The sequence below is a fragment of the Vidua macroura genome, chromosome 6, assembly GCF_024509145.1.
Source record: "Vidua macroura isolate BioBank_ID:100142 chromosome 6, ASM2450914v1, whole genome shotgun sequence".
Classification (NCBI taxonomy): Eukaryota; Metazoa; Chordata; class Aves; order Passeriformes; family Viduidae; genus Vidua; species Vidua macroura.
Window position 1 is genome coordinate 28,558,882 of NC_071576.1, and position 72,089 is coordinate 28,630,970.

Below are 72,089 nucleotides of genomic sequence, written 5' to 3' on the forward strand. Positions count from 1 at the left end.
CAGAATGTAAAGCATACAGGAATGCGGCGCGGGTTTTTGCTCTCCCCGGCTGCACGCGGCTCTTGGGAGCCCGGCTGTGGCGTAGCTTCCACGTGCTGCCGGGGTTTGCTGCCGCGGGTTCCCGGACACGGCTCCGTGTCTCGGGCGCGTGTGCTGGCCAGCCTCTGTTACCGTGCGCTAGGGGTCCGGCAAAGAGGTAAGGAATTTGTCCATTTACTCCGTACTTGGCAGGAACGGTTTATTGGTCACACATGGCGCGGTTCGATGGAAAGACGCGACCGCTCCCGGCACTCGCATGGGAGAAAATGGCGTCTGACTGCCGGCGGGATAGGGTTTTATGGAGGGGCAGGGCGAGAGGATCCACGGCCTGACGCCAGCAACAGCGACCAACCAGAGAACCTCGCAGGGGCGGGCACCGAGCCGCGGGCTGAGCGGGATCGTGTGGCTCGGGGTGGCCAGCACGGGGTTTCCCGGGGCCGGATGGCAGGGTGGTTACAGGAGCGGCAGAGGGGTAAGAATCCGGCAGCAGGCAGCATGGGGCCAGAAACCGCGGGGGGGAACAACACGGGGGAAACGCGGATTACAGAACTTGACTTATTTTAACATAAATTAAAAACACTAATCTAAACCCAAACTCCGGGATGCAACACAGGAATACCTACAGAATACTCTTCTGTCAAGAATTATTGAGATCATAAGGGCTTGACAGCTAAGGCATTTAAATCGCCTCACCAGAGACAGTTGTAAACTTAGGAGACCTATCACCACATTTATAGACTAAGCAATCAAGCAGGAATAAATTTAGGTATTCATGTCCATTTTGTAAATTAAGAGCTTGATGGAAAACACACAGATTGCCAGTTTCTCAAAGAAGATTCCTTTGATGGAATAAATATACAAGTTCCACAGCACTTTGAAAATATATAGTGTTCTTCCAAACAGAATGAGCTACATTATGGGAACCAATTACATGCATGAGTGTCTCACATTTTGGTGTCTGCCACATAGATATATTAAGACTTAGGGAGTTGTAGTTGCTCATTCTGGAGATGACAAGACCTTCTGGTACCTAAAAGTGGCTTATAAAAAAGAGGTAGAGAGGTTACACAGACGGATAGACATCAAGGGGTAATGGTTTTTAACTATAAGAGGAGAGATGTAGGTTAGGTGTTAGGAAGAAATTCTTTACTATGAGAATGGAGAGGCAATTGAGGAGGTTACCCAGAGAAGTGGTATACCCCATCCCTGGAAGTGTTCAAGGTCAGGTTGGCTGGGATCCTGAGCAAACTGATCTAGTGGGTAGAATCAAGTGGTCCCTTCCAAACCAAGCCATTTTAAGATTCTATGATTCTTGGTATTCTATCCTAATGTAAGAACATTACATACACCATAAACAGGATGGGGAAAAATAATTGATGTTGCTATGCTGGTATAACTTTGGTGCATAAACAAAGATCGTATAATTGTTTTTAAAGTCATGAGTGGTGGGTTCCTAAGTTAGAAGAGATGCTTTTAAATTTTTTCTAATGTATAATTTTGGTTCATATTTAGCATCAGTTTTCTCAAATTAATGCAAATCTACTTCGTCTGAGTTTCATACTCTTTCATTCCAAATATCATTCCTCCTCAAAAAGCTGCCTGGGACTCAGTGCCCTACAGTTCCGGTGCCTTGGTAAATATGGTAAGTGCTCTAGTGTCTGGCACCTGGCATGTTTCTGAGTGATTCAGTCCAGCCTACTTCAAAAGAACATTCACTTTCATGATTGCTTCAGATCCTACAGCTGTGGCCCAATTGCCTGCAGATAGATACATTGACATTCTTTCTCAGTAAACCAATTGTTGGCCTTTTTATTAGATCTATATATTTATTCAGCTTGCTATTCCAAGATATTTTTGGGAAACAGTGTACCAAACTCCTAATATTATCTACCAATATACACTGTGGAATTCTGTATATTAGAAATATATATAATATGCTGTATATTGCTAACCTTCAAGACAAGAATCAGGTTGCTTTCTGTAGTTTAATTACTCTGCATAAGAAGAACAGATACTTTCCATGTTTTCTTAAGTTTTGTATCCTTTCTTCATGTCCAGATAGAAACTCAGCTGTTAGATTAAAAATTTTCCTAATTTTTATCTTAGACGTCAGTCACAAAAATGTTAGGTGATTTTTTTGAAGCTCAGTTCATGTATTCTCTTTTATGAAAATTTAAATTAATATTTCTTTAGAAAATAATAACAGCAACATCCTTATGCTTAGTTCAAACTGCTTGTTATTTTATGTACCAAATGTAATAACAGGATTAATACAAAATTATGATTTTTAGGACTCACTCAATAACTAATCATAAATGGAAATCAGTTCTAAGCCTATCAAACCTAGTACTCAAAACCTTCATATTGTATTTTTTTATTTAGAGCTATCCTGGTATTTACATTATTGTTCTAATTAACCCTACTTTTAAATAGCCAGTTTAACCTAGCTCAAGATCAAAGTATTCATTTGCTTTTCCAAAGACCAATTATTATTGAGTAGTTTAAAACAGTAATGTAACTTTACAAGATTGAACTCCATATGACCTTACCATAGGCATATGGTCATAATAATAAAAAATTAAATATTAAAAAGAAGGTATTTTTAACATGCAGCTGTTTCATTTCAATATTTTCCATTCAGTAATTCCTTCCCTCCCTGAATTTGCAGTATGTTAAACCTCATTAATAAATCATAAGTATAATGTTAACTTGTCTTCCTTATATCCTATAGAAAGTTTGAAAATTAGGAATAAAATGTTGCAGATGAAAATAAAACATTTTCAGCTGGCTCAATGTTAAAATATGCCAACTTCTGTGGTAAGATCCTAATAGATAGATCTTCTGGGAATACTTCTGTAATGTTAGCTTACTTTAAAAATGTTAGAATTAAAAATTTTTTGAATTCATCTTGAATTATTTTCTTCAATAGGATATTTCAAACAAGGGTATGGCTTTTTCACATATTTTCTTTCAGTTGATATTTCCTTTCTTATGGTTGCAGTAGACTATTGGGACTGTGTTTTTCAGGTAGTAATATGCTAAAAGGCAAGTATTATTGAGTGTGAATAAGTTGCCTACCTGGAAAGGGGTAAGATGCTAATAATATCTTATCTGTTCAGTAAAGTATACATATGTAAGTTACAAGAACTCTGTCAAGGTTCTTTGTAGTTGTTTCTATATCTCTAAAGTTGCAATAAAAGTCTATTGTGTGAGAGAATTTGTAGAGCTGTAGCTTCACTTGTAAGGATAAAGACATTGATTGGCTTTCAAAACATTGCCCCCAATAAATATTGTCCTTATACAGACTCTTCTTTTCATGATTTAGCAAGTTATTTATGGTACATAACTCCTTATCTGTATATCTATGTTATAGTCCCACCATTCCTCAAGAAATTAAATAAAGCACACTGACATTGTCAACATTTCAAAATGTACAAAGATGAGATAGAAAAAATGCGTGATTTTCTTATTACAAGAGTTATATATTAAGATAGCACCTAGGTATAAACTCAAAAATACCTAGGGTAGAATTTAAAATCAGGGAGTAGATTTCCTTTAAAATATATGAAGAGGAATATAAATTTATGGAATGTAATTCACCCTGCCCTAAGGTATGCAATTAAATTACTTCCAAAAGTATTTATCTCTCTCTGTTGACTATAAATTGTAACTTTATCGACTAATTTGCATGCAGAAGACTAATCGAAATCTAAAGTTAGGTAAAATTAATTCCAGACATCCCATCTAGTTCCATTATAAGACATGAAAACTAGAATTATTGAAGTCTGTGTGTTTAGCAATTTAGCATATAGAAGGTGCACACTCAAAAACTGAGTGATTCTTTGCTAGGTGTCTATAAGAAGTAGAGTGTTTAGCCAATAATTAATTTCTCCATAATGAAATCTTTAAGGTAATCTTTAATGTCCCTTTGAACTAAACCATTTATGACATTATGATTTGATGCAATATAAATATATATATGTGGAGAAAAATCATGTGAATATCAGAAGTATCCATATATCGAGTATCCAGAGGACCTCAATGAGACTGAGATAGGGTTAGTATCCTGAGTAGGAAATGTCATAACTGGGGTTGATATTTCAGCAGTACAAAGATGATCGGACTTCAGACCTCTGCCTATTTGGAGATGCAGATATTTTTCTTTCTTATATTGACTGTGAAGATACTCCAAAATCATCAAATCCATGGCAGAATCCATTGCTCCACAGGTTCTTTCAAGAAGCCAAGAAAACAAACTCAATGAAATAATAGCAGCCTTTTTGAATAACCCTGTCTTAGAAAGTGTGGTGTTAACCAACATCTCTACCTGTACCTAAATAAATTCTCATTGTTAATCTTTTGACAAATCCAATTGAAGCCTAAGTGTTAATGTCAGGATATACAAGAAGTTTCTTAGTGGAAGAGATTTTCTTTCAAGTATTTTTATATCCCTTTTTCATAGAAACATGATTTTAATTGTATCACAAATCCATCCTAGAAATAAATTTCTGATTTTAATTAGTGTGATGTACTAGAGAAAAATATGTGCTAGGATATAACAGTCAAAACCTAAAATGAGAAAAAATTTTTTTCTATGCATGTGCTGTTGCTCAAACAGAAAATGTGAGGCTGATGTAAATTTTACTGGGTGATGTAGGTTCCATGACCTACATTTTATGTGAGATAAGATGAAACAAGTGGCTCACTCTGCTCCAAAGTCACTTGCATCAAACTCTTATCAGTAAACCTTTTAAGGATAGTCAAAAAGCATTATGCTATATTTTGAATTTTTACTACTTCAGATAAAGTGCATTAGTATTTACACCATCTTTTTATTTTCAGATGCAATCTATTTCCTTTGTGGATATGATTACATATAGAAAGCACTATAAAATACTATTTTAAAATTAATCGTACAAAGAGATGACTCACTATGGTTTATACATTAAATTTACACACACTAGTGTTGTGGTTCTATTATCAGAACTGCATATATTGTACAATGATGTGTTCATTCATACAGACAAAGGTCTGACATTCTATCACAAATATATACAAAGAAGTACTAGAAAGCATGACCTTAGATAAATTTTAGCTAAACCAAAGTTAATATGCTTATTTTCAAAGTTCTATGGAACTTGTATTCTAACCAGTTTTGTTCAGAGCATACAAATAAATGGCATACAGAATTCAGTTCCAGATCTAGGATCACTGGTCTATAGCACACAAATTGCAGCTCCAGTACTGTGTGAGCTGTATGCTAATACTGAAGTGCAGAATCTCCATGATATGCTGTATATGTGTAACAATATGCAGTCTGTGTTTCTCAGGTAGAAATGGTTGCCTACACAACAAATCAATAAAATAAATTTATTTTTCTCCTTTTCCTAGTTGTCATCTCTCTGGATTGAATACACTTAATGTAAGTAGGACATTAAAATTCTTTCAGTTTCCTCATTCAGTAATCAATGAAGTAATGAAAGAGTAGAGAAATCTTTGGATTTCTTATCTTTACCTTCTGATTTTTTTCTTCAGATCTTGATGTTCAGTATGCAAGGTGCATTGTTCATTTATCTTTATTGATATTATCTGTTACTTTACCTTTCAAACAAATGTGTAGATGCTTTTGCTGTTGCAAAATCTGCCCTATAGGTAACTATACCTCTGACTGTCTAAATTCAAGTAGAATTCAAACTTATATAGTTTAGAATATATATTTCTAATAAATCTTTATTTGGAGTCCAAAGTTCTCAGATCAATTTCTTTTGCAGAAGACTCTAATATATTCCACTGGCACATACTCAAACTGCATTTTCAAGACTTTCACATAGTTTTAAAACTTAAGGTCAAGTAAGGCTCTTGCTTATTAAGAGTTTTTGTGGAAGTGAAAAGAAATAAAAAAGTTTCTAATGAAAGCTCACAGTCCAGTTAAAGATTTTTTTTATTTAAATATTAATTTAAATGCATAGTTAAATAAACAGTTTTTTGCAGAGGGTTTACAGATTGTGAAAACTGCAGCAATCATGAAATGCCTAGGGACAATTGGCAAGTGCAAAAAAATTGGGATGATAGACATAGATACATTATTTAGGAGGGAGAAACATTAGGAGAAAATTACTATAAATTACAGTAACATACAAAAAAGCACATATTGTAACTATGGAACTTCTGTCACTGGATGCTCAATATTAAGCCAAAGACAATAGAAATGTCATAAGAACAGTTGGCTTTTAGACAGGAGAATGAGATGAGCAATGTCCTAAAGTCATTTTTGTATCATAATTCTGCCTTAGTCTGACTAAAAATAAAATTCTCACATGGTCTGAGATGACAATTTTTTAAAGTGACTTATGGTTTTCAGCAACACTTACTGCAGAATGATATATTTGCTCCTGTTTAATTTTGCCCTCTAAGAAAATTTGACCTTGATGCTGATCACATTGTCACTATTCAGTATTACCTGATGGCTTGCTCTTACCTGTTAAATAGATGTGACCAGCAGACAGACTATATACAGATTACATTTCGTTCAAGTAGATTAATATTTAACCTATTGTCCCCTGGGGATGTTAGATACACCTGAGTCAAAAAAACCCATGTATATTTAGTGTTGCATGAAATAGTTGTTCTGCATACCAGCTTGCTATATTTTCAGAAAATACAGCTATTTCTAGGTAAGCAATAGTTTTGGGGTTGCTCTATTGAATCTCCATGGACCACTACTGGGCATGAACAGCAGACGCCCGTCAGAAATGTGAAGCATTTTCTATGCTGGTGTTTTCTTTGTAATGCTTAGCTCAGTATCAGTTTTGCTAGGTCAATAGCTTCTTCAATGGCCTGGCAGGAAGCACAGCATGCTAAAACTTTTGGAAAAAAGTAGTAGAATTGTGGAATTTGTGAGAATTTGTTCATTATTATTACTTATCATATGCTTTGTTTCCTTAAGCTTTTTTTTTAAGATCAGAGTATTTTTATAATAGAACATATAATGATAAAGAAATTTCTAAGCTAAAGAGACCATTATATAAAAAGACTGAGATGAGTATGAAATTAAATGCTGAATTTTAGTGATGAGTATTTTTAGCAATTAGACAGTGATTTTTTGCTAAAAATTGGCACTCCTTATACTGTTCACTAAAACGACAAAATTTTACATTCCTCATGGAAATTCCATCTTGTAGCTCCTGAATCATAAGTTTTCTCATAAATGTATGACAAAATAAAGCTATAAAATAGTTAATACAATGTACTCCAGTTGGACAGCAGAGGACAAGTAAAGATACTAAAGGGATGTCTAAACTGGCACTTCATTTTTAACCAGCTTAAATAAGTACTGTAATAAGATTAAATAGCTTATTCAGTGCACTTATTCTATGTCCTGACTTCGATAAATTGTGTAAGAGATTCATGAAAAGGAGAACTCTAGTCCATAAAATGTTGTATTGTAAATACTGTCCATTTAGAACCATGATCAGTTCTTGAGTAGAAGGAACATAGCAACTTGGCTTGCTGGGGAGAAAGCAGCTTTTGCCTAAAGAGTATTTGTGTATAGATAGACACAAGGTCATTAATAAAAAAACTTTGCCTTATTTTGATGGTCTGTATACTTTTTCTAGTGTTACACAGCAATAGATAGTGTAGTGGATTTACTGTTCCAATGCCCTTCAGGAATCGGTTCTTAAAATGTGTAGTTTCAATATGAATATAAGAGTAACTTTCCACAATAAAACTATGTATACACATTTAATATTCTAATTGGGCAATGGCTCTTTCAGTCCTTAATGATAAATGTGAAGGAATTCATATAGACATCTGCTGAGATGACTTGATAACTTTTCCAGGCTATTTTCTTTGATATTTTTCCTGTAATATTTAAGGACTCCACTGCAACAAAAAAACTCACACGTCTTGATTTTACAGTTAGTAAACAGTTCTATTTTGTGAAATGTGTGCTTTCTATAAAACCATAACACTAGAGCAACTCCGTTAGTTTGAAAATTTAGGAAGCAAAAACTTGACACAGTTTGTCTTCTAATTATTCCTCCTAATTTTCTTATGTGTCAAAATTTGTGGATTCTTTGAAAAGTAAGCATTTTTTTATGGTCTCGTTATTTTCTAAATAAACTTTACTTCTAAATAATGTCACTTGTAACTGTGAGTATCATCTGCTTACTGTTGTCCAAACCACACAGCTGGTAAATCAGTGGGAAGGATAATAACCTCAATCCAATGGAATAAATATAGAGATCTGAATTTCAGATTCAGATTGATTCCATGCAGAGTACTGCATTCTTTTCCTTAGTAACTACTTAATTGTGACACTATTTTAGATTATCTAATATATCAATTAGTAATAGAGTATCTGAGGATTAGAATTAAAGTCTTATCACTAAAATACAAAATATATCATGAGAAAATACATTGTGGAATAGAAAAGAAGGATTTTTATAAGATTCCCTTTTTTGTTCTTTGACTGAAGTCTGAAACCTCCTGATTTTAACTGATTGAATCAGGCCCTTTATGTTCAGGTGTCATCTTTTATTTGTACTCCCCATATCCTGTTGTATTCTTACATTGTGTCTTGCTTTCTGCATTCAGCTCTGAAGCACAAATAATTATTTGTCTCATTTGTAGGATTTGTGGTCTTTATTTTTTTTGTGATTTTAAGCCCAGCTGGAGATGAAACACCACAAAAGCACTTGCTCAACCACCCTTCTCCTCCTTTCACCATGTGGAATAGGGAGGAGAATTGAAGTAAAACTTGTATTTTGAGATAAGAATAGTTTAATAACTGAAAGCAAAGTAAAATGCAAGAAAAACAGTAAATAATAATGGATAATAATTTTCATAATGAGTAATAATAATAATGAATAACTATAGTAAAAGGTAAAACCCAAGTGATATACAAAATAATTGTTCACCACATGCTGACTGGTGCCTGACCCACCCTTCCCAAACCTTCCTGGTAATTCCCCCCAGTTTGATATTCTATGGTGTTCTAAGGAATAATATGAGTTATTTTTCCCAGTCCTGGGCAGCTCCGTAGAGCCCAGAATGGGCACTGCTTCTTGGCAGGGATCAGGGCCGCCACGAGAGACCCAGGCACTTCTGCCTTCTGTGCTGCGGGTAGGGGGCTGGCCACGTTCTGTCACCACGCGAGGGACGAGGAGAAGAGGGAAGGGATTGTCCAATCTGTTCGTGTGGGAGGCTGAAGAGCTTTTATTTGCCGCGGGGAGCTGTGACAGAGAAGCCGTGGCTCACTCCCCTGCACCCGTGTGGACGAAAATGGCACTGGGACCGAGGAGGCGTGGGATTTTATAGGGGGAGGGACGAGGGAGGCAGAAGCCCCCCTTGCCCAATGGGGGCAGGCTACGGGGGAGTGACGTGGACCAGGGTAACCAACGGGGACGTGACAGGGGCGGACCGGGCTCTGGGGTGAACGGGGTTGCAGAAGCGGGGTGACAGACACTGAACTCTCAGGAGTGGACAGTGGGGTGGTTACAGGACTGGCATGGTGATGCTCCAATGGTAAGTAACTCGGAGCGGACTACTGCGGAGGGGGGAACACAGGGGGTGCATGGGGGGACACAGAACCGGCTAAGTAACATATAACAGAACCCTTAATCTGAGCCCAAATCCGGGATGCAACATCTCCCTGTTCTTCAATATATAAAGAAGGATGGTTGTTTGGTCTTCGCTGCTCGTCTGGTTGCTTCTTCACTCAACTTCTGCTCCTGGTGTTTTCTTCTGCTGCTGCAACGGCTGACCTTTGCAGATGGAGAGGACTTGCTGCGATGATGCTAGGACTGGTTCTTCTCTGGGTGTTTGGGGATAGGGGAACTGGGACAACAACTTTATTACAAACATGTGGACTGGGGACAGAAACGGACTGGGGTAGTTGGAAGGGTTTTTTTCTGTGACTTTGGGGAAAAAACATTTTTTGAAGAGATGTAAGATTTTTTTTTTCTCCTTGCAGCGCCTGTGGTTTGATGCCACCCCCCGATTGGTGGGGTCATCTGCTGCACACACAGGCACTCTAATGTTGCGACTCACCACCTGCACTACTTGATAAATCACAGCACCCTTGAGGTGCTGCAGCCTGCCTTATTTTTATCTTCATGCGAGGCAGATTTGCATTGCTTTTTCAGTTTTTTTGGAAAGTGGAGTCTCCCTTCCCTCTCCCCCCTCCCACTGTCCCTGGGGGTGCCCTCCCCCAAAATGGACATTGGATTACAAAATGTCCCTTCCGATCACAGTGGAAGCATTGGCGTTTCGATGGAGGCTGCCTCGGAACAATGTTCTTTGGAGGCACAGCAGCCAAGGCAACCACGTGGCTTCTGGGCTTTTCAGGGATCTTGAGCAGTGTGTCAGCATTCATAGATGTTGTTTCTGGGACAAACTTGTCCTGGACCTCTGATCCCTCTACATGCCTCTCAGCTGTCCCTTTGACCCGATCCGTGGAATCTGAAAAAGGCTCAGAAACCTGCTCCTGCTCCCCCCTCCCCCTGCTTCCCTCCCTCGCGGGTCTCCAGGAACCATGGGAATGCAGAGGCAGGGGCTCCTACTCCTCCCTCCCTCCTCTTCCTCCTCCCAGATCTCCAGGGACCATGGGAACTTGGAGGTAGGGGTTCCCGTCCCCCCCCTCCTCCTCCTCTTCCCTCCCCCCAGATCTCCGGGGCCCATGGGAATGCGGAGGTAGGCGTTCCCGCTCCTCCCTCCCCCACTCTTTCCCCCCCCCCAGATCTCCGGGGTCCATGGGAAGATGGGGACAGAGTGCAGGGAAGAGGACGGGGGCTGCCTCCTTCTTGAGGCAGCAGGGAGGAGATGGCAGAGCTCTCCCTGGAGGGAGAGGGTGGGGTCGATGATGCAACTGGGAGAACATGTAAGGGACTGGAGGGAACGCCCACACAAGGAGGAACAGTGGGTGGGGGAATAACCTGATCTCCCAAGGGGAAGGCGCCCAGGCCCACAGGGAGGCAGGTGGGGGTTGGGTCAAAGGCGGAGACACAGGGAACAAAGGAGAGAAAGGGATTATGGGAAGAAGAAGCCCCCATATGTGGCCGTCTTCCATCTTGGGAAGACAAAGACGCCGACCACGTGGCCACGGCTTCCTTAGGGGAACAAAGGAAAGGATTCAAGGACATAGTGCTGCGTGTGGTAGCACCAAAACTGGGATTTTTAACTGGGAAAAAGGGATTAGAAAAAGGGTTTGGGGTCGGTTCCTCAGTGAAGTAGCTAATTTTGCTAAGGTGAGGTCGCCGGGGGGGTTTGGGGGAGCCAGGAGCATGGTCCACAATTGTGGAGCTGCCCTGTGCCTTAGAGCGGTGGAGTACCCTGCCCACCCAGGTTAGGGGAAGAAGGGGTAGGAGAGGATGGTGGGGAAATGGGTTTAGGGGGAACAACAGTTTTGCCCGATGGCTTCCCGCACTGCTGGCTCGCGTCCCGCGCAGACTCCGCTTTTACAGCCTCTGAGATCAGCAAATGGAGGGTGGTGAAGCAACCTTTAATAGAGGGATCCCTAGGTTCTATCCCCTCCACTAACTTTGTTCCCACCTGCTCCCAGAATTGTTTTTTGTGGGCGTCCTCCATGGAAATGCAGCCATTGGACAAAATTTTTAACAGAACTTTTGGGGTAGGGGCCCTTCACTGATAGAATATCCTTAACTTGGGAATAAAATTCCTTCTGTTGGGTGGTTAGCACAGTCCCCATGCTATTTTCACCTACCCAATCTCACCCCTGGTGCAGGAAAAGTGGAAAAAAACAAAAAAAAGCGAAAGACCCTGGTGGCTGCCGCTCGCGTTGTGCACCACGCATCCCCTGGCCCCGGGAATGTGGCAAAGCCCACCCACGTGAAGGGGAGTATTAGCCAGGTACCCCCTGCCACTAAATACTCACCAAACCGGAATCTTCGCAAATAAAAACTGCTACCAGGGTCCTTGCTCCCGGGAAGCATCTTTTCTCGGTCTTCACGTCCGTGAAAAGTTGCACTTCCTCTCCCACACGGGGAAAGCACCACGGGCTGTCTGCAGGGGTGGTGGAGATGTCACTGACCTACTTCAGGAAGTTTGCGGTCTCGTTTTCAGTCCAGCGCAAAGCACTTTTCTGGCGTGGACCACAGCTCTCTCGGCTGGGCAGTGGCGCTCACTGGTCGGCAGCGTGGCCCCATGCCGGCGGTGGTGGCTTTCCACGCGGTTTCCAGGTGCTTCACAGTGACTCTCCGCCTGGAGAGGCGGCTCCGTGGCGGCTTCGCTGGCCATGGCCCCTACGTTGGATGCTACCTGCAACGATGCACTGCTTTTCCCGGTCCCAAACAGCTCCAGAGGGCCCAGCTTGGGCGCTTCTTCTCAGCGGGACCAGGATTGCCATGGTTTCTGGGCGCTTCTGCTGCTGCGCACCAGGGCAGGCTGGCCACGTTCTGCCGTTGGTGCGAGGGACGAGACAAAGAGGCAAAGGAATTGTCCACTTCGTCCACGTGGACAGCTGGAAAGCTTTAATGGCCGTGAGGAGCTGCGGTGGAGAAGCTGAGAACAGCTTCCACCGCCGTGTGGACAAAAATGGCGCTGGGACCGGGGAGGCGCGGGATTTTATAGGGAGCGGGATGAGGGAGGCAGAAGCCCCCCGCGCCCAATAGGGACAGGCTACGGGGGAGTGACGTGGACCAGGGTAACCAATGGGGATGCGATGGGGCAGATCGGGCTCTGGGTCAAATGGGGTTGCAGGAGCAGGCTGACAGACACTGAACCCTCCGGACTGGACAGGGGGGTGATTACAGGACTGGCATGGTGAGCTCCAATGGTAAGTAACCTGGAGCAGACTATCGTGGGGGGAGGGGAACACAGGGGGTAGATGGGGGGACACAGAACTGGCTAAGTGACACATAGCAGAACCCCTAATCCGAACCCAAACCCAGGATGCAACAGTCACCCATCCCAGCTATGGTCCCTCCCAGTTCCTTTTGCAAACCTCTTCACTGGTAGAGCATAAGACAAGGAGAAAAAGTCCTTGACTTAGGATAAGTATATTTTAGCAGAAAACCAGAACCGCAATGTGTTATCAACACCCTTCTCATTCTGAATCCAAAACACAATGCTGTACTGAGAAGAAACTAACTCTACCCTAGCTGAAACCAGAACAGTTTAACTGTTAGTTATTTATATGATGACAATATACAGCTTTGGACTCCCCAGTATCTTTATTCCCTTTTTCTTGTGTTAATTATCTTAAATCATTCCAGACTTACCTGCACTTAGAGTAACAGAATTTTTTTTTAGGATTGCGCAGTCTAGCAGGTAAATTTTATACAAACATTGGAAGCTCTTTATACTATATGTGGCATATAAACATAATTATTAAAAAGGAGAGAGACAGTAAGTTCTTCCTTGGAGCTTTGGCACAGAGGCAATTAAATGACTCAGAGAAGGTTCTGGCTGTACTCTTTACAGCTTGGCTTAATCCTGCATACATACTTTTTATCTATGACTGAAAAAAAACCTTTAAAAATTTTTGTTATGTTAATAGTCTTTTTTCTATTTTCATCAGTCTGCTGTACAAGGACTGTAGCTGGAAAAGATTCAAATACTTCTAAAATTCTTATTGCTTGTTTTGTCATAAGTAACTTTTACTTCCTGGGAAATTTAGATCTCAATAGGATCACCAGTTCTGACTGTAGCAGCAGTTACTTTTGTCAAGCTGTCCTAGAAAAGAGCCTTATGATTAATAGAAATAATAATAACTAGTAAGCACAAATGTTATAATTAAGTCATAAACATTATTCCTAATTCGACTTATTGATTGTATGAGTTTACAACCATTTGTGAATGAACAAAATAAAAGGAAAAGGATGAACCTGTTGAAGTTATATGAGAAACAGATACCTATTAGAATTCACAGACATAATTTTAGAATTAACTGGTATAAGAACATTCCAGAAATTTCTTTGATCAGCTCTTTATTTAAAATTTAGTATTGATTCTTATCCATCCCACAAAACTGATCAAATAGGATGCTTTAAAATAAGTATGCTAAATTTGTTCAGCTTCACAAAATATTTAACTTTTTTTCTCACTTTTTTACTTATTCAGCTAGCTGAAATATTTTCTTTAAAACAAATTTTCCTAGCTGATTTTTTTTTAAATTTTGCATTTGTTACATTTCAGGAAATATTTCTTTCTCTGTAAATAGAAGACAAAAAGATGCTTCTCTGTTAAGAGTGTGAACATGTCAGCACATGCCAACACTCATGAAAGGCCAAAAAAATTGAAAATTTCTGACAAGGATAGTAACAGGACAGGAAAATAAAACCACTTAAACACAGAGTTCCCATTAAGATTATTATTTTCCTCTATTATTCATATACTGCATACTGTATTGTTTATTATTTAAGTAGTAGCCTGAAAAACAAAACTTGAAAATATGCATGTTATATTGTCTTTAAGTTCTCACTTTTTAGTGACTATGACACTAGTATTGTTCCCAGAAGGAAATATAATACTTTCTTTAGTATGACTATAATTATTTCATTAATTGCCCTTTAGGGCTGCAATGGCTGGAGCTGTCATGAAATGTAAGGTGGAATTTTTTGTGGAGTTTGGAATTTGAATTTCTTTTCAGCAATATTTTGAGGAAACATAGGAGTTTTCACACAAAATTAGCACAGCCAAATTCATGAGGAAGTAACTTTTGAAAAAAAGGCTCATGCCTTTGATCATCCACTGCATTTATTAAACCATTAATTGCATGAAGCATTGATATTACGTTTCTTAAAGGCAATGTTGTGATGTTTTGCACTGTGAAAGTGCCTATGACCTTTGGAGAGATATTTGGTTCTTTTCCTGAAGTGGTATCCTATCCTTGTTATTAGATTTGGCTTGTGAAGAACTGATCTTCTTCAGCTGAAATGGGGATCACATGCAGTCAAGTCCACAACTCTGAGGCTGACTGACTTATAGTAATAGCAAGATCTTTTGTACCAATCCAGCTGGTAAGGCAACAAGGTGCTGACATTCAGGAAATGCAGCAATGAGCGGCAAAATGAAATTGTTCGGATGATATACACCCTGGAGGTATTGTGGTTTGTTTTATTATAAATAATGCAGTTGAAATTATCCGTCCTGCAGCATAGTGGAGCTAATAATGTGTAACTGATGGAATTTATAATAAAATCTTATTAAAAATGTTTGTTCAGCAATCCTATAGCCCCTTAGTTCTAACTTCTTGTGGCTGATGGTACTGTACTTACAATTCCTGACCAGCTTATGTGTTCTATTTTGTTTTGTAACACCCTTTTAACTGGTTATTTACTCCTGTTTGTTAGCAACTTGTTTTGATGAATTCAATCAAAAGGGTGTGATAATATGTGCTGAATGTTTTATACCCTTATTTAACAAGTCTTAAAACTGAAGAAGCACAAAATGAGCATCCTGTGACAAAGGGTACAAAACTACACTTCTCTCCCTAATGTTTAATGTATTTGAACTAGAGGCTTGAAGTGGTTTTGTGTCTCCATGGACACAATGGCCAATGACTTCAACTTTTGCTCGGATTCAGAAACAGCTTTCAAGATATTTGCAAAACTTTAACATTTGCCACAGTGGAACTTGCTTTGCAGGTGTTCCTGGGTGTTGCATCCTGGGATTGGGTTTTAGGGGTTCTTATTTGTGTTAGCTAGCCAAGTCCTGTGTACCCCCGCGCTTCCCCCGTGTCGTTCCCCCCCCGCGGTTTCTGGCCCCATGCTGCCTGCTGTTGGGATTTCCCCTCTGCCGCTCCTGTAACCACTCCCCCATCCAGCCCCGGGAAACCCTGTGTCCGCTGCCCCATCCCCACGATCCCACTCAGCCCGAGGCTCGGTGTCCGCCCCTGCTGGGTTCTCTGGTTGGTCGCTGTCCTACGTCATCATCGCGTCACTCACACGGAATGGGGGGTGGCGTCTGCCCTCCCTATCACATCCCCTATATCATTCCGTTCCCTCCCAGGTCCTGCCGCCATTTCCCCCATGTGGCATGGGAAGCGCGGGTCTCTACCCTCCCACTTCAGCTCTCAGCAACAGTAAAGCCTTCCTGCCTTCCTTGTGGGTAATCTGGACATTCCTTCCCTCTTGGCCTTGGACCTATAGCGCAGGCGACAGAACCCGGCAGACCCCAACCCACGTGCCGGTGCCAGCGGCATGCGGGAGAGAAGCGGCAAACCCAGAAGTCCGGGGGTAGGCGGCGCCGGAGGGCGTCAGAGCTGCCCCTCTGCGGGGAGAAAGAGAGAACACTGTACCTGGGGGCACCGCTCTTTAACAGAAGAAACTGTGCCACAGGAAGGCAGAGCCAGGAAAGAAAAAGCCTCTGCATTAAGTACACCCTCATGAGAGAAGTACATAGCAGTCTCAAACTGTATCCATTAGAATTCAACAGGAGATTTCCTTCCCAAAATCTCACTGACATTCATCTTAAGTTGAAAGCAGTGACAGTTTTGAGAAAACTATTACCTTATTATGAAAGAAGTGTCAGTGGACTTTCAAATGCCTTCGTCTGAAACTAAGTTATGTGTAAGTAATAAATAAAAAATGCATTGTCTTTTGAGTGAGCTCATGAACAGTGTTGTTGAAATTTGCTTGAAAATATTTTAAATATGTAACTATGTTACTGCAATATACAACAATATTACAAAGCAATTGCTCTGCTGTTGTGATTGCTTTGTATAGATGCTTTCTTAAGCTTGGATAAAAACAAATGCATGTAATGTAAAATTTTGCTAGTTATACATGAGGGATGAAATGACCTTTCTAGCAATGTGGCCACTCAGAGGAGCTGAATCATTTCCTACACTATACTAATGCTCTGGAAACAAACCAAATCAAACCTAAACCACCCCCCAATCCAAAATAAAACAACAAACAAAACTCTAAAAGAGTAAAGTCCTCAGACTATTGATGTTATCAATAGGTGAGGGCATTGAACAATTGTTCAGGAATCCAAATGTAGGAATCCACAATTAATTACAGGAGTCTTCATGTCATGTACATATGCTTCAGTGACTACAAGATCTTCAAGACCATTGCATTCCAAGTCCCATTCTGCTAGACCCTCATCAGTTTTTTTTTTAATTGTATAATATATACACACCAAGCTCAACAACAGGTTTGTGAAGGATGTCAGTTGAACCATACTGTTCTCTTACATAGAAATATAACCAGGAGCAAAACCATCCACATCCCCCCCATTACTTGTTTGAAGGAAACCAAAACCTGATTTACCTTCTGTAAATGTTTCTTTAGGATGTTAAAATGAAGAAATGAGAACATTGGGAAAACACTGGAAGGAAATCATCATCAAAACAACAAGAAACTCATTAATTTGTATTTAGTGAACAGCCTAGTTCTTTCCAACTCATGTTACCTAACAAACACAAACTCACCAGATGGTGAATAAGAAAATCAAATTGATTATATTCAAACAAATGTAAAAACACATTGATCAGTCATATCAAGAACAGCTACAATCTTAACTTTGCCAAAATGAAAATAAATCCAAGAAGGAAAACTTAAGATGAACTGAGTATCTATGAGAGACAGAGGCAAAGACTATAAAGGAAGAAAAATGAGATGCACAATGGAATTGAAGCCTCAGTGCTTCAAGCCAAAGACCAGGAAACTAGCCAAAGAAGAGCACTAGAATAAAATACAAAGAAAAATAAAAAATGGGAAACGCAAAAAATAATAAAGCAGATAAAACACTGCAAATGTGCCTTGTAGTGTGAAAGCACTATATGAAAAAGATACACGACAATAGTTGGAAATGCAGAAAAATCCTGAAATTTTTCATTATTTCAAAAGCTCAAAAGAAATCATACTTCATAATGTATATAATACTTGAAGAAGAAGAAAACTGAATTTAGGACCATTAAATTCTACATAGAAAAGATATTATGAACTTCTTGTTACAGAAGTACTACAAATTATTTCTCAAGAATTAGTAGGAGTAAATTCTAAAGGCAATCAATAGGCAACAGATATTTGTTAGACCTTTGATTTTATAGGCCAATCTGTCTGATACAGTAGACTCATATTTTGGAATACCCTTCTGTCATATGAAATAATGAGAATTAATGTTCTTGGGAAAATAACATATCTGAACATGAAGACTAGCATCAAATGTATCTGTTCTCTGTTTCTATCATCACTTCTAGCATCTATAGCATAAAGAAATAGATTTAAAAATACTGTTGTTATTATGGACAGATAACTGGGGAAAAATAATTTTCAAAATTGAGGGCTCAGCATTATGACAATACCTTGAAATACTAAAAGAGAAAAAAATGTTTAATATGGTAGAAGAACTCACCAATCTCAACAGAATTTTAATGATGTGTGGAAACCTCATAAGTGCAGTAATAGTAGGGTGAGAAAAAGCATAGATGGACTCAAAAGTTCAAAACAAAAAGTCTTGCCAACACTGAGATATTTCAACTCAAATATGTTATACAAGAATGAGAGTTTTAAAGTGTTCTGTAGAAAAAAACACTCCTTCAGGACAACAGCTGAGATACACCTTGCCTGCCTGGCAGCCTTTTTACATAATTCACTTAGCCAATATTCCTCATTCTGAAACCAATGCTTTGAAATATCTCTGCGAAATCTTCTCACTAACATTAAAGAGATAAATAAATCATAAAATCATAGGAGTTGAATGATTCTTGCATGGGACCCACAAGGATCATTCAGCCCAACTCCGAGCCTGCACAAGCCCACCCTAAGAATCACACCATGTGCCTGGGAGTGTTGTCCAAGCTCTTCTTGAACTATGGCAAGTGGTTGAAACACAGCAGCTAAAGAAATTTATGTGCATTAAAGCAGACAGAAAATCTATGTTTTGTTCTTTAAGACTGTATCAATTGCTTCTCAGATGTGGTTGAAATTATATTTCAGCTCTACTTTATATTTGACTTTTCAGTATATAAAATGCAAATAAGTAGTTTGGAAGATGGCTAAATAAATTATGTCTGGGAAACCAGTTATTGTACTTCAACTCTTAATGTATGTTTAGACTTTAGACTTGGAAATTTTACAGTTGTTTCTTGGTTTGCACTTCTTAATTTCTAGGTCTAAAAATTTGCATTATAGAGAATACTGATGATGGCTATTGAGTTCAGTTGTTTCTGAGAAGGCCCATAGATTTTCATGGCTGTCCCAGTCCCATATGGAACTGCCTTCTCTTTGACTGAGGTTCCCTGCAGTTCCATTTGGCTGTGTGCTACATAAGAGTTACTGGGTTTCACTCTAATGAAGACTGCATTTCAGTAGTTTAAAAAAATTGATCCTTGTTGTTACAATTTAAAAAAGCACTCAGATGGGGTTTTGTTAACAGCTATTGTCAATTTTTTTTAATAGTCCCACTTGTACAGGGGAGCCATCATTTCACATTATGAGCACACAAGAGCAGAGCTCAGACAGTGGGATATGCTGTATGTTTAACACTTCAACTCTTGTGCCTCCTATCTAATCAGACAGATTTTAAAGGGCTCACACACAGTTGATACAAAGAAAGAATTTTATCTTCCAGCTGGCTTATCCTCCCAGTACTTAGCCTCTAGTTAGCTCTTGCTCTTTTTTCAGTCTCTATCCCTTTGAACGGTTTAAAGAAAACACTTCAAAGTGCTGTTTTCAAAGATGAGCTACTCAAGATAAACTCCTCTCCAGTCTGACCCTCTTCTCATATTTCTCCCATACAAACATCCACATTCAGCTTTCTTTTCTTCAGTTTGCTGCTGTTACATGCAGTGGCCAAGCACTGTGCTCACTTTGCAGATATTCAAAATATATTAGAAAAAAAAAAAGAAAATAAAAAAAGGGTGAAATGATATTTCATTTTTCAGACTCCTTTAAAAAATTTCCCAGTAGTTGAGTATTGGCAGTCTGTCTGTGAATGAGTAGATTGAGCAAGGAATTCAACACTAAAGATGCACTGATAATGTATTAATACATAAAATCACAATTTTTTTCAAAATACCCTTAAAATAGAAAAAAGTGCAATTCAAACTGAATTTCAAAAGTAGCTAAAGGAAGATAGATGTCAATAAATTTTCTGATTATAAGAAATTTCACATATAACTATAGTTATCCCTTATCATCATCTATCTGATTTGCAATTTTCCATTCTATGTATGTGCAAAAAATATTGTCTTGCCCTTTTCCTCGGTTAAAACTTGTTTTGTTATAAATATGTGAGGTGGTCCAGTCCAAACCCCATTAGTTCCAGTCATGTGCCTTACAGTTCTGCATCCAACCCTGTCTTCAGAATTCATGTCTTTGTTTTATTTTTATAAAAACACCCTCACCAATAATAGAGACAACCTTCCTCAAAAACACAGTTGCTAAGTGTTCTGGCTAACAAATAACGCAATAACAAAAATTTGTTCTTTGCCTATGCTCTGCTTCATTTCCCCTTGGATTTCTAACCAGTTCAAGCACACTGCCACTTAGATGATACTTGGTGCAGGATTTGTGTCAGCCAGGACAGATCATTGAGACTGATAAACTATTCTGAATAGTGCCTGGTTAAATGTGTCAGCTTTGTTAATAAATTGGTGCTATGCAAAACATGTAGGTCATGTTGCCCCTAGCCTGCTCCTTTGCATGCACTCAAAGTTGGCATCGTGTCATCCTTGCCACCTGCTTATTTGTTGGCAGGACACAACAAGATGATGTGTTCTGGCAAACGAATGTCCAACAGCTGAATCACTGCAATGAAGGCAAAAACCCCGAATATTCATGAGAAAGCATCCTAGAGGGAAGATCCTTCATGACTACCAGTACTGCCAATCAGTCATTCCATCCTATTTCCCCTCTTTATGCCATCTACGGAGTCATGTTACTCAGTATCTCTGACTGGCTTACTGTACTCTTATAGATTATGTATTTGAAAGCTTGACTGGATTCAGAATGGTGCTAATTTAAACTGCTCACTGGCTAACTTCCAGGTCACAGTTCCAAATACTCTGATATCTTGACTTAGTAATGGCATGGGACATTTAAAGAAGGATATTCTACAATGACAGCAAAAACACTGCCATTTTCATAGAATTTATAACACATTTTTGTTGTTCTTATATATACTTACTGATGCCAGAATATAGAAAAGAGCAGAAGCAAACCCTATCATAAAAACAAGATTACAAGAAAGAAATCTTGCCTTCATAAATGTCATTCCTTCTGGGATTTGTTTTTCTTTAAGGAATCACTTTATGATCTAAATAAATTATGGCTCCAATTCAGAAAAGCACTTCAGCACATATTTGACTCAAGCATGATCTTGGCATGCCTACTTCTCAGTGTTGACTTGTAATGATATTGCTGTAACTGAAGATAGAAACCCTACACCTTTTATTCAGGACACAGCAGAAGTAAACCTATCAGGCGATAGTTCAACAAAATAAGTCACCTTTTGGCAAGTATATCCTCAGTACCATAAAATCTACTGTGGAAGTGAGTTAACAACATTGTTTTCCCTAGCTTCTCTCTGATGTATCTTGAAATTTCCCTGTTGCGTCAATTAGTAGAAACTAGATTTATTAAATGAACACTTGCTACTAGAGCTGTCTTTGAAGGGGAAAAAACCCACAATTATTTAATTAAATAGGCAATTCAAACTTAAACCATCACCCCTACCCAAGCCTAGAAAATAATTTTTTAGAAGGAAATTGACCTAGAGCAATAAAATATGGCCAGGATAGATAATTGTGTGAAAGACTGAAATTTTAATCATATGTGAATCTAAACCTCTTCTGTCCATCTAAGCAATTAGCAAGTAAATATTTATTTAGATTAAAACAGACCTATCAATAATTTTAGAATAAAAATGAAAAAAGTCCACAGCAATATATCAAATCAGGACCTTTTTAGTGTATAGCAGCCTTGATAGGAAGCAGATATCCAGCTACACTATTACTCACTCTAGGGCATTATTTATAAGAACTGTTTATGTTTGCCTTGTTCCCACTGCCCACATTCAGTGCTGCAAGAGGTGCAATATGGAATTTCAAGATTTTTTTTTTCTTAGTCTTTCTCTAAGAATTAGGTAAGTTAAATAAATTAATTCTTACATCAAAGAAGCAGCAGGTTTTAGAGCAGGAAGTGTCAGTGAACTTTTTTCCTAATTGAAGCTCAGTCCTGCTTCAATTGCTTTTAGGAAATTTGAAGGAAGTAAGGAGTTTTCACTGCAGAATGAACAAACTAAACATATGTTTAAGCCCCCCTTTACAAATCTAACTATTTTTCAAGTACATTTTTCATGTTATGTGAATCTGAACACACAACAGTGAAAAAGGCAGAATTCCTTAGTGAGACATGATCCTCTAGAAATGTAAAAAAGAAATGAAGTAGCAAGGAGAAATGTAACTATGCAGAGATTTTGAAGGCACAATAAAAGTTCATAAAGCAAATATTGCAAAAAAATTCTAGATGGAAATATATAAAATCTGACTACTTTAGTCTGAATCCTTAAACAACTTCTCAGCAAGAGCTTTTTTGTTATTGCTGAATGTTGTTTCCCTAACGTGACTTTTAAACTCTTGGATTTTGACAGCACTATGAGGTAAAGGTCTTATCTGACTCATTAACTTTCCATGTTCCACTCCCTGCTCTTAAGTTGAAAGTTTAAGGATTAACGTGGCAGCAAAGTCCTAATAACAGTACAATGATTTATGGCCAAAAACTATTGAATAACTTCACATTTGAGTACACATTGGGATTTGACAGAATCCTTATAAATAATGCTCAAGAACAGTGAGAGTCCATAAATAAAGTGCATTGAGGGTAAGAACATAAGTACCATGAAATCCCTTGTATCTAATGCTGTACAAGAAAACCAAATTCTTTAAGAAGAATTCAAGATCAGAGTCTGATTTCAGTTGTGATATCATCTTATTTAATCAGATTACTCCTTTTTTAACCACAATTAGTTTCTGGATCTATTTGTGTGTGTGTGTGTGTGTGTGAGAGAGAGAGAGAGAGAGAGAGAGAGAAATTTTATGCAAATGACATGTGGTGTTCTATCTCTTCCTGTTCCAAAAATATAAATTCTTTTAAGTAATGTAGCATGAGTACCGCTTGCTGTAAAGGTCTAACTGGGCCTGTCATCTGTCACTTCTTTATCCTTTTTATGACAAAATCAATAAAACTTGTCATGTTGCTCCTTTTTATGGCTCATTGAGCTCTTATCAAATACTCAGTGAACTACTGATTAATGGACAAACTGGGAACTATCAGCTTTTACTAACCTTGAAACACTTTTTCTGTGAACAGCAAGACCTGAAAATGCAACTTTTCAGAGGTTTAGTTCTAGATTGTGAATCACACATGGAATTTCAGCTGTTTCAATTCAGCATCATCAGTTATTCATCTCAGTGTTCTGGTCTGTGAAATCTGCAATTATAATCAAATACTAAACAGAATACTAGTGCTTTTATATGGTAAGTCAGGATTTTTTATTCAACTTAGATCACTGCAGAAATACAAGTGGGATCCATCAAAGCATAAGTTTTATTTGTCTAAAGAGATTGCATGTCAATTAAGGGATTTTTTTTTTTTTAATTTTGGCATCTGATGCAAATGAATAGAAGTTACTTTGGTCTGCCCTGAGTCAAGACAAACTGCAATTCTTATTTCCAATCACAATTTTGTATTACTCCTTGTACTTTTTTTCTCTCCACTACTCCAGACCTCTGCAGTCTTCATTAACCTCCCCATTTATGTATCCAACAAAGGTTGAAACACTTTCATTGTGAGACGTCAATAATTTCACTGTAGCTGCTGCTGAAGATATGTTCCAGCAGTTGTTAGATTATATATTTATATATATATGAATATTGGAGAGATAATTGTTCTTCAGAGAACGTACAAAAGTCTCAGGCTTTTAGTTTTTGTTTTTTTGGTGCACCATTTTTAACATTTCTTTTTCTTGTAATCAGTAGTTACTAAGCCTCTTTTGGTTCTGCATACATGGGTGTATGATGGTATCCAAAAGCTCATAAGAAACCTCTCTTTACAGTATTTCTTTTTCCTTGGGTGTTGCATGATGTCATAGTAAGGTTTCATTTGCCTATTTTTTCTTTAATTTTTAAAAATATTTTTATGCAATTAGCCTGCTTCTTCCTTCTTTTTCAGTAAAGCTGCAGAATAGAGACACCTACTGGGAAACAAATGAACAGAAACAAATGCAAATATTAACAATAACAATAACAATAACAATAATAATAATAGTAATAATAATAATAGCAATAATATTTTTTATAGCTTTCAAGAGAGTATTGGCTAACCTTATTGATATTTGATATTTTTGATTTCCATATAAACCATATTAATTTGATCCGGAAACATTCTAGACAAGGATGTTTAATTTGAATATTCAATCTGACTGATTATAACAGTGTTTAAACTATCCATAGAATTTCAAATTTTTCCACATATTTTTGGCTTTGAGAAGCAATCAGGGAGAATTATTGTGATTGGACCCAGGAGTAAGAGATGCCATGTGCCAAATTCTGTGCATTGATTTCAGAAGCTTAATAATTGAGGAAAAGCTAGCACTAGATCTAATGAGTATACAAAGAAAAAGGCAGTATGACAAAATAGAAGCTAGGTAACACATTACTGAAATGTATGCTGTGTCCAATATTTTCACACAAATGGATTAAGTTAAAGGCACATTTCATTTCAATCATATTGAAGTTTTCATCTCTCATTAGATTATTAGCCCCCTATCAGCCATATCATTCAGTAAAGTCTTCATTAGTCAGAAAGTCAGAATAACATATCTGGCTGATTACTGTTTAATTATTGTGTAATGATTTTATTCTTAAAGCATATATCATATACTGAATGTGTTATTTAATTAGTCACCTAAATAATGGTAAAGTGTAAGGGTGTTATTGTTTACTCTTTTCTGTGGTTTCTGTCATAATTCATAAGAAAATGGCTTCCTCCTCTGCTTCAGAAGTCTCCTGAGGATAAGTGCTGTAGCACATGCTTCAAAACATTTACAATGGTGTCTCTATGTACATCATTCTAGCAGTTAATATTTTGTGAACAGTTTCCAAAGAAAATAACTTATATAAAAAAGTTAATATGAAAACTATTAAACTTTTGGGGTTTTTTAATTTACTACCAGTGGGAACAAATAACATTTTCCAAATGATTGCACTCAGGAATATATTCATAAAGGTACTTTAATGTTGCAATGTTTTGTGTTAAAAGTTCTTGGCTTGAGGCATCTTGCTACTGGTAGAAATGACAACACTGAATTAGCTTTTCCAGAGGAATGACAGATGAGGGAGATTCACCATTCACTTGAAGGAATTTGACCATGTTTTACTCTCTCTCTTATCTAAGAATGCTGATCACCAGTCTGCAGGACAGTCTGGTACACTGCCCTCATGCATCCTCTGCTTTCTAAGGAGCCCAATCTGCACAGAGGAGGACAATGTTCATTAATGGAAGTTCAGATATTATAATGGAATTCAGATATTTTAAAACCATTTAATCATGTCCTTTGAAACTACCTTCTAAATTCATAAATATACCTTATTATACCCTGGCAGGTTTTTGTTAGTTAATTTAATTTTTTTTATCAGTGGATCTTCTGACTCCATTACTTCTTGATACTTAATAAATACCTGTAGAAAGGATGATATTAATTGCATTCCCCTAACAATCTAGGTGGTACATGCAAGTCAGGACTAGAGCAAAGAAATAAGTTCTTGCTCAACTCAGCATTTCTTGAAAAAATACTTCCTCACACAAAGTGAGTTGCTATATTTTTCCATTTGGGGACAATTTTCTTGCAGTCATGGTTGGTCTCTCTATATATACACTTACAGTCTCTCTTTATATATACTTATATGTATCAGGTGTTCTGGGTGACCTATTTTTAATTTAAGTTGCTCATATTTGGTATATTTCATTGTGTTTGGGTTTTTTTTCTTTTTTTCTTGGAGGGGATACAGGGGAGTAATTGTTTGCCTGCTACTTATTTCCTTTGCATAAGATACCAGTATTTTTCTAGGCTGTAGCTTTTTGATATCACACTACATTCTACCAATTTGCGTACAATTTTTGTCCCAGGTTGTGTTGGCAGATGCAACATTACATGTGTCTTAGAGGCATTATAAGTAGAAGACTGAATTCAAAGATATATTTTTCTCAACTCTGCTTCAGTGCATAGTTTAAGTGGACTTCCCAGATAATTTCATTTACTTACATCAGAACAAGAAGCTTAGATATCAAGAAATGAAGAGCAGCAAGCAACTTTCCTAAAAACTTTGAATTTATATTTTTTAAAATAATCTGAAATTTGAAGATTCATAAGAAGCTTGTCTTCCCTGTTATCAACTGTGTTCATTCTGAGACAATATACAGAATTTATATAAAATGGGAACTTAAAGATTAGTGTAAATTTATCTGAAAATGTACATGCCCAAAAATATATGTGTGTACACAAATACACTTACTAAATTATAACTAGATACTCTATCATATAAATAACAATAACTAAGCTCTTTGAAATAACCTATTTTGTCATTTTAATTTTATTTGTACATGCTTCTATCTCAAATAGTTTCTGGATGTTTTTAATGACCAGCATCTTCTACAGCACTCAAGATTAACATAATTTGCTATTAACCTTCTTGCTATAATAATTTTTTGTTATTTTACATGAAGGCTAGCCTCCATTGTGGCTATTAACACTATTTTATTATTTTTTTCTTTTTTTTTTAATTATTCTAATATATATTTATGGATCACTCATACATTCCATATTTTCTAATAATTCTTTATAAAAAGGAAGTTCCATGTGTATAATACTGTCATGACTAGTTGCATAAACTGAATAGTTATAAAAGTAGTTTATTTATCCATCATAAAAGCTATAAAAAGCTCAGCTTAATGCAAACTGGCATTTTTAAGGTAATCAGATAAATATAGTCTGGAGTAATATTGGACCATAGCCACTCAGCTAAAAGAAGAAGTGGTATATAAAACATATTCCATGTGGTATATAAAACATAACTCATCAACATTTGACTTTGTGGCAGACTTTGACATACATTTTGAAAATGGTGCAACTTAAGGCAAAAGACAATAGCTGACTTAACAGTAGATGAGAATGTGAGGAACAACCTGTATTTTCAAAGCATATTTTATTACAAAAATGAACATTTACAACATTTAGGGTCACCTAAGGGACCAATATAATCAACATCTTGAATTGCCCACTAGGTCATCATTACAGAAACATGCAAAGCTAGTTCATGTGTTATCTACTTTCTAAAAGCAGTTGCTATGGTAAAATCTAAATATTAACTTTCATAATATACTTTTTGATTAATAAAACCAACTCTGTAGAAACATATGTTCAACTCTGAAATACATGCATCTTGTTCCATAAAAAAAACCAGCTTGAATTCACCTTTGGTTTATGGATCCAGAATACTTTCATTCTCTTCTGTACCAGATGCTGCTTCATAAAGGCTGGATGGCTACTGCTTTAGCACAAATATTACTGCTGAACTCCTTTTCCCTCTCTCAGGGGTTATGCTGTTTTTGTTCTTCAACAAACTTTACCATATATTTAAAACAGTACATGAAAGACTGTTCTTTGAGATTTTTACTTGTGTTAGTATGATTAAGAAGACCACATAAAACATTGTCTGAAGAATAGTAGCTAACTAACTCTTTCAAAAATTACTTTGAATGCATCCTTACTGCTCTTAAGTAAATTCAAGTTGCCTATTTTACCTTCTCTGACAGTGTTTGGTAGTTCAGCAAATATTCAGCTTGCCACATCGGGCCTAAAGGCCAGGAAATAATGTCTTAGTGCTGGGAGGGAAACACTTAACCCTGATATCGGTGTCATTTCTACCAGAACTTATACTTTGATTTCACTATTACATTTTAAGTCCAGATTGAAGACTCCTACCTGAAATTAGTTTAACAATAATGATTTCAGGCACCTAGAAATCATAGGACACTACTCCTCCTTCAGTTTCAATAATGGTAGGTGTTAATGAGTAACCCAAATAAATTAGTGGGATAGACCCTAGAGCAACATGAAGAATACCTCTGTAACAATGTGGATAATTCTTAAGTCTGTGTTATGATGTTCTTAGGTTTATCTTAGTTATGAATCAAGTGTTTTAAGACACAAACAAAACTCTTTATTAAATTCTCGATCTCAGCTGAGGTTGAAGTCTGAATTATTTGGAAATATATTGTTTTCTCCACTCCAAAATCAAGAAAGGAAAGTCATTTCCTGTGAGTAACCACATATTGGTTTCCTGTGATAGCTCTTGAAGAAGGCAAAAAATGTATTTGTCTCCAAAGTCAACTAAAAAATTATATAACACCTAGTTTTAAACATAATGGGTAGTTGATTTTGAACCTAGACACTTAACATACTTTACAAAGTCCATGTGCTTATTCAGAAAAAAATATTAGACACATATTTTTCCATATTTCCATTGGTTTTATTAAATAAAAATCCTTTCCATAGAATGGGGGTAGAGGCTGTGGAGGGTAGGTATATTTGTGCAGGTGTGTGTACATACAACAGCTCTTTAATTATTGAAGTCTATATACAATGATTGTATCTGGACTGTTAAAAGAGCATGTAACATTTTCAAGAGCCATAGAAAAACTGCATGTTTATTTTGACTCCCCAAAGAGTCATTTTATTCAAGGCAATATAGGGTGACATATCTATGGCTTTAAGCACATGACTGCAGAAGCTGAACTAATTTCATACTGGCTTTAGCTTATCTTTTGTTTACTAGCAGAATGGATTTCATATTCACATATTCTTCTAAAATATAATAAAACCAGAATATTTTTTGTACCTGTATCACTGGATTTCCATTTGCAATGGCATTACTGACTGTGAATAATTCTTACACTGAAGCAAAAAGAACCAGCAGGAAGTAAAGCGCAGGAGTGATGAAATGAGGTAACCAATTATTTTATGTTATCAATTCTTGCAGAAAATAATGCTGTACTACATAATTTTAACTGTGACTTTACACCTGTACTAGATCATGCTGGTGGAGGAGACTAGCTTAACTGCGTGTGTAAGTATATATATACCATATTTTTAAACTCTTTCTTTTAGAATAGTTTTTCAGTGTTATCCCAAATTTTTTGCTGCAATGTTTTCAGTTCCTCCTAAGTTTAGTGGGAAAAAATCAAACTTACAGGCAAAAAAACCTCCTTGTTTTCTAAGTCTAACTTATTGAAAATAACAACCTATGTTTTCAGATTGGATTGGCCTTGGATTAATGTACTAATTATAATGCATTAACACATGCACACATAACATAGAAAATATGTAAAAATATGAATCATAAATGCATATAGATGTCTCAGATCTCTAGGAAATAACTCATGAGAAAAGGAGAAAAAGCAACATTTTTCATTCTTATTAATAATTACTTGTTCTGTTCTAATATCACAATTAGGAGCTCCCAAGACTCAAAGCGGGGTACAAGATAATATTGTGACTCTGATCACTTTTCTCACAAGATAATTGCAAACTAAGGATTAGCAGTGTGATTGGGGTTTTCCTTTGTTTTTGTTTTTTTTTTTTTTTTACCTGAAAGAAGAAAACTTCTGTGCATGGAATCTCTGCTGCACAAAGGGCACTTTTAAAAAAATATATGCTTTGAAAATCAGAACTCAGCACTTTATTTTGTTATTTTCTTTTAACTACGACTATTATCCAAACCACATTTTAAACATCAGTTTTCAAGCATATAAGCAGATATAGCATATGCTATCTTAAAACATTAGTGGATATATATTTGTCTATACATTTTAAACTGGGTTGCTAAGAGCATCCACCATAGCTCAGTAATGACTTATGAAATTAGTGTTCATTCTCATATAAGAATGTCAAACATCAGATTCAGGATGTCTTACTGAAGTAAGCCCTCTGGACTTTCCATTTTGTGGGAAGAAATCCAAAGAAATAAATAGAAGTTGAACTTTTTGACGCATTTCACAAAATCAAGTTAGAGAGGACTGGAAGAGGTCTTGAGAAATTTTCATGTACATTTAATCTTATTTTCTACTAAAACAAAACTACCGGACACATTTTAAATTAAATACTCCAATGTTTAAAAATGAAAATTGTGCTGAAATTGAGTTATGGAAAAAATTCTATTTTCTGATGGGTTTATTAAACATATTTGTCTGTACTAACAAAAGCTATGTTTACATTGCAATTTCAGTTGGGACTTCAGGACATGTTCGCAATGCTAGTACAGATAATGATATTCCTAAATACAGATTTGCTTAGATGGATATTCAAATCTTGTTTACTATTAGGATATATGTCTTGGAGTCATAGCTAGTTATTTCAGCCTAGATGAGCTTCTATCTGGCATTACATGTATGGTTTTCATAGAAACTCTGTAGTTATACATTTCTGAAGCATGCGTTAATTTTTAAAATGTACAGTAAACTATATTTATTATATTGGAACAAAAAAAAATGTATAAATAGTTGTGAAGTATCTGCACACACCTAAAAAAATAGCTATATGTTCTCAAAGTAAATATCTATCACATTATAGAACCATTCACCATCTATCATATTTTATTGCCACCGCACTAGTTATATCACACAAGAATTGTCTCCCTTCACTAATGGAAGACTTTTTATCATTATTTGTGCTTATTATTCTACCACACACTAGACGTTTTGAGTCTTCTACATGTCTGCATAAAGAAATATGTTTATGCTAGTCACGGACTGATGATTTTAAGTTATATTTGATGTATGCAACTTGACTAGTGGCAGTCAAGTATAAAAGCAAATGATTTTGGCATAATTTAGATTGCAGGGACTAGTTAACGAATAAAATAATGGTGCGTGGGACATCTCTCTATCTGCATCTATGAAATTTCTGTATGATTAGTGATGTCATTCTTTAAGCAAAAAAAAAAAATCTCACATAAATGAATCACGACAAAAGAATGACTATGGTACTTATATCTTCTAGTTAATCAGGAAAACCTTTAGCTTTGCAAAAGAAATGTAAGAAAACAGTTGAAATTGACAATAATACACAGGACGGATAAGAAATGAATTTATTGCCTGTAATACTGCTGACTTTCTGAATCAACTCCTGAATTCAAAGGCATAACAAGTCAAACTAATTTTATGAAATTCAAGTTATCAAAGCACCTGCAGTACATAACAGTTCACTATATAGATAAATAACTGATATTAAGTGATTTTTTTCTCTGATCAGTACTTCTCAGGCAGTCAGTCTAAAGAGATTTACTTAGAGCCACAGTGGGCTCCAATACACAGGTATTTCAGTTAGCATTCACTGCTAAATTAGCTACCAAATAAAGGATAGTCTTATTAGCACACTCCTTTATCTCATGGCAGCGCTTCACAATAGAACAAATTAATTCCTATGGGGCACATGTCTAACATACCTTTACTGGTTTAATAATTGGAATAGCTCATTTGGATCAGTTAACTCTGCAACCGTTCATTGTACTACATTAGAATATACTGTGACTGACTGAGCAGTAAGTGAAAAACTGCCAAGACTAGACATTGTAGAGAAAAGAGTAACAAAATTTCCTGTATATAGTGAGGGTGTGTTTAAGCTAGACAGTACTCCAGGATTTCAGATTGTCAGAAGTAGATGGAAAAATCTACAGAAATGATGCTGGAATTTTGTGCTGCTTCTGGGTGAAACCAGGTTCTTTACAACATCACGTTCTACCCTAGCTGTGACGCTAATACTTTAAGGTACCACAAGTCAAGTTAGCCATAGTCAAAAAAAATCTAAAGAAAAAGAATATCCAATAAAAAAAAAAAAAAAGTCTATGAGGAGTTCTGTCAGCCAGCCTCCAAGGCCCTGCTCTTTGTAATTCTTCTGCTGAGTTGACTGTGCTGGGAATTTCATGGTCAATTACAGAAGTTCACCAGTGGTAGAACACTTTGACTGCAGAAAGGATATAAATGTTTGAAGAAATCAAGTTCTGTACAAACTGTGCAATCAAACAGTAATTCATGCTTTCTGATCCAAATAAGCCCTTACTTTTTGCAGATTTAATTTTGTCTTGGCTTGAAAAGTAATTTGTGTCGCTTGCCTTAATTCCTTGCTGTGAGGAAGGGCAGGAGAGTTGGAACACTTTTCCTTGGTTCTATTATTAAGCAGTAGGCTGAGGGAATAAGTATGTGTAGAAAGTCATTCCACAAGCTCCATAATATGGGTGTATTTTGTAATGACAGATGAGATACACAAGAACTAATATTCTTTATGTAAATAGATCTGGGATTAATTATGTAACAAATTCTCACTAGTTGGAATTTTATAGCAATGTAGTGTTCATATTTCTGTTTGGTTTTGGTATTTTTTTAAATAATGATGAGCAATTTGTGGTGGAAAAAAGCCACAAAGAGTATATGTGGGTTGAATATTTAATCAGTGTTTTCATAGAAGGAAGTAAATAAATCATGATTTATATAACATTGTCCAAAATTATGTCAAGATATAGAGCAGGCAAATAGTATAAAAATATCTAAATTAAAAAAAAAATTCAAACCATCAAATAATTCACTTCTGGTTGATCTATTTTACAGATGCAATTAAACTAATTTTATAAATCTAGCTAAACCGATTTCACGGAATAGCTAACAGTATTTAGTTAACGGTTTTCAATCACATTTTGTAAGTGATTGTAAACGATACAAAATGAAACATCTGTTCTTTCACTCTGTATTTACTGGTCTATTTAGGCATTTTTAATCTATTTTTAGAAAATACAGTGAAAGAAAATGGTTCTTCTATGTTCTTCTAAGGAGCTTGTCAGTGTCCAAAGGTCAAAGGACAAGGGCATTTTATGAGGACAGGAATTAAGAGCTATATCATAGTATAAAGCAGACAATTTTTTTCTAACTGACAGGGTGGGGTCAAATGACAGTGTTCTACATATAATTTCTACCTTAGTTACATATCTTCTGTTTGACCTCAAATCACCTGAATACATAAGATGCACTTCATCAATTTTTTTTACCATCTTCAAATACTTGGTAGAAATAATGATAAACAAGTGATTCCAAAGTAGTTTCAGATGAAAAGTATTTAGTCTGAATTCATTAAGTGAGCAGTCTCTGTGGCCCAGGCAGGTAGGCACTTCCAGAGGACAATTCCTGACATCCTAAAATACATATTAAATTTGCTGTGATGAATCATGTTTTGGAACATCTTATTTCCTCACTTTGGCTTAAGAAATGCTCATATGACTAGCTTAGAATGCATGTCTAACTTATAAAATGGCTACAGATAAATGTGATAAAACATATTTTCAATCAATTTTTCTGTAAATTTTGAGCATTCTGTCAAAAAAAAATATGAATTTTAGAGATGTATGAAGAAGAGCTTGGAGATTACAGTCCAGGTAAGTACTACTGCCAAAGGCAGATAAAAATATAATGTAACATTTAATATACACTGTCCTGAGCCTAGTCAGGACTGGTAAAAGCACTATAAAACAATAACAGTTTTATCTCTTAGTCCTTAGAAAAAATAGAAATGACAACTATTTAAATCTATCTCTACAGATCTAAATGACAATATTTACAGGAAATCGCTTTGGCAAACATTTCGTTATTAGACACTGCTTGGGGATACAGGGAGTTTAAAACCTATATCATTTAGGAACAACAGTTTGCCAAGAATACAGCCAAAGATTTGTTGAGAAAAGTACTCAGGCAATTTAAATGAGAATTTCAACACATGAGAGATGGTTAGAGCTCTAATTAAAGGGATAGCCAAGTTCTAGAGCTTAAACTAAAGCAGCAGAACATTAGTTCATGTAGTTATACATGACAATAACACAAAACTCTGACAACATGAACAGCTGTCCAAATTACTGTACATATGTGCTACTCTGATTTTACAAAATCACGCACATACATTCAGATTATGAGTCTGCAGAGGATTCTTCAAGCATGAGAAAATATCAGGGCAAAGAGAAAAAATTTCAGGATAGGGAAAAATTAGCATCATACCCCTCGGGAAAAATATATATATTGAATGCCAGAGTAGAAGCAGATTTGATGACTGAATATAAGCTATAAAATCTGTAAAGACATCAGGAGAACTGCAGAAAGTCACTGGAGCTAGCAGCAACCACCAGCACTAGAAGAAAAGCTCAATTTGTTTCTTCTTTCCTTCTTCTTTGTAAAACCTCTTACAGTGCGGTATTTAGTCCATTCAGAACCTCTCTGAATCTAACACTAGATTCTGTGCCAAACCAAGAAAGGAGCTTTCATCAAGGTCTGTTTTGATTTCTGTATATTATTTCTAAATATGGTAAGGAAAGATATAGACAACATATTATGCATTTGGTAACCATGCATTTGTAACGCATTATCTTTTAATCTAAAAATCCATTAGCTAATATCCAGTGTTTGGGCAAACTTTTGTAACATTGCTGCAGCCAAACACTTACAAGGAGATTGGCTAAGCAAAAACAAAGATAATAAAAGCAAAATGTTTTCTAAATTACTCTTGCCTGTGTCATTAAATTTCATATTGTGCATGGAATCTAAATACATCACTTTGTTCTGCATGACAAGAAGAAGTGAGCATTCATACATTACTCAGCCACTTAATTAAGAGACTGGGATATTTGCAGTTAGCAGAAACTAATAAGGGAATCACATTTAAATTCAAATCACTCCTCTGGGTAGCTGTCTGCAACATAAGCAAGGCTTACTGGGTAGATGTTTCACTAAGTGCTAAGCTAAAACCTTAGATTTACTGTATGTTTGAGGAAAAAATATATTTTTTTAATGAGGTGAGAGTAAAACAAAGAAATCTGGTTTTAATTTTCAAGTTATGTTTTATTTCAGCTGTTTTTACATTCCAGTATGTGTATTACTTTGTATAATACAACAAGAATGTGAATATGGCTTTACTCACACTAAACAAAATAGGTTCTATAACAAAATAGATTCTACAAAACAGTCAGCTGGGATTACCCTTCAGATGATATTTCAAGATATTTTGACGTAATAAGATCTATTCCAGACAACAAGCAACTATCTTAGCAGCCTTGAGGAAATGTCAAAAAAATCAATGCACTGGTACATTGTGAGCTGTGTCACAATTTAAAAATCTTATTAAATAAATGGAATTTACCTTACTATCAGTTCTCTTTCTTACTCACTACTAATCTGTTCATTTTGTATTTTATTAGAGAACTCCACCTCTTAAAGATTTTCAGATTTTTTCTATAATGGGCCAAAAGTAAAGTAGCAAAGATAGTGTCATTAACTAAGGATATTGTGATTGATGATTTGCATGTGACTCTGACACTATCTTCATACCATTGCTAAGGTCCTCACACCAGTCCTAATTACCCTGGTTTTTTTTTCACTTTTCTCTAGAGACATTTGTTTAAGGATCAATGGATCTGAAATCTTAAAAATTCCAACAAAATTTTCTGAAATTTTAATGGAAAGTATGCCCCTAAAAAAGTCCCAAAAGATCCTTTTAAAATAGAATTTTCTTATGGTATTTCACATATATCTATATAAAGGAATTTATAGTAACCAGTATCATGTTATTTAAAAATATTAAGGTAATGACTATTTCATTGAAAAACAGTCTGAATTTTAAAATTTCAGGACAGGAATATCAAACATTCATATCTGAAAACTCACAGGACATATGTACTGTTAGTTACCTTTCTGCTTTAAAAGTTGAAAACAAGGCAAAAAAGTCAATAAACTTTTCATTAAAATAAAGTATTGTAAAGTAGAAAAATAAATTACATCAATTAAATATAAAACAAAACTCAGCAATGTAAAAAAAAAATAAAAAAAACCCAAAAAAACCACAAACTAAACCTCAAAAACTTTGATACAAATATTCAGCATGAGAAAAGCTGTCGATTCATACATGTAAGCAACAGTGAATATTTAATGTTTCCCACAATGTTCGGGTGCATCTGTATCACAATGGACGCATTCTTGCACAACATACAAGCATGGTTAATGTAGCTCTGCATGAATTTGGTAAGATACTGGTACATTTCAGTGATAAAAAATTAGTGCTCCTAGTCTAGCACTGAATCACTGCTGCAAGCCATTACTGTTTCACTCCTTGTCACCCATCCATAAATGTACATGTTCCCTGTTGGCCACCTCACCTATTCTTCAAGTAAGTATAACTGAAAACATAAAATACCCTTTCTTCTGTGACCTTTCTACACTTCCACTAAGTATAAGGTTGGGTTTTTTTACTTTTCCTCCGAAGTTATTTTCCCAAGGCTCTTTCTGCTGGTCTAAGATATCAGTAATTGAGACTCTTGACTTCTATTTTGAAGTATTACTCAAATTACTCAAATCTGGGTGATTTTTCAAATGTTATGAAACTTCAACATTAATAGTTTTCAATTCTTAATACATTTATGAGGTAATTTACAACATATTGTTATTTTGACACTTTTGTTTTACTATGTCATGTACTATGTTCAAAATCATATGATTAGTCTTTATTTTTATATGGCTTTCTTAGGTTTATTTTTCACCATTTAGTTTTTCTGTAACCTTACATAAGGCATATCATAATACATCTTGAAAAGCCTTGAAGTGTAGTCTTGAAGAACATTTTCACATATAATGCCAAATACAGCACAAACCATAAAAGATTCCCCACTGCTTGAACTTCACTTTTTTCCTTTGGGTATCTTTCTACTTGAAAAGAAGGTGAGAAAGTACATCACCTAGTACCCCAATAAAACAAATAACCTGTGAGTTATGAATAGATGTTGGCCTGATGTTTCTCTTTCTTAGTGTTAAGTATTTTCAACCCCTTCTGACACTTGTCTTTTCTTCTCTCCAGTGTAATACAAAAAGAGATAAGAACAAGAAGTGTACTTGAGCTATTTGAGAAAGGAACCTTACCATTTGGCAAAGGAAAGAAATGTAAGCAGGGAGATTCTGCCTTCTCATTTTCAGGATTAAAGGAATGGTATCAAGAGCAATACAGAAGGTACAACTAAGAGGAGAAAAAGTGCTTTTCTGCTTTAAAATTGATTGATTTGATTTGGGAGATCATAAAAACACTTGATGTGGAAGAAGTGCGAAGATTTCAGAAGTATTTTGGGAGAAAGTAGATTATGCTTGTCACTGGCTGTGCAGTTCAGTCTTGCCCATGGTCCTTTCACAGGTAAACTTGCATGCACATGGGTATTGTATTTTCACTGGTGTATAAAAATAAGACTTCATTTTATGAAGACACTTGTTTTCTTCCATATCACACTATTGCTACAGAAAGAAGACAACTTGGAAAGAATACTACTCATGAAGCAATGGAAAGTAGTCACAGAACACAAAATGGAGTATGCAACCTGAGCAGCTAGTAACAGGTTGTGCATCTAGCTCTATCCAGAGAACATTTAATCAGACCTCCAATCTTACAAAATAAATCATCTGGCTTTCAATTTGCTCCTAAATGCCTCCTTTGGAACTGAAGGGGTAGAGGGGGAGAATCCCCACATCTCTTCTCAAGTATGTTGTTTACTGTAATACAACTTATTTTCAGCTGCTATCCTCCTCAAGGAGCAGAAATGAGCTTAAGTGGACTTATCTGGGAAACACCAGAACAAAAAACTTATGAGATATACACTACTCTGTAGCAGGCTACAACTAGTTATAGACACAGTTAATAAGGATCCCCTGATTTAAAAAATACCTAAAGTTTAGATAGATACTGCTAAACAAATTGCATAATTGCACAGATCAAAAACAATTAATGTATCATGAAATAACTTCTCTGCATTCAATTTTGCTTCTATACATCAATTTACCTCACACAGAAAAAAAAAATCATATCAATTAGGTCTGAGTCTGGTATTTCTTTTTGTGAGATTTTATGTCTTTTTTCAATTTTTCTGTGTACTCAATGGCACATTTCTTCAGAAATGCTTTTCTCCTGCACAAGCGTTGAGGCAATCCCCAAACACAAATAAAGGTTGGGTAGAGATCATCCCTGACAAAAAGGACTTGGTGGGGTGTTGGTTGACAAGAAGCTCAAAATGAGCTGGCAATGCGTACTTGCAGCCCAAAAAGCCAAATGTGTCCAGGGTTGCTTTAAAGAGAACCATGAGAACAGATCACATGAGGTTCAAGTTGGCCAAAATCCAACTAGAACTTAATCTGGCTACTGTCATAAAAAATAAAAAAACCCATTTTTTAGAAATATATAAGGAGGCTAAGGAAAATCCCCATCTTTTACTGAATGCAAGGAAAAAGGAATAGAAAGGAAAATAAAAAGGCTGAAGTCTTCCTTCACTCAATCTCTAATAGCAACATCAGTTGTCCTTAGGCTACTCAGCCTTCTGAGCTGGAAGAGAGAATGAAGCCCCCATAACCCAGGAGGAAATGCTCAGTCAGGCGCTCTGCCACTTTGGCACCCACAAGTGTATGGGGGTAGATAGGATCTACTCTACTCTACTGAAGGAACTGCAGAAGAGCTCACCAAGCCACTTTCAATCATTTACCAGCAGCCTTGGCCAATTAGGGACATCCCAGTTGACTGGATATTAGCTAATATGATGAACATGGTGGTGCTAAGTTTACAGTTGGATTTAATGGTCTTAAATGTATCCTCCAACATAAATTATTCTATAATTCTGCACATTCTGTCCTGGCACTCAGGAAGTTCCCTGGATTCTCTTTCCAGATGTTCTTGTAGATAAGTGTCACACTTGCTAATTTCCAGGCAACTGGCACCGTCATGTGTAATACTACCCCAAACACTCTCCTGAGGCTCTCTTTGCAATTGAAAAATACCTACAAAGTACTTTTAATTATGGGGGTTTTTAATACCCATGCAAAAAACAAAAAACAAAAAAACAAAAAAAAAAAAAAAAAAAAAAGGAAAAGTATCTCTGGGAATGTACATTTTTCATCATCAGTCCCTTTAATAATACTTGCAATGTTTTCTTCCCAATTAGTTAATCTAGTTACATGTAATTTCCATGCTGTATTTGTCACAAATGGAGACAAAAATGTATTTCAAAATAAGGGTGATCCAAATATCTGAAAACCTATGTTAGGAATTAATATGTAAAAAGGCATAATTCCTAATAAATAGCATTTTGGCCTGGATATTATATTAATGGCATAATCAGCCGTTCTATCCCATTTTTCTGTCCACAGATCTCAAAGACCTGAATAACACTTTATTTGCAGGTGTAAGAACTGAACCATGCAAACTGACAGTTGTCTCTGTCAGGTTAACATGAAAATTCTCTACTTGTATTTCTGAGTTTGTCTACATTCCTCGACAGTGATACCTGGTAGTAGGGTGATTCTGTTTGTCGCGTGGAATGCCACCTCCAAGGTGCTGAGCATAAATCACTTATGGGTAAAGGATGTAATTATGAACATGAATTTCACCAAGACAATTCTCATGCATAAATTTAAGTCCAAAATGAAATGTGTGTATTGATGGCCTCTGTTTTATTTTATTTAGAAGGCCAGAAAAATATCAGTGTACTTCTGAGATGTCACGGAAGATCTTGGAACAGACTTTAATGGTGTATTGATTTACTGTCAGGAATGAAATGCAGTCTGTATAGTTCTCAGCTCTAGGTACAAGCCTTTGCCACTAGTATCTGCCACCATTAAATAAATAATAGTTCATTACCCAGTTCCGCAGTTCCGACATTGTTATTTCAAATTTTACTTTTCCATTCTTTTCCAACCAAAAAAAAAAAAAAAAAAAACACAAAAAAACAAAACAAAAAAAACAAAACAAAACAAAACAAAAATAAACCAACCCCCCCCTCCAAAAAACCCCTTTATTCTAGAAACAGTAGACATTTAAAGTCAGTTTCATTATCACCACGTAGACATAATCTATATGTATTTGTATCATCACTTTGATTTTATAAATAATTTTGCATACATAAATTCCAATACCAGGCACTATATAAAGACTTGCATTAAAGATATGTTAAATAATTGTCATCAAACCCAGTGCTATGGCATCTTTAGGATTAAATTCCATTCATTTAAGACTTCTTAGATGGAAAAATTTTCCTTATGTGAACTTCCTTTCTAAATTATTAGTAGTGGTCATAAAAACCAAGTGATTTTTGCCAAGTCCAGAAAAACATAAGGAAAACCATACTCCTAAAACTAAATAACCAGTTCTTACAGAACTTAATAGGACTTTTTATCATACACATTCAAGGACAGTATTAGGTCCTTGTAGAGGATTAGAATGTGATGTAACATCTGCCAGGGCAGTACACATCTCACCTGCAATATGTCAGCTTATTCAGTTGTGTCCCTGACTCAGTAAAAGCCTTTAAATTGTGGTAATTATAAGGCTTTTTTTGCAAAGGGGATAAAACATCCACAAGGAATTAGTCTGTGATGAGAACTAGATCAAAAAGAGCTCACATTTTCTTACTTGAGCTTTTATTTTTTATGTGTTGAAATAAATTACATTCTCTTTAGCATTACCACTACAATCCAGAAAAGATTTTGCATGAAAGAAAAGACAGTTGTGGGGTTTTTCATTCAAATAGTCCTTTCTAGGATGGGTGATGAGAGAAATCTGTTCCCTATCTCATGTTTAATGGAATAATAATAAATTATATGGGTGACTAGTGACAATTGACATTAAGAAGACTGAGAAACTCAGCATTTTTTTTTTTCAGTTTTCAAAGGCAATTGCTGTTCACACACCTTTAAGTCCCTGAATTTCAAGGCTGGGTCTTGGGAAGTGAAATCCAACCCATCTCAGGAGATCAGATTTGAGGCCACTATAGACCATGTACAAGTCCATGAGACCTGATCCATCTTAGGGTCTTGACTACTTCAGGGCTGACAAAAAGTTAAATCATGTTAGTGTTGTACAAATATCTCTTAAATATATATCCCTGTACAAATATCTCTTAAGACATATCCTTGCCCATGACCACATGATCTTCAAAGGTCTTTTCCAAAGGACCTATGAGCCTATGATCCAATTACATTATCAATTTATAAGTCAACAGAGTTAAAGAAAAACTTAAAGCAAAAAACTCCTCAGTGGTGAGTTGTTCTGGGGTCTTCAAAATAAGCTCTTGTAAGACAACCTGTCTTTCAAAATTGGCAGTTGATTGCAATTTTAGTTCGGGGAAATGAATAAGTGTTTATGACAATAAAATTATCAAATAAAATACTGCTTGTAAGTAACAGAAAGTCTACTGCCATCTAAATCAATTTTGTGTTGTAAAGATAGGTCCATATAGAGAATGCCATATGCATACAATTTCATCCAATGCCTTTCTAAATACTTTTACAAGCTCTGCTAGTATAGTACATAAAGACTTTTTTTAATGGAGGATATCAACATTGTATTTATTGCATTAGAGTGCTTCTGAGAACACTTCTGGAGTGTGTTCATGACTGCAGGCTATGTCTTCTGTTACATCTTTAAATGAAAGTGATACATCTATTTGCAGGTGATTCAAAACTCTGCAGCAGAAGAGGACAGTAGTGTGTACTCACATTCTTTATTAATGTTAGTCTGTTTCATCACAATCATTTGATGTACTGCAAAGAAAAACAGATCTGAACAGAACCCTACAGTTCCTATGTCACAGGCACTTTTCCTGCTTCAGATGACTGATATACTCTTCACTATTGCATCAGCTGAACCAAGTCTTTCAACAAAACCTCCTGTTTCATTCTCCATATAGTAAATACAGGCAAGCATTTTATAGTAGAGTTCCTTTTAGTTTTAATATAACTACACTTAGCTTTCTTGCACAAAAGGTAGTACACTGTTCCACCAGCTAGTTGAGGCAAACAACCCTGTTAAGTTTACATCCACTTGCTTGATAGGCTTCTTCCATCTAGCAAACCTGAAGTCAGCCTCTATATTTGACATCAAGAATAGGATCTCAGAAAAGATGACTGAAAGAGACCTCATCTGTGTCTATAAATATGTGAAGGAGAGGTGTCAAGAGGATGGAGCCAGGCTCTTCTCAGTGGTGTCAAGCAATAGGACAAGTGGCAACAGGCAGAAACTGATGACCTGTGCTCATTTTGAGCCAGAACATGAGCTGCATTTCTCCTGTCCTACATTTGTCTCATGGATAGAGACAAAAGACAGCTGGCAAAGCTGCTGCCTCAAGCATAGTCCCTTGGGATGCTGCATTTGCACTATATGTCCTGTACCCCAGAACATCCCAGGAATACAGAAATTTTTCTCCAATATCTTTTTCCTTCTCCAGGCTGAACAATCCCAACTCTTTCAACCTTTCCTTGTAGGAGAGATTCCCCACTCCTCTATTCTTCATGACCCTCCTCTGGACTCACTCCAGCAGATTCATGTCCTCCCTGTGCTGGCACCCCAGAGCTGGATGCAGCACAGCAGGAGGGGTCTCACAAGAGCAGAGTAGAGGGGCAGAAAGTCTGCAGATGATTCAAATTAATTTTTAGTTTGTGCCAATATGACTGTGATGATTTCAAGCAAACCTAGTAGAGTAAAGGAGTTTACTAACTACCCACTGTGGCGTTCGAGTTATTTTCCCCGGTCCCGGGCAGCTCTGGAGAGCCCGGCTAGGGCGCTGTTTCTTGGCGGGACCGGGGATGCTGCGTGTCCTGGGCACTGTTGCGTTCAGCGCACCTGCGGTGGGGCTGGCCACGCTCTGTGGCCGGTGCTTGGGCGAGACAAAGAGGCGAAGGAATGTCCTGTCTGTCTGCGTGGTTGGCTGGAGAGCTTTTATTGTCACGTGGAGCTGCGATGGAGAACCGCGGCCGCTCCCTAGCACCGCATGGACAAAACGGCGACGGGACCGAGGGCGCATGGGGTTTTATAGGGGGCGGGCAGACGGAGGCGGAAGCCCTCCCGCCCAATGGGGACAAACAACAGTGGAGTGACGTAGACTGCGGTAACCAATGGGGACATGACAGGGGTGTGTACAGATTCCGGGACAAATAGGGGATGCGGGGATGGGGCAACAGACACAGAACTCTCCGGAGTGGACAGGGGGGTGGTTACAGGACTGGCATGGTGATGCTCCAATGGTAAGAGACCCGGAGCGGACCAGTGCGGGGGGGACAGGGGTGTACAAAGGGGTACACAGCACCAGCTAACTAACATATATCAGAACCCCTAATCTGAACCCAAACCTGGGATGCAACAACCAACTCCAATTAAACTGTAGGATTCAGGGGAGGAAAAGATGAAAGAAGAAAATTGCATGACATCAGAGAAGAACCAAGAATAAAATTGTTTACATATATATAAAAGCCTTAGTTGAAAGTAATACTAGAGATGCCACAGAGATATTATGTAAACCAACAGTACAGCTTCACCTTGAATGCCAGTGATTTCTGGTTACCCTGCCTATAAATTACATAAAGCTGAAATATTCAGAGAAAAATGACAAAAAGCATAAACACAAAGAGGGTCCATAGAAAGTGCATTGAAAATATGAGTAGAAGGCACTGTGACAAAGGCACAGAAAACCATTCTTCTATTCATGTGCTCTCAAAGTATATCAGGATTTCTGATAAATTTAAACGGGTTTCGTTGCTGAAGCTTCTGTAAGATGAGATATACTTCTTAACCCAAAGGGTTAGGAAGTCTACTCATTATATAGGTTATGATATTATTATCTAGCAAAGGTTTTTTACAAGTGTTTGGGAGCAACTGACACAGGCCATGATAGATGAGTCCCAGAGCACTGGAAGGAAGAAAGACAGAACAGAATAAAAAAATTGTCTTTATTCTGTTTTTTCTTTTGCTGAGGTTTATTAAATTATTATCATTTTATAAGTATACTTGATGTGTTTTTGCTAACACATTAAGATTCCATAGATTTCTAGATCATGTTAGTTTGATAAACTCCCTTCAAATTACTCTTTATTGTCAGATTTTCTTAATATTTTCCTCCTTTTAATATTTTTAGTTCCTCAGATCCTTCTGTGAATTCCTTTCAGAATAATCAAAACTTCCAGTACAGCTTGATAAATGGAGTTACTTTCTAATCAAATCACTGTATGGTGGCCATGTTCTCCTCCAGAATGGCTTTTTCTTTAATCACTATAAAGGAATTAGAAATTTCTTTCAGTTGTTTCTCACTTTATTCAGTATACCCCTTGCCCAAATCCTTGCAATCCTTGAAATACTGTTGTTAAATCAGTATTGATCATCATGGCATCCTGTCACTGAGTTAATGGATTTTCCCACTGAATTTGATAAAACTTGTACAAACCTTTCAGAGAGCAAAATTCAGACCGATGTAAAAAAGCTTGATAAGTAATTATGACAGCTGCTTCTTCTCAATTTTGCTTCACTTAAAAAAAATAAATTACTTTCCTCTGTTTCAGGCATCAGGAAGATTATAAACTGTTAGTGTGTTTCATTGAGTGAATATCCACAGTAATTAAATACAAATGTAAAAGGAAAAAAAAAAGAAAGCAGAGGGAGAATGTTTGTATGACTAATTCTTTCCTGAAATAGCACACTTCACACATCATTATAGCTTTCTGTCTTCCACTGAGAAATAAAAGTACCAAACAGTTTTAATTCCTCACCTTTCTATTCACCATGAGGATATATAGATGGTGTCACTTTTTCCTACAGTGGTTATTTGTAGTGTCTCTTGCTGCTGCACTCTTTTCTTTCCTTGCTTCTTTCTGTTAGAGCTATGATTCCTCTTAATGAAATTGGGGAATACAGTAAGTAATTTCAGGGGGTGATAACTTATGAAGGATCTTACTGAGCAAGCAAGTGCTAAGAAAGGTAATGTGTTAATAAAATTTTTGGATTTTCTATATTATGCAACTTATTAACTGTAATAAAGCTACCCATGACAGGTAACATTAAGTGTTTTTATATTTCTTCCTGGTAGATTGCTTACCATACCTTATACCTTTTAATAAAGAAAAGAGTAATTACACAGGTGAAAATACATGACATTGGAATATTTTTATGACTCAATAAATACAAAGGTAGAGGCAAAGTCCAATGAGGTCAATGCATTGATTTCTAGAAGGTCTTATAAAAAGACTTTGATACAAAAATATCAGAACAATGGATTAGATAGATGTGGTAGTTTTGTTACTGTTGGACTTTAGGTGTTGGTTTCTTCTTTTTTTTTTTCCCCAAAAGAAACCCAGGGCCAAATTTGAGCATAGAAAACAATTTATCAAGATTTATCAGAATATTTTCAATCTCCCATATAAGGCTGACTAATCTCTATTAATTTCCAACTTTTTCTATCTTAAAAAATATTTCCTTATTAAGGAAAAAAAAAATCAGTTTTTCTTCAATATGCAGAATATAACTGTTCTTCTGTATAAATAGTCATCATAGCTGAAACAAATATTTCAAAATTCAGTTGGTTTGACTTTCTGTGTATGAATTCCTATATTAATTTCATTTTCAGATAATAAAAACTGGTTCTGTTACACAGACCTTCGCAATTTACTCCACAGTCTCTTATAAAATGGTACTTTTTCTGAAATTGGTAAGTCCACTCATTTAGACAGATAAATAGATAGAAAGACAGACACCACTTTAACAGTGATTAATAGAAACCAGTTCTATTAATCTCCTTAAATTTAATATTTAAGTACTAAAAAGGCAAATCACCTTCCCTTATAATTAATTTAAGAATTAGAAAACCTGGAAGAAAATTGAAATTAATAAAATAAAAAAGAATGCAAAATATTATGTATGGGATTATGGGGTTTAATTAAAATATACAGATGTTTTTCCTTGTTCTCATACAGCACTTTGTGTTTTACTGGTTTTATCATCAGAGCACACTTCCATTCAGGGCTTACACATGCCTAAAAATAGAGGACCAAGCAAAAAAGATTTAGGATTTTATTTACTTTAGGTTTTTATATACTTAAGGATTTTCTAGAAGATAGTCTGGCAATCTCCTCACTGATATCTGAAGCACAGTAATAATCAGTTATTTCTGAAGTATAAATTTTTACCTCTAAAGATAAAAATTGAAATATTTCCAGTCATTTATAATGGTTTCAAACCAATGTCCCTGAATTCCTTTTTTTCACCCTTGTATTCCAGAATAACTAAACTCACTTGATAAATATCAGTGATCTTCAAGATGAACTTGAAATGTTCTCATTTGAACTTTGACTTGTGATGTTGACTTATATCAGATGAGCAGCCCCTTATACTTTGTCTTGCCACTATGGTCAATAAAGCTTTTATGTAAAAAGGGCAAAATGCAACTCTTATTTGCTATATATGCTTCTATCATTTCTTCTTGTCTGTCATATTTGTCTACTTCACTCTTAAAAGATGTTTTTACTGTTAGCGGTAAAAACTAAAGGGATGTTAGTTAGATTCTACTGCCTCACATATTAGCAGAAAAATAGTCAGATTTTAGTGACAATGACTGAATGATTCATTAAAGATTTTGATTTTCAGAAAGTGTTTGATAAAACAATGTTCTGAAGAAATCTGGAGAGCATAATTGCAAGACACCACTACACAATTGCAAAAACATTGCAAACTTTGTTCGGCTGGCCTGATGCTAAGCCCAGCGGAAGTAGTTTGAAAAGATTTTCCATTCCCAGTTCTAGAATCAGTACAATGAGCATGTTTGCAAGAGTGGATGGGCTAACCTTTGCTTTTCACCTTCAGCAATTAAATCACACTGGTCAGGCTGAAGTACTGAAATTTTAAGCAATTCCTGGTGCAAATCAATCAGCGTATAATGAGACCACTGCGCCGTTCTCTTGCTGTTTTCATATGCCATAAGAGTATATGCTTACAGAAACTTGTAATTACTAAGTTAAATAATTCCTCATGGAAACCTGGTTTCTTGTACTGAAAAAATGTTTGCTTTTAACCTCAGTTAGGTCAAGAATGAACATATCGTAAAAAGACTTGTGTTTCTGCATATATCCAGATTGAATTCTTCAGCAATGGAGAAACTATCATTGAGAATAGAAAAATGACATACTCATCACAAATTCAAACCTTTTTAGAACCTAAATAGAGAGGAGATCTGCGGCTTTTGTTTCTCACTCTGGTCTCGGGCAGGTGGGGCGCCCGGCTAGGCACTGCCTTTTGGTCAGACCGAAGCTGCTGCATGCATGGAGGCTCTAGGGCTAAGTGCTCCGGTGTGGGTACATGGCTTTCGTAGCCTTACGCTGGGAGGAAGCAAAGTGATGAGAGAAGGCACACCTTGCCTGCATGGCTGAGAAGGTTTATTTCTGGCGTGGCTGCTGCGGTGGCTGGAGTGGCTGTTCCCAGGTGCAGCACGAGGACAAAATGGCGCTGGGACAATGAAGGCATCGGGTTAAACAGGGGGCAGCAGACAGGGGCAGAAATCCCCCTTGCCCAATAGGGACAGACAACAGGGGAGTGACGTGGGACATAACAACCTGTGGGAACAAAACAGAGGTGGGTACAGCGTTCTGGGACAAATAGGAATGCAAAGGTGGGGTGATTGAAATAGAACTTTCAAGAAGAATCCTGGAGTGGCTACAAGATTGACATGGGACAGCTCCTGTGGTAAGTAACTCGGAGCGAACCATCGTGAGGGGAAAATAGGGGTACAGAGAACTGACTAACTAACATTTATTAAAATCCCTAACTGAACCAACCTTGCATACAACAGTGATCAGCCCATTGCATGGGTTGTGCAAACATGGAACAGATCCAGAAATCCACTCAAATTTTCTTCCAAAAACTGATGTTTTGATTTCTCAGATTACAGATACAGGGCTCTCTCACATGTTAGCATGTGCTTCAGCACATTTTGAAGCAGCCTTAATCACACATTGCCTAAAGCCTACCTGGGTTATTTGCTAATTTCTAGCAACTGAATAAATTTTTCCCTTCCAAATAGTGACTGATTAAATGTCAATAGATTGGAAGCATCTTCTCTACAATATGAATCTTTCAAGGGTCATGGCCTGTGAAAATGATTCAGTTAATGCTTTGCATTATTCTCTTCAGAATGCATTTCAAGAAACACTGAAAAAAGAAGGAATGGGAGAAGCTTTAAAATGTGTGTCTCCATTAATGTCTCATAGAATCATATAGCCTCTTTTCATTGAAAGATTTATAACTCAGAAGAGTGATTTCAAAAGTGCAATATAAGATTATCTCCTGCTAGTCTTTTGCATGACCTTCTGAGTATGACCTAGGCCATAGGAGTCTTGGACCACAAAGACAACTTAGAGCAAGTACTCAGACCATTTTTCTTGAACTTTGCTGGCCACCTATGTCAGGTATACCTATCTCCACTAAAATTAGGAGTATATTAGGGGCATTGTAAGTGCTTCCAGAAGATTCAGAAGCAGCAGTCCAAGTGATAACCTGAGTGGAAATACAACAAAATTAGAAGGGAAAATTCTCATTTCAAACTCTAGCCTCCTCTCAGCATTTTTCTCCACTTCGATATAATTCAGCCTCCCTGTACTACAGAAGATACTGCAGTGTCCTCTTGAACATCGTATACTCTTTTCTAGTATAATAATAATATTTAATGTTCCTTTCTTGCACCAGCTGTGAAAAACAAAGGAAAATAGTGATCTAGTCACAAATTTGATTCCTAAAATCTTTTTTGAATCAGCTAATATGTAAAAGAAGATTCTGTACTCTTGTTAACACACATAGATCAACAATCATAACTCTAATATTATGAAATCATAACGCTGGCCTAAAGGTCCAGAGGAATTTTTAATACCACTGACAAATCACCCAAGTTTCATGATATGTTGAAAATTTAGCTTTAAATATTAGGCAATATCTATCTCCCATCATTTTTCTGTTCTACTCAGAACTCTCTAGTTGTATTCCTATAAACTCGCAAATATACTTGAACATTGTGACTATATCAACTCCAGCATGTTGTCACAGGCCCTTGCTCCTCTGATCCTCTTACTCTGCTCTTTCTTGAAACAATTTTCTTCTTCATTTTCATCTATCTTAAGCTTTTCAGCAGAAGCACTAATTTATGTAAGTAACATTATCATATCAATCTACTGAAAACTGAATACAGCTGACAGCTAATGAACTTTGTTCCAATTACCTTTAATACAACTGCAAAAACATAAATATGTTTTTCTAAATAAGCAGAACAAGTTCACTTTTGTAGAAGGATTTTCTTTTCCATGTCCTGCTTTTTGTAAATAAGTATGAACACAGGGAGTAAAAGAAGGCAATGACTACCAGAGCACTGGATGAAGTAGATAGTATATTGACTTTGATCTACCCATAAGCTTACATTTATATAACAAAGATAAGAACCAAGCCTAAAAATACTGTTGGTTTTGAAACAATAACATCTCTTTTTAAATTATGTATGTAAAAATGTATGTAGAATACCTCTTTGCAAACTGTGAGGTGTTATTGTGAGCTTGCAATATTTAATTTTTATTGAACAAAAAGTCTAAGCTATTATTGAATAAAAGATAGGGTTTCAGTCTTCATGGCAACAACAGAAAAATAAGCATTCCCTGTGTGCCAATGTAGAAAAGCAGCCACGAACAAAAGTCATAAGCAATAACCATTTTTATTATCAGCTTTCAAATTCTTTCAATAAATGTAATCTTAAATATCACAGCATTGACATAGAAAGCTCTGCAAAAGATCTACACAAAATACATTTAAACTGGAAGAAATGGTAATGGACAACAATATGAAGTCTGAGAACACGTGAATTAATACAAAAATCTATAATTTTGGTATAAATCTGTTTTTAAGTGGACGTGGATGATATTCCTACCCAAGCTCTGAAAGTATTTCAGTATTTCTAAAAGTGATTTCAGTCTAATCAGTCAATTGCTATCTTCTTCCCAACTCAGCTTCTGCTTCTACATTAAATCCCTCAATTTAACATAGAAAATTGCTACTTATAGGCCATTGTTTATTGGCAAGTCATTTGTCAGTCCTTCCATCTTCCTGTATAGCTAGGGAAACTTGGACGTGTGTTGTTTCAAATATCTTAAGATACTTTGGCTATTTAACAAGGGCATAGAATTTCAAAAGCCTTCATCATGCTCCAGGATTCTCATTGTAAGAAAGGGGAGATGTAGTCATGCATCTCCTAACTGATACGTGCATGTAGTTAACTTGGGCTTGACATTACTATTTGATACTTGCAAAAGTTCTTGGCATGAAGTTTCCAGTCTGTTAAGGCCCCCTCACCAGAGAAAATTGCCTCTAAAATCAAGTTGTGAATGCCTATAAAACTCATCTAATGAAAACCAATAACTGGAATTTGCAGTCACACAAGTTCAAATTAAAAATAAAACATGTTGCTGAAAGAATATATTACTGGATTCTCCATTTGCTGTTGCTGCCTAATCAGTCTTCAGTCTCTGAAGAGGTATTTGGCCATAGTCTCTCCACTTATGCATTTTGCAAATTCATCAACCAATCTTACCATACCAATTCAAGTTTGCTACTAATTCTGGTGTTAATTTCCATGACTCCCACAGTATCTCATTTGACAGAAGCTCAGAAAAGAAATAGGTAAAGTAATGACTTATAAATCACCTGACAAAAGCTTTTGACACATTGTTTGTAGCAATACTTAGTGCTCATTTTTCCTACATATTATGTTAGGAATCTTACAATAAGAATACATTTGATCCTGACACAGCTGGCTGAGTAACTGTCAAATTTAAAAAGGCATGAATTTAAGAAGAGATTCTATGAAAAAAATCCAATCTGTTTTGTATTTAGAAGTTAAACAAACTCCTGTATAAACATATTATATGAAATCCCATAAAGTATTTAAATAAACTAAAAGAGAATAAAAGCTTCTTTAGTATCATTATTGATAAATCTATCAAGAATTCTCCAACACCTATGGAAACCAGTGCACACATAAAGACTACAGGGAACACTGTTTATTCTGTTTATTCATACAATTTAGGTTACCATCCAGCAGTTGCTTATGTTAAATCAGAGCACTAAGTATACAAAAAGCAGAGAAACAATTGTCACATAATACCAAAGTTACTGAGATATTTTGTCTTGCTAACACTAAATATATTTGATCTTTTTCATTTATTATTGCTAGTCAAAGAAGTGATTCAGTTCTTTTTTATTTAAATACAATTCCCCCTGCCACTGATTTTACATCAATTGAGAATCCCTGCTCTCTCAGGATTGCCTTTAAAATATGTTACACATGCAGATGCAGATCTGTCATCTATCTATCTATCTATCTATCTATCTATCTATCTATCTATCTAGTCTTTGCTTGTGTTATTTGTTTCTTTTTCCAAAGGTATTACAATATTTCATGTTTACACTTGCTAATGTTGATATAAACTTAACTTTGGGGTGACCAACTCAAGTAGTTGTGTTCCTGTAAGTTATCATCAGAATCTTAATCCAGAAGATTTCACCCAAATCAGATAAAACTTTGATTTCTCACGTGCAACTAGTTGGTTGCCAAATAAGAAAAGACATTGGAATTTTATTTTAATTAGTTTTTAATCTAGTGTAGGTATTTCACTTCAATAGTAGCAGGAGATTTGGGGCTTAAGTTTTCACTCATAGTGTTCAATTATCTGGCTAATAAATGTTTTGGACCTGACTTTTCAATATTTAAACTACAAGACCAATATAGAACACTTTTCTTTTGCACATGTAAAAATTTATCCAACTCATTCGCAAATTCTTTACTTCCTTTGATACCTTGAGTTCTCTGCCTTTTTTTTTTTCTCCTGCTCTTATGGATTGTACTGAATTTTATGTCCTTTTCCTTCAAGCTCCTGCCTTTATAACAATTAAGTAGGAATCTTTCTTCTTTTTTTTTTTTTTTTTTTTTTTTGTTTTTCACTATAATATAATGTAAATTATTCTATCAATCAAAGTAACAAAGTATGCAAATTTCTAAGATATGTTTATAATTTCAAGCTAAAAAAATATGATCCACAAGAGAAATCAAAGGCCCAGGCATACCTATTATAATCTCAAGCATGTTAAGAAAATAGAATGTATTTTGTGAGGCTTCATTATTAATATTTTAATGCCCGGAGATATTAATGTTGCTTTAACATCTATCCTGAAATTTATATAGTACAATAAGGTCTTTTTATTTCAAAAAACATGCTTATTTCCCATTTAGGATGATATCTTAATTTCATGGGTAAATACCACTCATAACGGTTAGCATTCATGTTGAGATGTATGGGATAGTTTAAAGTATAGGGAAAAGAGAGAAAGAAATACTTTCATGACATTCTCTAGATACTGATCCCCTTTTAACTGTTTTAGAAGATAAATTTAAGGCATTAAAGGTGACTGTGGAATCCTAGGTAGGAGCAACATGCTGGCACAAAGCACACAAGAGGCGGCTACGAAGTGGTGTGGAAAGGTCCAGAAGATCTCATCCATGCCCCAGGAAAGGAGTCATAAGTGAGCTGTTGGTGGAATAGGCTAATAAAAATTGATCCAGTGCTTCTGAGAAGTGTTAGTTAACCCCAAAATAAGTGTTGGCAACATAATTGAGATCTGAATCAGGCAGAAAATTTGACTTAAATCCCTAAATAAAATAGACTTCTTCACCTCCCATACCACATGTAATTCATATCAGGATGGATCATTGATGTAACTAAAGCAGGGTAAATTCAAATATTGGATTTTGCTTATGGTAGCTAACAAAATAATGCTCTGCCCTTCATACTTTTATGTATATTATTTCAAAATTGTATGTATATCACTCCAAAATTTTTCAGTCTTATTCTCTTCCAAAAAAAAAAAAAAAAAAGGCTAGTCTGAGATTTTATGTCAAGTTTTGCCATATGAAAACATTTACAGTTGACTTGAAAGCTGTTAAAACTGTTGAGATGAAAGTTAAGAAATGTTAGCTCTAAGCTTAGTTTGTCCTATTTAAGATTAATTAATTAGTGGAGAAAAGAACACATAGAGTGAAAAATTTTTACTTTTTTTAGACTCACTAGGAGACTATTATGCATTCATATGACAGCTGGTGTATTGATTCTAGAACCACATGGATTTGTTTTAAATCTATTTCATTAAATGTTTAGGATCCATGTAGAAGCAACAATCATTGATAGAAGAAAACAGCATAAAAAAATCTTTTTTCATCAAGAGTTCATGTGAGCATTATTTCAAAAGAAAGTCAAGTTATTTCAAATTTTAAGTCCATATTCATCTGTGTCCAAATAGTTTAACCTCATAGGAGCTACAGTCAAATGATTATTGTACACATTCTCTTCTAAAGAATAATTATCTAACCAAGACCATATTTTTAATGATTGCTGTAATTTTATCAGGATTGATCCTGTAAGAAATAAAAGTATTTTATCTATAAGACACACTACCTTTGAAAAAAGAAGCATAAAATAAATTCATTTTAACGATTATGTCATTCATTGTGATTATACTGGGGGAGAATAATACTGTACTTCTGTTTTTCTTTCACTGAGTATTTCTGATTTGAATAAGCATGATTTGTTTCTTTCACAATAAGCTGGTTTCTCTAACTAGTTGTTCAGCTAAAGATTCATAGTCTATCAAAAATACTTCCTCACTTAAAGATGATCAACAAATTGGGAAGCCATTGAACAGTGTAGAAAAAGCTGATGAGACTTTCCAAGTTTCTGTATTAAATCATTAATCCAAGAACTGGAGAGATTAGCTTGGGAAATTTTAATCAAATAAACTAGTTACATGATTAGTCATTTAGTGGAGAAAAACAAAAGAAAATTAATTTGCTTTAGAAACACAGATTGTAAACATGGCAGAACTTTGTCTATTATAAATGTACTAAGGTAGCATAAACATACATTTTAGCATTAGAGATTTGTGTATTTAAACTCAGGGCCAACGTACAAATTCATGCTAATGATTATTGATCTATTGATTTTTGTGGTGTCAACTGTGCAACTGTTGTAATTGTTAGTTCTACCTATGCTCTCTAAAGAACTTAAAAGTATAGAAGGGAAAGCCAATTTAAAGACTCCTATATAACAGAAAAGAAGGATAAGAATCTTTTCCATATTTTCTTTGTATCAAAAATGGATCTTGTACAATAAAAAACATCCGTAAATTCTGTTTCATGGTAATAGGATTACATGATAGCAAAAAGAATGTTTGTTTTTGGAGAAAAGGCCCCAAGTAATTAGTTGCTGCAGCATTTTTTGAGAGAAATATAAAAATAGTTTTTTGAAGCTGTTCTTAATTTCTTCAAGCAATGTATTTCTGGACAGTTTGAAATACAGTTTATTGATTGTACTTTAGAATTCTTGGTTGAAGAAAAGGGTAACAGAAACATAATAGATATTCTGTGCCAAAAGCACATCTCTTAGTAGATGACCTGAAGCTGGCTAACTTCAGAAAATCAGTCAGCATAGAGATTGGATAGATTGAGTCAGCATAGATTGGATAACTTCTGAGTGCAGATTGTTTTCAGATCACCTTAAAGTAGGCATGATTCGTGAAAGTATTAATCTGTTTGTCCATTGTGGGTTCATTTGCAGAGACCTGGGATTTTTCTGTTGAACTAGTATCAGACATTAATTTTACTTGTACTATATTGACTTGTTTCTTCTCAGACTACCAATATGGAGGCACACTGGAAACCTCCTAGCTCAGCTGTAAAAAGCAATATTTTATGGAAATCTTAGTTTCTCCCTAGCTGCAATTATAAGGGGAAATTTGCAGCCACTGATAATAATTTTATTTATATACCACAATAAGGCAAACATGGTACTTTGACCCTGGAAGGAAAGGACATAATATTATAGTAATTTATATTTTAGGAATTCTGTCACCAAATGTTTTGCTGTGCTTTGATTTTCAAATTACAGGTTTATTTTTAATTAATTTTGTAAAGATTCACTGGAAGAATAAAACCGTGGTGCCTAAGGCTGAAATTTTATGTTAGGCCTCTAAAATATGTTGACTGAAATAAAAAATAGATGACTGAAACCTGTGTAGAAATGTCTGAGCTAGATTTAAACTATCAGTATGAAGATAATAATACTAAAATGTAAGAGACTGAAGCTCAGCATGAGCTATAAGATAGACTTGGGAAAAAGCATCAATACATAGGAAATAAGTCTGCCATAAAATTGGAGGTATTAAAACTACCCTTTGGTTTATAATTGATTTTCCATATTTTTGACTAAAGTATAAACCAGGCACATCCTGTTTTTACTTGCCAGTTTGCACTGTGTTCTTATTGCCAGTCCTTGGCTGGTTCCACAGCTATCCAACAATTGGTTGACAATTTGAGACACAAGTGTTAGCTTTATCTTCTGGGTTCCTACAGCCAGTGATGCCCATAAGTGGTAGCTCCAAAAAATTGCACAGCAGGTAGAAGCATGGGTTTCTGCCTGACCTCCAAAGGCAGCCTTTGAACAAACTCCTGGTACCCATACTCTTTAAGTACTGCTGAATGCGAGATTAATTTGTGTAGAGACATGTGCAGCCTGCTGCACTTTAATTATGCTACAGAGTTGAATGCCTCTGTGTAGCTGCAGTAGACAATCCCTCTGACTTGTAGACAATGATACTGAAAGTAGTCAAACATGATTGAAGAATGTCTCTTTTTACCTGATAGCATATTATGGCATATAGTTTATCCCATCTGAGTCTGCAGTATAAGGGTAAATGGAAAAAGGCAGATAACTCACTATCATATCCACAGCAAAACATTTTCCCTACATATCCCTGATAAAATTTGAATTCAGTTAATTTACTTTTACGCAAGCTTTGCCCTTCATTTCATATTCTTTGTGGTATGAGTTATTACTGACATTTAAGAATCCTGTTTTATAGCTGCGTTCAAAATGGAATGCAGGTAAATAAAGAATGGCATTATACATAACACAATATAAAGGGTGATAAAAAATGTAAATTTTAGTAGCTCATCCAAGCTTATATTTAGGGTTATTGGAAGTATTAGAACACCCCATGAAACAAGAACAAGTGCTTTCTTGCTTGTGGTAAGACAGAGTAGGAAAGAGAAAATAATTAGGCAAAAAATCTTTGGTGTTATCCTGAATAGTCATCTTTGATTGTGAGCATGGTAGCCACCCTTAAGTCAATATTAAACCATGTATTAATAGAAAAATTCTTGAAAAGTAACCCAATAAATGAATACTAACAACAGGAAGGAATTTACAGTGTGAAGAAAGAAGTCAGCAAGCTTACTCTTCAAATGCTGTATCAACCCATATCATTATAAAATGTAAGAGATCTTATACTTTTGATGAGTTTTCTTGGTCATCCATATCTAAATAAAATACAGCACAAAATCTTAGAGGCTTGGATACTGCATGCCAAGCCTAATGCTGTGCTGAAATCCAATACCAGTCTAACTGAAAATCATTTTGATTTAGAACTGAATGGGGATTTTAGAACTGCTGTGAATAATGATGTTTTCATATTTATTCCAGATTTAACTCTTAGTTCTGGTGCATTTTGAGTTTGGATTTGAGTTATTTTTTTGTTTAAGAAGAGGGGACATTTTTGGGTTTCTTCTTCCCAATCACTATCTAAGTTGCTATTTTTGTGCATTAAGAAACAATTACTTGGTCTTTTTATCACATTTCATATGTTGTCTTTTTTTTTTTCCATTTCACAAATATCAAAATAGAAGAAAAAATATGGAGTTGAAAACATCAAAATCTCCAGTTATCTGCTAGGTGAAGAGGAATAAAAATTTAGCAACAACCCTTGAATATGTATTTTTTGGAATATAGGTGGAGAACAACTAGGAACTAGATAATTTCCAAAGCCTAAATCAAAGCTGAATTTAATCCTGTGAGAGATTTTCACCATATAACTTTAATTTGTGCAGTATTAATTGCATTCAAACACCTTATATAATTAATTATTTTTAACAACAATTACAACACCAAATTTTCCAATAGAAAGTCATAAGTTTCCTAGATAATTTGACTAATTTGTCCTTCAGAGTGCTAAAGCCCTGAATGACCTCTATTTCTTTCTTTCTTTTTTACCCCTTTACCCCTTTTTTACCAAATACATATTTGTATGTATTTCATACCACAAAGCATGACTAGCTCCTCAAAGCACTGCTGTTTTAACTTGCTGTTCATACATTCTTTTTCTTAAAAACTGTTTTTAATAAAAATTTACCTTATGTGATATTTTTGTACATGTTTACATAAATGCATTCCTCATGATCTTCTTGTAAATCCAAGATTTTATCCACACTGGTTATGAAAATATCTTTTATTTAAATACTACTTGGGCTGAACTCTTCTAATGATTCTTTTACTGCAAAGGAACCCTGCTGATCTTCAAATGAAAGATATGTCTATGGGCATAAACCCCACAGTGAATTTTGAGCAAGGATGACTGCTTTTATTTTTTGTGAGTGGATTATTTGGATTATTGGAATATTCAAAACCAGAAACTACAAAAAAGTCACTATGCATAAATTTGCATTTGTACATAGCTAGATAGGTAGATAGATAGGTATTTAGAAAAGAAAAAAAAAAAAAAAGAGGCAAAAGAATCAGACTGGATGTTTGTGAAAAGTTGCAATTAGAAGGATCATCCTTCTTGGCTTTTAATGTTGCTGTCCTGCCCTGTTCCTGAAAGTGACTACATGGGGCAGAAGGCTGTCAGAAGAATAAAAATCTGACCCACAGGCATCCTGAGTTCCACATGCTGGCATGAGGGTAAACTGAGATTTCCAAATGAAATGTGTCATCATCCTTTACAATCTGCCAGTCTCACTAGAAGGCCGTGAATGGGAGTGAGGATTTTTCACATATCTGCTCAAAAGAAGCTCTGTTGTCTCTAAAAGAAGACTTCATGGCTTTTCCTAACCAAAGCTCTGCACAAATCATTCCTGAGCAAGCTGCTGATCAGGTTGCCAAGGGAGATTGCAAAATGGCCATTATTATTAGGTGTTTTTAAGAGTCTCTTAGAAAAACATGTATTCCTCATGATGGAAATGCAGCTGAGGCTGCCTTCAAGACAAAATGATTAGTTAAGGTTTCTTCCACTTGACTCCTACTTTCTGGGATTTCATGTTCACTTTTATATGATTTCACATTATTTCTCTTGAGCCCTAGTGAGAAAGTAAGAAAATGTATGCCTACAGGAAAACAGCTCATACAGCAATTAAGAGATTTGAAGGACAAGCTGGAATCCAAGATGGAACTCAAGGAAACTAGTTTCTGCCCAGCCTATTAGACAGTGGTCCACTTGAGAAGTTCCAAATAAACAAGGCAACAGATTTTGATGTCATTTTTCTTCAGTCACTGCAGAATTATACAGAGATAGAAAGCATCACTTTGATGAGGTTTAGGTATATCCCACTGGGAATCCATTTGACCTGCAGCCTTTTCTCCACTTTTTCACATGTATTTATTGATTCCATTGATGAAGGCATCTGTTATATGTGAAACCTTCATTTGTTCTTGTGGAACACTCTTTAGCAGGTCTTATAGTTCAGACAAAGAGTGGTATGATAAGACTTAAACTAATACAGAATAATATTTTCACACTGAAAACAACACTATCAGTAAATCTCACTTCAAAAAAAATGCTGAACTATTTTTTAGCATTTTGACTCTGATGGCCATGTGGTTTGTTCTGCATTTGGAAAAGAAAAAACAGAAGTTTGAAACAGCAAAATATTTTCTACATAGATAAGGATTTTATACAGATTTATACATCTTTAACATTTTAAATTTAAAAATTGTTTCCTATCCAAGTTATGACTTAGTTTTTCAGATAAATTATGTCAGACCACTGAAAATCAACACATTTGTTCATTGTCATATTAATATATCCAAGAAATTTTGAGGGGTTTTGCATGTTAGTTTAAATTCCTTTTCATGAATAAAGGCAGGATAAAAATTTTAATTGTAATGAGAAAATTTTGAGGAAAATAATTCCAGGTAATTTATAGAACTACTGATAAATACCTGCTAAAATTACAAAATGTTCAGGCTGTGGTCTAAATCAGATTTTTTGCTTGCATACAAAATGTCTTTGCATCTATATGGTTGAATCTACTTAAGAAATTTTATACATAAAACCTTGTAACTTAAAATATTATATGAAGTAGTAAGTCTGTTAAAATGTTTTGACTATACTGTGCTGCAGCAACTCAGTGGTCTGCTTAGAAGATTTTCTATCAAAATGCTGGCCAAAAGAACAGATTTTTATTGTCTGTGATCAATTACGACAGGTAGAAATTGCTGCTGTACCAAAGAATTACATTGTTAAAGATGAAATAAAACATCAAGTACTGCATACCATTCTACTTTTTGCAGAGAAAAAAGACTGCAGCAAAATTGCAGTAAAAGTACTGCATCCCCCTTTATGCTACTTCACTGAGGAGATTACAAAGCTTCAGTTTCTTCAATGATTTGTGTAATCTAACCCTCTTTGTTTTCATATCATCAAGAAAGACAGACAGGGAAATGAAGAAGTTTTGACAATTTCTACTAGCTCCAAGCTGGTGCAGATTTGCTATACCTGCCAGCTGACCCTCATTTGGTATGCCAAATATTGTATTTAATTCAAGACAGAAGAATTGCCAGCCATCTAAATTTCACTTAGTTTAGCTGCTTCTGGTTATCCTCTTACTTTCCACTTCTTTGTGGTCTTTACTGCTGCTGAGGATGTCAGGATGATGTAGAAAAAGTTGTTAACATTAGATGTAAATAACTTTTTAAGAAAAAGGAAAGATGGGATGCCTTTTTACTTCTAAATGTGATTTGAAAATAGACCTAAATTTTAGCTGCTACTCATTACTAAGGTGACTTATCTTGGAAGGAAAAGATATGGGAGGAAACCGAGCTATCTAAAATATTTCTTTTATTTGAAGCCTATCCTCTCTCTGTATATTGTACTTTGTTCTGTAATGTAAAATGCATTGTTATGTAGCACCAGGAAAGCAGAAGTACGGGAAAACCTGAAAAAGAATAATAATCCTGTATGACTATTTCCTTTTGTATTCTTCTTTGTGCTGTATGAGATGAAATGTTTTCAGCAACTGTAAGCACTGTGTAAACAAAACAGTCACTAATTTAGAAGGTTTTAAGTGAAGAAAAAGTACATGAAAACAAGTATGATGATAAAGAAGAAATCTGCTTTTCTTCTTTGTCAATTTTTCCTTCACAAATAAGAACAGGAGTTAACAGTAAGAGAGAGTAGGAATGTCACAAACATGTTTATAAAAAGATTTTTTTGCCTTTTATTGAAAAACGGAATACCAACCTCTCCTCCTTGACTGCTCACCTAAATTTTATCAGTGCTGCCACCTAAGAGAGACCAGCTGAAAACACAACAGATATTGTTATTTATGCCTGGCTGTTGAAAGTGTTGGTGAGCACTGGTCACTGTGTTGAACTTTGTCAGTCACTTGTGTCCTTGGGCTACCTTGGAACGGCTTTTCCAAAAAAGATTTTGAAGTATCTTTTTTTTCTTTCAGTCAGTCTGGTTCCCTTGTTATATTTAGCAGGCTCTAGCACTTATTTTGCTAATATTAATAAAAAAAATATTTCATACCTCTAAGGAATTATTTTGTTTTGGATTTTTTTTTTCTGAATTTAACTTCCTGAATTTGTTCTTAATCCCTTACTAAATGTTGTTGGCAAGTATTAGCTAGTAAGATTAACTGTAATGTGTAAGCTTTTTTTAGTATCTGCAAAGAGCTGTGAGTAATCCTCATTTAGGCATGGATCTAATTCACATGTACTTTTGGAATTGGAGAATGGCATTAGAATGGCAATAAAAATATTTCAGAATTTATTGAAATAAAAATAATTGAAAATTAATATAATAATGCAACCTTATTTTTACATGTATTGTAAATTTTCATTAGAAGAAATGCAGTCTGTAAGAGTTGACAGAAGAAACTCAACTAAAGCAGCCAGAAAATATACCAATCTTATGCATTTAAGCTTGAATAATTTCTATATTTACATTGTACACATGTGGAAGGAAGATATTTACTATTTTTTTAGCTCAAGTAATAACCAGGGACAAAATTTTAGTTTCAGCAATACAAAAGTATAGCTTTTTAAATTGCCTCAATGGTATCAGCAGTAATTATTACCATGTTTTCATTTTCTGCTAGCTGAAAAAAAATAAGCATGTTTAAGGATTAAGCATTAATACCAATACACAATAAAACAAGTAACTAAGCACATAAATGGCTACACTTTATAGTTAAATCTTCATATTCCTTCTTTAGAAGTTTGATAATCTGGACTCATATCACTGCAGCTCTATTACTACTTCATACTGTATTAATTACTGATAGCCTGTGGATCTGAAACATACCGGGTTCATAAAAAATTAAATTCCCAAATTATCTATTAACCATTTATTTTTCTGTTGTGTTTGCTTATGGCCCAAGGAATGCCAAAGCAAATACATTTTGAATATTTCCATTTTTTGGGTTCTAAATTTTTCAAGAATAAATTAGAAGATTTTTTATGCACCTGGGCTAATGATCTCTACTTTTGCTCCAAAATTAAATGAGACTGACATCTAATCACGATTTAAAATCTTGTTTCTTTCTGTTACAGAAAGAATTTGTAATGACCTAGTAGCTCAGTTTCTTTTCCCAAGGATATCAGTTAAGCACCTTTTACCAGGTTCAGAACTCAGGTAATACTATATGGGAATTTGAGACTGTGAAATGAATGCCAGACAGCAGAGCAGCGTGACTATCTGAGGCATGATCCTTGCTGACTTTCACTTCATATCATCATTTACTGTTGGTCAAAGTGGATACAGATTGCTCACAAACTAGATTTTTCCACCAATGCTTCTGTGAACTGAAAATACAAGGCAAAAGTGATTCTGTCAGGAAATGTTGTTAATTGACAGAGCTAGAACATTTGCTAAGCACTGAACAAAGATATGGAAGTCAAACTGCACATGCAGTTATGTTGTTCAGGCTTTACTGTCCACGGTTTGCTGCTTTCCCTCCATAGGGAAGGATTGAAGCCAAACCTGGGAATTCCTCAGAGACATATTGATCTGCAAGATTCAGCCCGTTAGTCAAAGCAAATCTGACATGACTTAATTAGAAGAAGAAAATTTTAAAAAGGATCCCTTGCAGGTAGGTTTATGCTGTAAAAGCTAGACTGTGTGCATATATACTTTTGTATAAAGTATATATATAGAGTAAAATATATATATAATTTAATACATATTAATTTATATATAAATTACTGTGCTCTAATTAATTGAGGCATATTAGAACAGATTAGGAAATATATATGAATATGGTTTTTATCTAGTATTTACCATTTTGACACGGTGACATATTTATAATAAATATTATAAATATAGAATAAAAATGGTTCCTCCATCCATTTTTTTTCTTGATCGCTACCAGTCCTAAGTATTTAAGCACAAAATGAAGAATGGGAAATGTTCTACCAGCTTCACATTCTAAAATGGCTAACCCTAACAGAAGAACCAAATTCATTAGATGCTTTTGAAAATTCAATATTCTCCTTTCATATAAATCTGAACTATGGAAATGAGACTGAGTATTTGTGGATCTTCAGCTGTAGATTTGTATCACATCTTTGTGCAGTGCAGTATATGAAACATTTTGAAAGCATCTTGGTCCAGATCAAGATTTTCTGAAAAACTTGGTGGCATTATTTTACTTCCCCCTTTTTGCATTGACCACTAAAGCACAGTCAAAACATATTTACATACATCTAGGACGGTATATCCTCGTGGTTCACCACTGGGGGGCTGAAAGCTGAAGCATGAACCTGTCAGTCACCATGGCTAGGTTACAGACATTATAGTTAAGAACCAATCTCTCAATTTACAGCTCTGTATTCTGTGTATTCTATATATAATAACATCTATTCATCTGAAAGCTTTTCAGTTCACTTCCTTTTTATTTATTCATCTTTCTATAACAGCAGATGAATAGCGGGTAATCAGAAATATCCATGTCTGGTTATGTTTACATCTAATGCCATGTCCTTTTTCACGTGTTAAGGTGGGATGAAACTTGCTGCAATCAACAGCTCCATAAAAAAGAAAAGACCTAAAGAGAGATATAATTTGGGAAATTGAAGGAATGATAAATGAACGCATTAGAGTGTATATGTTCAGCTAAGATACAAAAAACCTTCCTAAACCATATCTCTATATTCTCCTATCTTTCCACACAAATATTGAGCATTCTGGGATGATTTAAAAATCACAGCCAATTTTATTAACTAAATTTTGTAATGGGAGACTGAAAAATGTGGGGAAATATCTTAGAGAAGATCCTATAATAATATATATAATCTTTTCATTTTCTCTTTTCCCTGAGAAATATATATTTTTTGTGTCATATCCTGCCTTTACTCACATTGAGAAGCTCCTTACTCCACAGGCAATCCTGAAATCAATCTTTCTGAACATTTAGTAGGTTAAAAAAGCCCACTTAATTAAAATAGGAAAGGACAAACATGCTGGACAGGCAGAGGAGTGAGAAACCAGTACAAACATTCAGGTTTGGAAATTGAGTATGAGGCAGTAATCAAAGGAGCAGAGATTCCCTCAGCAGCCCATGAAGAGGACTACTCTGGAGCAGATATACAAAGTGCAGCCCACGGTGAACTCTCTGTTGGAGCAGATAGATATTTCCTGAAGGAATTTGAGCTCATGAAGAACCCACAGTGGAACAGAACTTTTCCTGAAGGACAGTGGAGAGAAACCATCCAGGAACAGGGGGAATATGTGAGAAGAAACAAGAAGCACAGAGGAACTGCTACTGCAGTAGAACTGCTACGTCCCCGTGAGCCTTCTGCACTACTCAGAGGCTGCAGCTGCTGCTGCTGGGTAGAAGAATTGGGAATGAAGGATTGAAGTGGAGACTGGAAAAATGAGATGGTGAGGGTAGAAGTTCCACTGTAAATTCTGGTTTTGTTTCTCACCATCCAAATCTATTTAGATTGGAAATTGAATAATATTCTCCAAATCAAGTCTGTTTCTCCTATGATGGCAGGACATAAATGACTTCCCTGTCTTAATTTCATCACCAAGCTTTTCCTCTTATTTTTTTCCCCCCTGCCTGTTTAGGAGAGTTGGTAAATGTGTTTAATCCAGCATATTACCATTTGTTTGACTCAACCAAAAACAATGATTTGAATGCATCAGCTTGTTCATTCTACATTTAGGATCTTCTAAAAATGCCAAAACAACTTGAAGCATATAAATATTTAGTTTGAAGCATATTGTAACATTTAGAAACTGTAAATCATAAGTATTCACGGCACTTTTTCTTCAAACTAGGCCTTAACCAAACAATCAGATAACTGTCAAAAAGTCAAAAAAAAAACATTCAAGACACATTTTTATTTTCAGCTTTAATCTGCTCAGGAAAAGAGAGTCTAAAGAATAAAAAGAATCAAAAAAATTACCAGACCTTATTTTAAGGCACAGTTGAAATTTCAGTATAAATTCAGAAATACAACCTAAGCAGAGGATTGCAACTGTCACTTTTAAGATTGAATACTGTCCCAAAGAAAGAAAGCTTCTATAGAGACACTGCTGAGGAATTCCTATATTCTTCATATGTTTGATATAATAGGTGTTTAAACACTTAGATATTTTCCTTCTCATATTTAAATGTATGTTTTAATTTCATGTTTCTGAAATGCATACTTATATAAAATAGGCTCTACACTGCAATGCAGTATGCATCAGTAACAAGATCAAACAGCATAAAAGAAGAAATATAAGGAAATGATTAAATGTGGATCAGATTTGAGGTAGGGTAGCCTTCCTTAGATAAAAAGTCTGTATAGTTAGGTAACTATTCAATGTTCCAAAGATTGACAGTCCTATTTCAGTAAACTTTATTGTCCATACTAGACCATTACAAAATGCAGTAAGAGATAGAACAAATTTTATTTTGAAGTTGACTTTTTGTGCTTACAGAATGTGATGAGGGACAATGCTATGACAGTTCAGGCTTACTCAGGCTTAATGACTGATCTAAATTGGAGCTTGGAGATAAGCAAAATTCTTTAGTGATGCCTCAGTTGTCATTGATTGCTATGAGCAATTTTAAAACTATTCAGGATGAGAATTGCCAGCTTGGCTCTGAAGAAGGGGAAACCAGTACATACGACTGGAAGCTGGAACAAATGCTATTGAATAAAAAAAAGAAAGAAAATAAAACCCCAAAGGTTTATATTACTTGTATATATAGGTGATATTCACAACTATATACAGCATTTTACATCATCAGGGAAAGACATAGTGGATGTACAGAGTACTATGTAAGCAGTAGCTGTGACAAGACAAAAATTAAAGTCTAGGCACATTATAGATCAGCAGCAGCAGCAAGATGACTGAAAACAAAATGTTCTAGGAAAAAGACAATAAAGATGTCAAGTGTAGAGCAGAAGTTCCCCTTCTGATTGTTGAGCTCAGAAAATATTTCTTTCTGACAAAGTTATCCTGCTTCTTGCACACAGCACAGCATATTTTCCATCTAAATTACAATTATTAGAACAGCAAGTATTTAAGGCAACTAATATGCTCAATCATAATAAGGACAGAGGCTTGTGTTTGGGTGAGAAAGGGCTATAACTACTCTGTTCTTTCAGAAGTTTTGGAAGCAGTACATATGTTCAGTATTGCTGTGTCTTCTGAAAAGCTCACTTCAAATCCAAAACCTGCTTCTTGAGCAGTATATACAAAGCCAGTGGATGTATTTAAGCACATTGGTTTCACATAACAAGGAACATCCTGCAGTAATATTTGGGTCTCATTGAGGCTTATAGTCTTGTTCAGAGGGCAAATTTGGCCATCAGTGCATCTTCAGAACAGCCTCCCAAAGACAATGTAAGTTTTTGTATTGTGTTTGCATGGCTAGGTTTTGGTAGTGGGGAGCTGCAGGGGTCGCTTCTGTGAGAAACTGCCCAGCAGAGCCAGTGCCAGCCAGCTCCAGGATGGATTTTCGATTGGTCAAGGCCAAGTCAATCAAGAATGACTTTGTGATAACCTATTTGAGAAATAAGCAAAAGTTATTGGAGAGATGTGATTGCAGCTAGAGAAGAGCAGAGTGACAGTATTTTGAGAGGAATAGCTCTGCAGACACCAAGGTCAGTGGAGCAGGAGAGGGAGGACATGCTCCAAGCACAGGAGTTGAGATTCCCTTGCAGCCTGTTGTGAAGACCATGGTGAAGCAGCTGTTCCCCTGCAGCCCACAGAGGACCATGGGGATGCAGAAATCCACCTGAAGCCCATGGAGGAGGTCTGCATTGCAGCAGGTGAATGCCTGAGAGGAGGCTGTAAACCCAGGAGAAACCTGTCCTGGAGCAGGCCTGTGCAAAGAGGAGAGCACACTGGAGCAGGTGTCTTGGTAGGACTTGTGATCCTCCAGGAGACTCACACTCAAGCAAGCTGTGCCTGAAGGACTGCACCCCATGGAAGAGTGACCCACATTATAGCAGTTTGTGGAGAACTGTTGCCCATGGAGTGGACTCATGTTGGAGAAGCTCCTGGAGGACTCTCACCTACTCCTGGAAGACTCTCACCTATGGGAGAGTCCTCCCCACACTGAGAAGGCAAAAGGCTTTCCCCTGAAAAGTAGCAGAAACAACCTGTGATGAACTGACCGTAACCCTTATTCTCCATCTCCCTTAGCTGATTAAAGAGAAGATGGCAGAGTTTGGGAAGGAGGAAGGGTGGAGGAAAGGTGTTTTTAAGATTCATTTTACTTCTTATTATCCTGCTCTTATTTTGTTAGTAATAAATTCTATTAATATCCCCAAGCTGACCCTCCTTTGTCCATGACAGTATTTGATGAGTGAGTGATTTTCCTCCCTGTCCTTATCCCAATTAATGAATTTTTGTTATACTTTTTCTTCCCTTTCATACTGAAAAGGGGAGTATTAGAGTGGCTTTCATGGGTGTCTAGTATCCAGACAGGGTCAACCCAGTACAATTGTCTTCTGTGCTAATGTTAAATATACTGCCTACTTGTGGTGGCATAACAAAAAACAAACCAGAAAATTAGGAATCTTGTCTCAGAAACTAAAATAAAAAAAAAAAAAAAAAAAAAAAAAAAAAAAAAAAAAAAAAAAAATTACTGGGGAAAATGGGCTTATTTCTGCTTTTCTTTTTTTTTTTTTTAGGTTTGAGATCAAATGTGGCAAAGTAGCTTTATCAATATTATCAGGCTCAAAAATACGCATCACAATATCAGTATTGGTTTTACATTGTCTTGATTAACATGGGTACATAATTTTAAATATTGGGTATAATGGTCTTCAACAGAAAATATATAGTTTATCTTTGTTTAAAATAGATTGGCATGTTTATATTATTTGAAGATTTTAATAGGAAGGGGTTTTTTATGAGTATTGATCTTTTTCTGAGCAAATATCACTGTTTTCTATCTCTATCCTTTTTCTGACTCTAAAGATATGTGCACTTGTGTTTTATCTTGGAGATAAATATAATGCCATAGAAATATTTTCCAAAAGGGTCCCAAGTTTCACACATACTCTGGTTAAAATATTCAGACTTTACTGAAATTTACTTAGTTAATTTATTTAGGAAATATGTATTGCCAAAAGAAAAAACTCATGGTTTTGGTATATTTAGCATTTACCCTGAAATTTTAGTGACAGAAATTTAAGATGCTGTATTTTCTTGTTGTGCACAGTTTGATCACTCTCCTGATTACTAAAGTATAGCTGCACTAGGGAGATTTTCCCTGTAATTTATTGGTTTCCAAAAAAAAAAAAAAGGAAAAAAAGATAAAAGGTCAACAGTGTTGTTTTGAAAATCCTGTGACTTAACCAATTTCAAAAATAGCATGTGCAAATGAATACTCTGCTTGTTTGCAAATCAAGTCCTATGGATTCCTCTTTATCTCGCTTTACTCACTTTGTCGTCTGGGACAATTCCAGCTTAAAATTTTGTTTTCCTATTTTTTCTTTTCTATGAGAAATCAAATATTTAAGGAGGATGATTTTAAGCCTTCTCACAAACAGAGAAGTAGTGATTATCTTAATTCACTATCTATTCTATAAATTTAGACTGTTGACTTGGAAATGAAAGGGAAAAATTATGCAGAAACTATTAATAAAGCAGTTCCACAAAAACCTGAATTCCCCAGATGAAAAACTGTTCAGATAACTGAATTATTTTACAAGACATCCACAGGGACATAGCATCAATATTTAGAATCATTCTTGAAAACAAAGGGAATGGTTGGAACATTGATTTATAACACATGAACTCTCAGATATTTCTTATTAGCAGAAAATTGAACATTTTGGATATATTATTCAACAGATATATAGGTGTTCAAAGGCATATCATTTTTGAGATAAAGGAATTCACCTTGTCTTACACTACTTGTGTATGAAATGATCCAATTGTCTTTTGAAATACCTAGGGAGAAAATAAAATATTCAGCTTTCTCCTCTATCCCTAGCTAGGCTCCTGCTGCTTGTAGATACCCATTATTTTTCTTCTAATTATAGTACAATAAATGTATTAACAATTTTGGTAGGTATACAGAGTATATTCATGCTTTTTATTTATTAATTCAATTTATTATTATGTTTCTCTCCAGTTTTGCATTAGGGATAGCTCTTCATATAGTGCTTGAACATATTTTTGTACTATAGACATGAAACTTTAGATTTAAAATGCCTTCTAGATTAAAGGAAAACAGTTGTTTTGGGCTTCCAGAGTGGCCAAATCCTTTTTGCCAAATTCATGCTTTGTTAGATTTTTTTTTTTTTTTTTTTTAAGAAGAATAGGTCTCCAAAGTGGCCTCTTTTACTTCTTAGGAGTCATTTGATCTTACTCAGGCTTCTAGCACTGCCTAAATTTTAAATGGCACCTGAATTAACTCTTCTGGACTGAACACCTAAATTTTCTACATAGCCAGTGGGGTAAAAAGGATGTCTTTAAAGCCTCCTTGAAAAGTCTTCCTGACTTGGTATCTCAGCCTGTGATAGCCCCCAACTCCCAGTGGGCTGTCTAGAAATCTTAAAATATTAGAAGACATTAAAATATAAGTTATAACTAGTGAGTGCAAATCAACTTGTACACGATATATCTCCTAATTCTAATCATGTTTTGCATACTATGTAATTCATGCCACCCTAAAAAGTCAAATTTAAGTCTAAACCAGATATTTTTCCATCCTGCACATTATCAAGTAAGTTTCTTCTTTTAGACACTGAGGAATTCTTTAGTGATATTTTCCCTCTATCCAATTGACTTTATGCAGATAGATAAGTCAAAGTACATAAGTCTATAGATTCCTTTCTCCTCCTAAACTAATGTATTCATTTTTCATAATGCAAATTTCAATAAAGGACTAAAAAGAGGGAAAAAAGTCCTCTTTATTAATATAGTTAGGAACATGCACTTATTAAAAATAAATAGGAAATATCTATTTGTCATGACAGAGTTAAAAATACACTCTATTGAGGTGACCTTAAATTCTGTATCTGATGAGTTTTTACCTTTTAAAGCAGCTGCATTGTTTTTGTAAGTACACCAATAAAGTTTGATATTCATCTACTGGGACAAAAAAAAAGTATAAGAAATAAAACCCTGCAGCTATGAGAATAGTTTATAATTATTTTGCAAAAGCATGTCCTACATTTATGTATAAAAATCTGATTTATAATCCAGATAAATTATTTCTGTAATAACCAGGGGTTATTTTTCTTCTTTTATTCTTAAAATTAACATAGATCTCAATTTCCTAGGAACAGAAGATATATATATATATTCTAATTGTAACCAATCAAAGTATGCAAAACCTCTCCAAAGTTATAAATCTTACAATGCCTTATACGTATGCACTTCACAAGACACAGTGTAGTAAAATTCGGTTATAGAGACAGCATAATGAAATGTTTATCTAAATATTCTCTTTTATCTCAAAAGGATTTAAATAGCAATAAGTTCCTTTCCTAAAATGAAGAGCAAGAATGATGTTCACACAACAGAATAAATCCACTAGAAAAAGGGTTGGAAACAGTAATATATGTTCTTATCATATCATGAGGCTAATATAATTTGTTATGCTAAATTTAACTTGAATGTTTCTCATTTATTTTAATTAAATAACACTTGAAAAAGTGTATGCCAAAGGACAAGTAATTTATGTAGTTTGAAGATGTTTCCTGTATAGTTGCCTAACACTCTCTTCTTAATCTCACACTTGCTCTTTCTCACTGTTCCTTTTTTTTTTTTTTTTTTTAATGTTTAGGCAGACTAAACTGAGGTTTACAGTTGCAGAGAATTCTAATGTCTTAGGACAAATCAAAATTTCAAATCTCTGGGCCTTGTGAAGGCTCTTCAGAAATTTCTCATTGATTTTAGGAATAGTTGCCATTTACATATTGTTTCTTACAATAAAACAGTGGGTTTAAAAAATAAAATTAGGGATTTACAAAGTATTATTCAAGCTGTGTGATTTTCTATGAGATTTTTATTTATCAGACAGTTCAGTGTAGTAGGACTATTCTATTTTGTACAGGTGTTTTTATATCAAAGCAATAATTGTGTGCTTCTTTTGGTATGGTAGTAAGGAATGGGAAATTTGTTTTCTGATTCTCTTGTCTTTGGGAAGAGTGCCTTGTTTTTCTTGGGTTTTAGTTTGGGGTTTTTGCTTGGTTGGTGGGGTTTTTGCTTGTTTAGTTGGTTGGTTGGGTTTTTTTCGTTCTCTTTAAATAGGTCATTTAAACTCCTTGAAAAATAGTAACAGCAAATTCACCTTGCAGTTGAGCTTGACTACATTGTTAGTTCTGAACTCTCTGAGAAAATAATACCTTAATCCAGATCTGCCCTACAAAGATATGCTTTATCCTTACCAGAGAGTAAGTATATCACAAGGTAACTGCTGTTGGGAACTCCAAGTACCCTTTTTAATACACTGGTCTTTGATTTTTAAATCTGTGTAAAGTCAGTGCTAGGAAAGAAGGTGGGCTTCATATTGTCATTTTGGATTGCCTGCAGGAAAAACTGGTCCTTCTTCCATGAGAAAGTGCTGGTTGTGTTCACACTGCTTTTGTCACTGGAGTCACTCTACTTGGCAGTTGGCTCTGATCTCCTCTGGACCTTATGTAGTAACCCTGTGAGCTAAATAATTTTGTGTGAAGAAGGACACTCTGTAATCTAAATATTTTTTATGTGAAGAAGGAAGGAGACACAGAGGAAAACTAACATATGTAGTGGGAATATTCCAGGTGTTCAGGTCCTAAAATAAAGCAGGAAATGAAATTGAGAGTGTGGAAAATTTTATGGGCACTCATTGATGTTAAAATTTTCCAAACACACTGCATGTCTGCAGACCAGTGAAGAAGTAGTGAACAGATTAATGAAAAAAACCCAAATTGCTGACTTCCAGAATGAAGCATTGTGGGTGCTACTGTGGAAGACTTCAGCATGTAGAAGGAGTCCATCTGTGATTCTCCTAAGCTACTGATAGTCTCTGGAGAATCACATTTTCATTCAGTCTCTCTTCATGGTACCCAGGCCAGAAGTTAATTTAAGCAGAGCTGTTTATAGAGGCAAAAGTAAAATGGATATGTGGCAGGCTCCAGATTCATATTTAATATTTTTTGTCTTTCTGATAGCAAATATAAATAGCCAAATGAGACTATAAGCCTACACTTCAGGTCAAAAGTGTACATACTTGATATCATTATAAATCTATAATTTGTTAGGCAATTGTAAAATTCTACTTTGAAATGTTCTGTCCCTTCTAAAACAAGGGTTATTTCTGAGGGATACTGTAATCGTGGAATAATGCAGGTTTCTGCAAATTTCAAGCAATGTCTTATAAAAATGTTCAGGGCTGCACAGGCTCGGAAAATATTATGTAAAAGCAGAACAATATTTTTTTGCATTTCTAAGTGTTCTAATAGTTGTTAATTTGTTTATAAGATGCAAAATTCTTAAAAACAAAGCATAACACTTTTATGACTAGACTTTATTTAAATGCCACTTCACCCTAAACTCCTTGAAGTATACAAAGT

General features: G+C 35.6%; 1 long non-coding RNA gene across 1 annotated transcript; it reads right to left on the bottom strand.

The window, feature by feature from the left end:
• Nucleotides 1-43,868: 43,868 nt before the first annotated feature.
• On the bottom strand, nt 43,869-47,358 carry LOC128809577 (uncharacterized). Its single transcript, XR_008437780.1, has 3 exons — nt 47,287-47,358; nt 44,655-44,776; nt 43,869-44,160 (listed from the first exon to the last, which is right to left on the bottom strand). It is a non-coding gene; the product is annotated as an uncharacterized LOC128809577 (long non-coding RNA).
• Between the last annotated feature and the right edge of the window lie 24,731 nt (nt 47,359-72,089).